The sequence below is a fragment of the Sinohyriopsis cumingii genome, unplaced genomic scaffold (genome assembly GCF_028554795.1).
Source record: "Sinohyriopsis cumingii isolate HCF-2022 unplaced genomic scaffold, ASM2855479v2 utg000198l, whole genome shotgun sequence".
Taxonomy (NCBI): Eukaryota; Metazoa; Mollusca; class Bivalvia; order Unionida; family Unionidae; genus Sinohyriopsis; species Sinohyriopsis cumingii.
The window spans coordinates 1669652-1741740 of NW_028315875.1; the positions used below are offsets into that span (position 1 = coordinate 1669652).

The 72089-nt window shown below is 37.3% G+C and overlaps 1 protein-coding gene across 1 annotated transcript; it reads left to right on the forward strand.

The window, feature by feature from the left end:
- The first annotated feature begins 9156 nt into the window (after window positions 1-9156).
- LOC149774567 (uncharacterized) lies at window positions 9157-55273 on the forward strand. The gene is made up of 4 exons (XM_089945021.1): window positions 9157-9609; window positions 15599-15692; window positions 27808-28533; window positions 39799-55273. The coding sequence occupies exons 1-4, from the start codon at window positions 9157-9159 to the stop codon at window positions 39933-39935; spliced, it is 1410 nt and encodes a 469-aa protein (XP_089801147.1). The 3' UTR covers window positions 39936-55273.
- Window positions 55274-72089: the final 16816 nt, after the last annotated feature.

Consider the following 72089-nt stretch of genomic DNA (forward strand, 5'->3'; position numbering starts at 1 on the left):
AAGTGTTACCTAAAGTGGGAAACGACATCAGTCAGACGTTGAGCAGAACGAGCGCCAAGTATCCCATACGACGCGTGGAAGTGAAAACCTTCACCATTCCCAAGGGACAGCGATCCATGATCGAAGATCATCTGTTCCAAGGACAGTTACCCAAACGTTTGATCGTTGGTATCGTCGAGAATACAGCCTTCAACGGAGCTGCCGAAAAAAATCCTTTCTACTTTCAACACTTTGGCGTGTCCAAGATCGAAGTCAGTCGCGATGGCAAGACCTTGTGTACCAGACCTTTCGAACCTGACTTTGCCAAGAAGAATTACTTGAGATCGTACTTGTCCCTGTACGAAGCCACCGGACAGTTAGGAACCAACACCAGTCACGGTATTACGTACGAGGATTATGCAGGAGGCTACGCTTTGTGGGCTTTTGATTTCACTCCAGACCAAGGCAGCGACGAGGGACATTTCCACCCTATAAAATCCGGCCAGATTCGTGTGGAAATTCAGTTTAAAGACCGAGACCCTGATGAAACGGTGAACGTCATCCTGTATGCAGAATTCGATAATACGATAGAAATCAACAGTTTGAGAGAAGTCATCCTAGATTACTAGAAACCATGGAAGACTGTTGTCCCTCTTTACCTAGTGGAGAAACTTTGGACATGAAATGTGAGGAGACTGTGGAAGAAGTGATCATGATGAAGTCAAGATGGCCAGAACAAGAAGCCCATTTAGTCTCCTGTTTTGCCAAACACTTGGTCGAAAAATTGACGGAATTGATCAAGAAAAATTGCTATGGATGTCAAAACGATCATCCCAGTCAAATTCAACACGATAAATGCCTGATGCTGAGTCAAGAAGAAAAATTGGACGAGTATCTGGACGAAGCTTGGAGTCTCATCTCGGACAAAGACGTGTTGCACCAGTGGTATAAAGACTTGCGTGAACATTCTTGTCCAGCATTAACCACTCAAGAGATCCATCGTATCGAAGCTCTCCTGAATCAGAGTGAGGAAACAGAACGAATAACCGTTTATTCGTCAGACATTTTCAAGCAAAAAGTCAGGATCGAATTGACGACTTATTATTACCTGTGAAGAAAAAAACACGCACAGATCAATGGATACCTGGGAACTTTATTACCTTTTGAACCACAGTTCGTATACGGCTTCTTGGAATCCTGTCGTCTGTGCTAAAGATGAACTCTCTCATCGCAAACATAAAGACCATCAAGCTTACGTGATCAACACGGACGACAGTCATCTCCCAGGAACCCACTGGGTAGCCGTCTACTTTCCTCAAGAAGGATGTGTGGAATATTTCGATTCGTACGGATTACCCCCTTTGGAAGACGATATCATCGACTTTATGAGAAGAAATGCTCAGACCACCCAATTCAATAACGTGAAATTACAAGGCGCAGATTCCTTGGTGTGTGGACAGTACTGTGTGTATTTTCTGCATCATCGCAGCCTGGGCTATTCCTTAGAACATTTAGTGACTCATTTTGATCCTCGTTCTTCTTCTAGAAACGATGTGAAAGTAGATCGATGGTTTTGTGACCATTATGCTTATCTTTTGTCTCAAGCTAGGAAACGTAGTGTCCATCAATGGCCTAATGATTTCCAACAGTGGAAATCACAATTTCATTCACAACGTTGTCAGCCCTGTTTAAAGTAGATTGTAAAATTGAGAAAAAAATGTTTGTGATTTGAAAAAAATTGTTTGATGTTATAGTGTTGGATTATTGTTAAAAATGTTAGAGTTGTTGTTTAGTGTTAAGTGATTTTTGAATAAAAAAATTATGTGTTTTGAAAAAAATGCCTTTGTGGTTTGTTTAGCTATAAGAATGTTGGATTGATGCTCTTTCATTTCTTACTATCCCTCTCATGACACTCACTGTACGTTGCGGCTCGAAAACCGTGTGGGGGATGTTTTCCTTCACGTCCGCGCTTTGACTTTAAGAACCGGGGTTGTTTCCAGTCTAACCATCCATTGTCGACTCATCCTCCTAAGAAGATGTTCTCCAAACTAGCTAAGCTCAACGAAGCCTACGTGAATTTGCATAGGGTCAGACACAGTCTGATACCGAAGCCAGAAGAAATAGAGAATGTGAGAATGTTAAAAATCACTGAAGACCTGATAGAAGAGCTCTTCAGAGAAGAAATGAACAGGGAGAAAGAAGAATGGACAGAGAAGTACAAACTTCAGAGACAGCAGCAACAGCAGCAACAACAACAGCAGCAGCAGCAACCTGAAGCTGACAGAGGCTTTGTCGATTGTCGTATCGACACCAAAGAGTTCTTCTTCTCTTTCCGAAGAAGCAGACCTATCGCCAGAAAGTCTATCCTCAGAGGACATCGCATTCTTAGAAACTAAAAAAGAATGCCATAGCAAACAAAAAAACAGCCCTTTTCAGGGCTACCCAATACTCTAGAAAAGAAATAACAATCGATTTGCCAATGTGTGTAGGTAGAGTAGTGTGAATATAAACACTAACTCTTTTTTAAAAATGTGAGGGTATGTGATTGTGTGTTTGTGTTTGTAAGTGCTAACGTAAGTTGGTATGGATAGTAGATTAAAATGATGTCTTTTTTTGGCTGTTTGAGGTGTAGATTTGGGTTAGATTGGATTGCTTTGCGTAAGTGAATAGCCTATTGAAGTGGTTAATAAAAAATTTTAAAATAGTGATGGGTAGCATGAAAAAGTGAGTGTTTCTTTTAGGTCCGCGCGTTGTTTTTTTTTTTTTTGGTCACGATCTAGGTAAGATCAATTTTATGTTTTTAGGGGGATGTTTTCCTTCACGTCCGCGCTTTCACTATAAATTGAAACTCACTGGGCAGTCTAGCTACCCTTGTTGATTGATCAACACCAAAAATGAACACGAGACTGTCTAAACTGTTGGAACTTCATGTGCATCTGGAATATGCCAGGCGCCTGTTGAACGAACTGGCCGCGGAAGCCATTGTGGAGGAGGGAAGGATAAGAGAGGAGGAGGAAAGAAGAAACAAAGAAGAGGAGGAGAGAAGATATAAAGAAGAAGAAGAAGAAAGAAGATACAAAAAGGAGGAGAGAAGAAACAAAGAAGAGGAGGAGGAGGAAAAGGAGAGAAGAAAAAATTTCAGAATCCCAGAAACCGAAAATTGGGATTCTGAAGCCACATATCCTGCCTCTGCTCTCTCCACCAAAAAGGTAAAAAGTAACTGGGGGACAAGATGTGTATGCGGCGCCAGGCCTGGAAGGTGCCACCATTAACCAGGTGTCCATGAAGTTCCAAAAAAACAGCCCTTTTCAGGGCTACCCAATACTCTAGAAAAGAAATAACGATCAATTTGCCAATGTGTGTAGGTAGAGTAGTGTGAATATAAACACTAACTCTTTATTCATAGTGAGAGTGTATGTGTTTGCGTGTTTGTGTTTGAGTTTGTAACTGTTCAAGTAGGTTGGTGTGAATAGTAGATTATGGGTTTCTTAGCGTATGTGGAGAGTATAGTTATGGTTTTATTATATGAAATGAGAAAGTAGGGGATGTTTTCTTTCACGTCCGCGCGTTGTTTGGTCATGATCTAGGTAAGATCAATTTTATGTTTTCAGGGGGATGTTTTCCTTCACATCCGCGCTTTTCGTATAAGAACCCACAGTATTCGTCGTTCAAACCATTCTACAAAGAAGATGGCTTCGAACCAACTGGACAAAATGCAAACATTACAAGACGTTTTGGACAATTTAGGAATGATGGAACAGATGTTAATAAGACTCGTTGAAGACCACTATTCCTATAGTCCCCATCGTGTAAAGATGGAAATTAATAACTTAAGAAAGGTAAAGGACAAGATAAGTTGTGTAATGAAAGAGATAAAGGAGGAGAAGGAGGATGAAGAGGAAAGGATAAGAATAGGCAAATGGAACGAAAAAATTGAAAAAGAAGAAGAAAATGAGAAGAGGAAGAAAGAAGAGGAGGAAGAGAAGAAGAAAGAAGAGGAGGAGAAAAAGAAGAAAGAAAAGAAGAGAAAGAGTGTAGGAGAGAAAATAAGAAGTTGGTTGAGAAAATGAAGAAATTAGAAGCAGAAGAAGAAGAAGAAGAAAAACCAAAGGCCCTTTTCAGGGCCAGCCATATTTCTCGAAAAGAGATAGCCTTTCAATTGCCTACCCCTTTTTTTAAATTTTTAAAAAAAAAAAATCCCATGTTCAATTCCCCTTGTCCCTAGACAAGCCCAAACTCTATGTTAAATTCCCATTGTCCCTAGAGTGGCCCAGCGTTTTTCTCCATGTTAAATTTCCATTGTCCCTAGAGTGGCCCAGGGGTGTTTTAATTGTAATTCCCATTGTCCCTAGGGTGGCCCACCTTACTACTGGTACATCATTGCCTTTTACTTCCTCAATGAAATCGTTTCATCTTATTGCAAAATTACATTTGACTAGGTTTCATACGCAGCAGGTCCCTGTATATAAAGAGAGTGTCTTAGCGTCAGAGTATTCATTCCACTCTCAAACGATCAAGAAGATGGAAGAGTCAGCACAGATCGACCTGCTGGTCAAATATTTGCTAAAAGTCATACGAAAGCATAATTCACAGGCGAAAGTGGCAACAAAACTTACTCTTTTGGTCGTTGATTTGATGAGAGTCATACGAAAGTGTGTGCTAATGAAGTTTGCTATATCTGCAAAGGTAAATGGGTATTTGTCTCCAGAATACCTGCTTCGTCTAAGAAAGAGAGACAAAAGTCAAGATACCTAATATCGTTGTCAGGAGAAAGGACACTGGAATTCAGAGTGCCCTACGAGAAAAGAGAAGAAACAGAAACAAGACGAAACAGAGAAGAGGGATTCAGAAGAAGAAGAAGAAATTGAAGATGATGAAGAACTTGTGCCAGTAAAGACATGGAAATGGAAAAAATTGACAATGTGAGCCGATGCGTTGGCCCTGATGTGAAATTTCATACTACCTTCTAAAAGAGAATAGACCAGAAAGAAAACGTAAGTGTCTCTTGGTCTTGACATTGTATAATAAGGATGGCGTGTTTTGTTTTTACTCACACTTTATGAAATTGTGCTCTTTCACCTCTCTCTATCCCTCTGGATCACGTTTTAGTTAGAATTGAAATGGAAGGATGTTTTCCTTCACGCACGCTCTTTAGGCATGCAAGTCCGTAAACAATAGTCAGTCTATTCATCCATCATTTTGTGTCTTGATGTTTCCTAAATCACACACTGATGCCATAAAATAACGGGTTAAATGGGTTTTGTAATGTTGGGAGTGGGGGGTGGGGTGTAGGTGTTTGGCAGAGTTGGTCATTGCAGGTGAGGGCTTAGGTGCTTTCAAAAAACTTTTTCTTCTTCACTCTGTGTTGATAGTATATTTGGGGTTTGTATGCGTTCGCGTACGTTTGTGTGGATAGTTTATTTGGGGTTTGTATCATCTCCCTTCTGTGTTGATAGTATATTTGGGGTTTGTTTTTTCCTCTTCCCTCTGTGTGTGTATGTGTGTATGTGTGTGTGTGCGTATGTCTGCGCGCGTACGTTGTGTGTGTGTCTATTGGTCTCTGTTTGTCCGTATAAAACTCCCTTTATCCCTATCAAATACATTCTACCTACCTACCTACAGTAGCGCGTATTCAGGTCAGCCACTTGCAACACTGTTGACACTTATCCCCTAGTGTTCAGTACAGTGACGTCACTGACGCTGGTGTTTTTTCCTCTTCCCTCTGTGTGTGTATGTGTGTGTGTGTGAGTATGTCTGCGCGCGTACGTTGTGTGTTTGTGTGTGTGATTATGTCTGCGCGCGTACGTTGTGTGTGTGTGTGTGTTTGTGTGTGTGTGTGTCTATTGGTCTCTGTCCGTATAAAACTCCCTTTATCCCTATCAAATACATTCTACCTACCTACCTACAGTAGCGCGTATTCAGGTCAGCCACTTGCAACACTGTTGACACTTATCCCCTAGTGTTCAGTACAGTGACGTCACTGACGCTGGAAATTTCGAGACTATAAATATGGACTTGGGGATTTCCACAGGTTGTAGCTATACATATGTACTAGAGTTCATAAACAGGAGCGTCACTCAAGCTGAGGCTATAAAAAGATAATGGGATTTTCCAAAGGAATAACCCATAAGTTGGAGCTATAAATAGATAGTGGAATTTCATAGGAATTTTAGCTGATTATAGCTATAAATAGATACATGGGTGTTTATCGACGATCGTCACACAAGTTGATTTTGTAAGTAGTTACTAATTTTATCCATTTTATTCTAAACCGTTGTAACTTAATTTTCGGGGATATGTTTATTTTCCTTTAAATTCTGGGACAATTTCGTCATTTTAGCGTTACTTTTAGTCACATCCATTTTGTCGTTGAGCATTTCCTTGATTATAGCTATTTATAGCATCATTACAATTATGCAAATTTTTGAACACCCCATCAAGATTTCAGGTCTTGGTAATGCTTTATATATAAATCTCACGCTTGTACTACTGTATGTATGTCTCTGTCTCTGTTGTGTTTGACCCTCTACCATCATTGTCCCTAGACAATCCCACCATGTTCAATTCCCCTTGACGCTATACAGACCCACCATGTTCAATTTCCATATGTTTAATTCCCTTGTCCCTAGATAGACCCACACTTTATTCCCCCATGTTCAATTCCCCTTGAGGCTAGAGTGGCCCAAGACTTTTTCCCATGTTCAATTCCCCTTGAGGCTAAAGTGACCCAAGACTTTTTCCCATGTTCAATTCCCCTTGAGGCTAAAGTGACCCAAGACTATTTCCCATGTTAAATTCCCCTTGAGGCTAAAACGACCCACGATTTTTCTCCATGTTAAATTTCCATTGAGGCTAAAACGACCCAGGGGTCTCTGTAATGCTAATTCCCATTGAGGATAAAGTGACCCTATTCACTACTACAAAGACAGTGATCCCATTTTTTTGTACCTATATGTCGTTCACAACGACAGTTACAATATATTTTGCTTAATGATGTTGTGTTGTTTTTTTGTTTTTTTGTGCTATCTTAAAATTTAGAGGAACTATTGCAATAAATTTTGAGTATGCGCATTTGGTTATAGCGACCCGTTTTAAGGAATTCTTAGATTTTTGTGATTACTTGTCTGATTATTTGAATTCGGTGCAATAGAGATATTCCTTTTCCCGAAATAATTAGCCAATTACTAGGAGCAAACGTCACGGAGTAAAGTGTTAGTGAGTTTCCATGATGCCATGGTTCACTAGTACTGGATTCAGGTCCAAACCGAATGAGTTTCCATGGCATGGAATAATAACGTCCCTACTAAAATCTAGTGGTGTACATTGGTGTTGTGACTGCAGTGGCAGTATTTATGCCATTGCGGCAAATGTAGTGCAGATATACTTGCGAAATGTGCTTGGAAACCATGGGTTGACTGGCCTAGGGTGGCGGAGTTAAAATAGTTTCAGGTGTTAAGGATTAGTTGTATAGTTTATACGGCGTGAACTGCTGGCGGTACGGAAACCTAATGAAGAGAAACCATGCAGATGTGCGGTTGATAGATATTTGACAGGTTGTAAGAGCCATGATCTTGCATTGATTAGAGTAAAAATTTATGTATAAAACGGACACGTGCAAAATAAAATTGGGCTTTCTAATTTACAACTGAAGTTGTATATAAGTCTTTGGAAATTTGGGCTAAACTTATGACTTCTAGCGGTAATCGTGCCAGGTTTTGACAACCGTTCGGTCAAGTATAGACCCCTGGCTTGTAACACTATTTTAAACTTATTTGAACTTCTGCCTTTGGTCAAATCGAATTGTCAGGGAAATATGTAGGTCAAAACGCTATACGTCAGTATAACTTAAAAAGAGAAAGGTTCAGAGTTCCCGGTTTAAAGACACGGAGGACCGACTTCACCAGTACTAGACGGAGAATTCCAGGGGAGATATAAATGCTTAAAAACTACCGAGGCAGTGTGCTCATATATATGGTCCTACCAACGACTGATTTAGAGACTAATTTATTGTTATTGGTCGCTGAAAGAGAACATAAAAACACTGCACGTTGTTTTTTCCCCTTCTTGTCAGCTGTTTATTATTGGAAGTAATTAAGGGATACATCAATGTAGTCATGCGGGTGAATGTGCTTAGATTAAATAAAATATTATTTGTTGTTCTACTAATTCATAATAATATATCTTAATCAAATCAATCTAATCCTGAGTTTTGAATGTTCGGCATCTTAAATGTCATCAAAAAATTCCAGACGAAAAAAGTTTATCCTGTGGACATTTTTTTCAGGTACTAACTTGGGTCAAGCAAAGAGGACGTCGAATATTCGTATCAAGAAAAAGAACACAAAAGGGCAAAGACGGGCAAAGTTACAAAGTTTTATAATAGAAAAATAAATGCACACGAATTTGAAATGTTTGCTTTGTATGTATGGATATCTTTTATTAAAAATAATATCTATTTAAGTCAATTAACTTTGCGACCTTACAAGGACAAAGACGTTTGAAATTTAGAATAATGGAAAATATTTACCGTTGATACATAATTTGCGGTGTATGGACGAGAAGTTCGATTGTAATTGGATTCAAACGTGTCAGTACGTTTTCTGTTACAAATAGAAGACAAGGTACGTGCTATCGTAAAACTCAATTAACAGCGACAGGACAAGGATAGTTTCAAAATGTTAATTATGCAGTAAACAATTTAATTAATCTGGGATTATGATTTTTTTCAACTATATTTATATTGCATAATGAACGAATAAAAGAAACATACAAAGAATATAAAGTATGAAATGGCCGTTGAACAAAACGAACATTACATCCACGTTACTATTATATAAATTGTGGACCGAAAAGCTGATCAAACATACAATGGGCCGAGTATGTATTGGGCCGAGTTCGTTAGGTGAACCGAGTACGTTTATGGTCTGAGTTCGTGATGGGCCATGGTCTGAGTAGTGACGTAATCCTATGTAGCTACCAACCCAAATTATTAAGCAGGACAGGGTACCAGTCTATGTGAAGAACATAAACAACAAGTGAACCAGGCTCGGAAGGGGCTGAAAAAGAAAGTTAACTTCGAAATCTGGCAAACTTTTTCTTTAAATGTAGCTTTTAATGTGCATAAAAGATACACATCTGTCAAATAGATCTCCGTGAATAACATTAAATATCGAAATAATGGCGGTATCCAGGTTACCTGAAGTAAAATATTTGCCACCCAACAAGCACTATCACTGGAATATTATCTACGATGAGACACAAGATCTATCTCGTGAATTTGTTAATTTTTTGGTCCAAAAGCTTGAAGAGGTTTATGGCACAAAATGCTTTTATCATTACAGGGACGGTCTCCCTGGTAAAAGTGTTTTCAATGAGTTTTTTCGAGGGGTTGAATCGTCGATATGGACCCTCGTCATTGTGACGAACGGATTCAGTAAAAACTACTGGGCGAATTATTGTACAGGTGCAGCGATTTACAATAAGATTGTTAGAAACAATGTAGAAAAATTAATTCCAGTCCTAATCGGTGATGCAGTTAAGCCCACAGAGCTAGAAACCAACATTTCCATCCACTTCCATGGTGAATCCAAATACTGGAACGACGAAAAAGTATTTAAGAAACTTGAAAAGGTATTATGTGTGTGTGTGTGTGTGTGAGAGAGAGAGAGAGAGAGAGTTGACCATCTAACAGGAAATAGAGGGGTGACAAATCCTGTGTCCTCTCATCTGCCTGTGGTTGCGTTTGGGTCCTTTTCTACTTGTCTTTTTATTTAATGTAGGCAGATGAATGTATGGTTTCTCATTACCAAAAGATTAAATGATGAATTCATTATTGCCATTAAGTATTTGTATTGCTGAAAATGCCTTTTGTTACAAAGAGTGCCCCTCTTTCCTTACTCTGTATATAGACAGACTATGTAAATGATTTTGTATTACCTGTATGAATTTCTCATGCAGTATTTTTTATGTAAATGGGATAGACCTCAAGTTAGTTTACCTTGTGCAAGCCAGGGCTTTTTCAGATGAAAAATATGTGTTATATTTAGTCAATCCAGTTACTTTTGCTTACTGAAAGAACACTAGATTAATTTGTTATTCTAATAAGTAATGTCTTTGCTACATGATGTATTAAAGGAAAAGATGGACCAGTTTCCCAGAGCAAATGCATTTAATAAATCATTGTATTTGAAATTCAATCATTAAGACTTCTTGTTATCCAGACCAAGCATGTGATTCAGATCTGTTCTATATTTACATCTCTTTGGTAATGTGCCTTGCAAAAGAAGTCTTGTTCTTCTTCATTCTCTTGTGTATTATGAGAATTGCCTGCACTTTTGGAGAATAATTTCATTTGAATTTTTTTCAGTTTCCTCTTTAACATTAGACAGATTCATACAGAATAACAGAAGTATGAGCTATATGATAAACAGAAAGAAAATTGTACAGTAAAACCCATCAAAACAGAATACCTGTGGGACACATTTTTATGGGTGTGTGTGTGTGAAAAGATTTGGTTTACATTTTTCTGATTTGAAATGAAGTCTGTTTCTAAGCATGTATGTGATGAGAGATAATGTAATTATGAGAGCATCAGTGTCTGTGCATAAGAGTGCACAAAATTAAGAATGATATTTTTTTTAAATACATATTTTTTAATGAAGAATTAGCTGAATAAAATATGTTCCCTCTGAAAATCATTAAGTCACCTAAATAAATCATGTATACATTTGGTCACAAGAAGTAGTCCTTGTCACAAGAATGTCATGTATACATTTGGTCACAAGAAATAGTCCTTGTCACAAGAAACATTTGAGGAATATGATACTTTTATTACCTTAAGTCTGTTAGAATTATTAATTATGTTCCACAATGTTTAAATGCTCTGTGAAATTCGTAATGTACACAGTTCATGAGTCTGGCTTTGAAAAGGCATTGAGCATTGTCTGTTTTTTCTTACCTTTAATTTGGCTTGTGTTAATGACTCTATTTCTTGTGTCATATCAAAATCACGCTCATCCTGAGCATATACTATGTTTTTTAATCTCTCTATAAGATTTAAAACTTTGGTATGTCATTGAGTGAATTAGACATTTTGAATACTGCTTTATTTGTCTCCTTGGGCATGCACCAAAAGTGAGGCCACATGCTCAGTTATCATGGCCCTGATACTTAATTAAAAAAAGAAGGAAACAATGTTCTATTGATCATGTATACAAATAAAATCAGTCATAGTTAGATAATAAGCATATAAAGAGTCTTTTTTTAAAATGGGTCACCAACAAGTCCTTAGTTATTAATAATTCTTTTTAAAAGCTGGCTCATTTGTATGGCACAAAGATTTCAGATTAGCCTATTTGCAGACCTAATATATGTCAAGTATTACTTCATTGCATGGCCTTGCCCTTTATTGCATGCCCTTGCCCTTTATTGCATGGCCTTGCCCTTTCTTGCATACCCTTAGGACATATTACAGGTTATTGTCTCACAAATCAGCACACTACTGTACTTGCTTACTGTTATTAAATCTGATCCACAATGTGTCAGGAATTTAGCAGCTAAAATGTATTTCCAAGTTTGAATGATGTTTGGTTTTATGGGTCCTTTTTAAGAGCAAAATTGAAAATTGTGATTTAATTGTTTTGGGGTATTTAGAGTTGGAGGAGTTTCAGCTTGTTGTGAAAAAATAGTATTAAAGGATGAAAAATATGGGACAGAAATAAGATTTGGTCGAGGGGGGGGAATTTCGGTATAGTGAGGTTTCGATTTTGAGGAGTTTCACTGTATTTATATAACTGAAAAATGGCATGTGAAACAGCATTAAAACTTTCTCTTGCTTTTCAGATATTTATTAAAATTATTGCTGATGCAAAATACCTTTTTGGCATTACTGATTATAGACCAGAAGTCCTTATGGGATGGCATGATAGTAATCCGTAAGTCTGTAAGCACAAGTTTTTTGTAGCAGTTCCTCCTAAACTGCATGGAGGATTGATGTGAAACTTTACACACACATTCATCCCAAGGTTTAGTTAGCTGTATATCAAAATGATGACGTTTGAACTTCCAACATGGTTGCCACATTCATCATCTGGAAAATCGCAGAAAGAACGGTCGTATCAACATGAGGCTTCTTATGGTGTCCAGTTGGTCCTAAACAACAATGGTGCTGATTCAACATGCATTATGGCCACCAAGGAAACAATCAAATTGAATGTCTTTTTATTGCTATGCCTGAACAGAAAGTCCTATCAACACTGACCACTAAAAGTCCTATCAACACTGTGTGACCACTAAAAGTCCTATCAATGCTGTGTGACCACCAAAAGTCCTATCAACACTTGTGATCAGAAAGCCCTATCAACACTGACCACCAAAAGTCCTATCAACACTGTTTGATCAGAAAACCCTATCAACAGTGTGTGACCACTAAAAGCCCTATCAACACTGTGTGACCACTAAAAGTCCTATCCACACTGTGTGACCACTAAAAGTCCTATCAACACTCTGTGACCACTAAAAGAATTCTTTTTGACCCTGGATGAAAATGATGCTGTTCTTGCATCCAGTATGACCACCATAACAACTGTCTTGCATATTGTGTTATTACTACTTATCCTGAATTGAAGGTCTTAACAATGTGGTGTTTTCACCACAAATACTTGCAACATCTAGCTGGCCCTGAATGGAAATGATGCATCTCTTACATACAATACAGCTGTCATGATGGCAGTCTGAACAGTTTTATTATCACTGTTATTTCAAGATGGATAAACATGTCCACTTTCAAAAACTTCTTTATTGTGTCAAGATCATCCAAAATGAAAATTTTACTGACCTGACCTGCAACATGAACACCATAGCAGCCATCTTGACAGTATCACTCAAGAAAGGATGGTTGTATCGATTTAGGGCTTTCACTGAAAGATTTCTTATGGTTAGTATAAGATGAAATGGTTCCAATCTTAAATCCAATATCACAACTGTAATGGATAGATTGAAAATCTTGTTTTCCTTACATGTGCTTCTGAAAGGATGGATGGTATTTTTGAATTCATGGAAATTTTTAGCTAGTAGAACATCAGTCCCTTTGATGGATTCTTGTAGATTTTATGTGCAAATGATGACAGTTAAAGTGTAGTTTAAATTCTTTCTGTCATTCATTTATTAAATTTTGTACTGTTATTATTTACTTGATTGATGGCAATAAAAGCGTACTATAGGTGCAAATCATTTATGAATACTTTTTTTTTTAACTACCATAACATTAAAATTATGAACAAAGTATTTGCAGCATGCAAATGTCAATGTCTACCTAGATAGATGTTTCTGATGTCAATGCCAGTATCTACTTGGATGGCTAGTCCTGCAGTAAATGTAAGTTTATACCTAGATAGACATTTCATACATGAATGCCAGTATCTACTTGGATGGCTAGTCCTGCAGTAAATGTCAGTGTCTACCTAGATAGACATTTCTGATGTCAATGCCAGTATCAACTTGGATGGCTAGTCCTGCATTAAATATAAGTTTTTACCTAGATAGACATTTCAGATGTGAATGCCAGTATCTACTTGGATGGCTAGTCCTGTGGTAAATGTCAATGTATACCTAGATAGACATTTCTGATGTCAGTGCCAGTGTATACCAGGATGGATAGTTGTGATGCAAATGTTAATGTATACCTAGATAGACATTTCTGATGTCATTGCCAGTGTATACCAGGATGGATAGTTGTGATGCAAATGTCAATGTATACCTATATAGAAATTTCTGATGTCAGTGCCATTGTATACCTGGATGAATAGTTGTAATGCATATGTCGACTTATACCTAGATAGACTTTTCTGATGTCAGTGCTCATGTATACCTGTATAGATAGTTGTGATGCAAATGTTAGTGTATACCTAGATAGACAAGTCTGATGTAAACGTGTATACCTGGATGGATAGCTGTGAAGCAAATGTCAATGTATACCTAGATAGACAAGTCTGATGTAAATGTGTATACCTGGATGGATAGTTGTGATGCAAATGTTAATGTATACCTAGATAGACTTTTCTGATGTCAATGCTAGTGTATACCTGGATGGATAGTTGTGATGCAAATGTCAATGTATACCTAGATAGACAGTTCTGATGTCAATGCCAGTGTATACCTGGATGGATAGTTGTGATGCAAATGTCAATGTATACCTAGATAGACAGTTCTGATGTCAATGCTAGTATATACCTGGATGGATAGTTGTGATGCAAATGTCAGTGTATACCTAGATAGACAGTTCTGATGTCAGTGCTAGTGTATACCTTGGTGGATAGTTGTGATGCAACTGTCAATGCATACCTAGGTAGATAAGTCTGATGTCATTGACAGTGCCTATCTTGATGGACAGTTTTGATGTGATTGCCGTGCCTACCAGGATGGATTGTTCTAACAGTTTGTAACAGGAACTAAATATTTGTAGAAACTATTTCAAAAGTCGTCCTTTGTGCTGCCTTAAAGAAGTAATACCAGTGAGTAAAACTGATGGACTTGTGAATAGTATTATAAAGATCTTCTGTGATATTTTGTGTGTATAATTTTTTAAAATATAAGTTGTTGTAGCAATTTATGTTCAGTTTTACTGAGCTCAACAGACCATAGAGCTGACCTGTTCTCTTCATCTGTTGTCCATCTGTCTGCATTTCCATTTTCCATCTGTCTGCATTTCCATTGTCCATCCATCAAGATTGCTATTGATATTTCCAGACTTCTTGTAGGATTGCCATGAAACTTTGCTGACATCAATACTGAGGTAGTTAGTCCTTAATGATAGTGGTGCCATTAAGACATCCAATATGGCTTTCCATCTTGAATATTTTATCATTGAATCTCAGAATAGATGGGCATATGAACATGGGGATTTCTATTAAAATCTTGTATGATATATATTTGGTCCTAAATAAAACTGGTGTCAATCTGACATCCAATATGGCCACAATTGCAGCCATCTTGAAAATGTTATTGCTACTCCTGATGAACTGTAAGTCATTGGCATGGCATTTTCGTCTGAAGATTTCTTCTGAGATCTGGTTTGTGCTAAGGAAATGGTGCTGATCTGACATCCAGTATGGCCGCTATGGTGACCATCTTGAAAATCTTGTTATTGTTATACCTCCTGGATGGATGGTCTTATCAACATGAGGTTTTCACCAAAATATATCTGATCAGATCTAGTTGGTTCTAAGAAAAGAAATATGCCAATATGCCATATAATATACCTGCCATAGCAGCCATCTTGTAAATCTCATTGCAACTCCACCACAGCAGAAAGTCATATCTATATGGAGTTTTCACCAGAGGACTTCTTACTGTGTCTAATTGGTCCTAAGTGAAAACTGCAATTACAACCAACTTGAAAATTTTGTTGTTGCTCCTTTTTTCTGAATGAATAGTAGTATCAACAGATTCTTTTCACAAAAAAAGACTTTTTAATGTGTCTACTTTGTCCTTGATGAATCAGTTCTCACATAAAACAAATATAGAGTGCCAAATGTACTGCCAGTTTAGACAGACTATAGCAGTTTGCTCTATTATTGTAAAGACTTTTGATAATAATTCATTCTTTATCTGCATGTTGTAGCTTCTAGAAGATGAGCTAGTATCACAGAAAACCAATGCTGATGTTGAATTGGATGTGCCAGTATCACAGATAACCAGTACTGAAGTCACACAGAGTAAGCTATGTCAGCGATTCAGTAATCATGTTAATAAAGGAAAGGAATGCCTCTTGTGAATTGCCCATATGTAAAATTTCCTTTCAGTTTCAGAGTCTAGGAAGCATTTAAGATTTGTCACTGCTTCAGATTTATTTATTTTTTAAGCCAGTGGGTCAGCTGTCTCATTAACTTGTCTGGGTAGCAAAATTGAGGTTGGAATTCCTGAACATTTGCATGGAAAGACAGGAATACATTGTAACAAATTTTAACTGAGTTTAATCAGATTGCATTATTGTAATTGCAAGTTAGTAAAATGCTTAATCAACTACCCTTAATAAAAAAAATTATTTTTAATTTTTATATACTTTCTAAAATGTTCACAATAATGGCACTTTGAAAGATTTCTAAACTTGTTTTAAACAACCCCTGTATCATGTCCACGAGGGCAAATGTACATGAGGCGAATCAGATCATACTGTTTGCAACTACTCATTCACTTCATTGCAACAGTCCATTGATAGGATTGTATATTTATGGTTTATTTATTTGTCTACATACTTGTAGTAATTTTAGGCATTGGCTAAATGGTATCTACATCACAGCTTTTTAGTGTATTTTTACAAATTTGAGCTGAGTCAGAAAACAACTTTGACCTTACAGCGCATCTCACGAATTCCACAGCATAGCATTGTCTCATATGTTTCTGACCTACACTATTGCATTTTAAAGTTAAATCTTAAATAACACAATAACTAGGCTTTGCTTTCAATGAATTTAATACTTTTCTAAATATATTTGCCTGATGATTTATGAAAACAGACAATCTAAAAAATCAGTTTGTTCCCAGACAGTGATGTCTGCCATTAGGGATTTCCCCATTACTGGTTCACTTAATGTTTCAAACTAATTTTATGACAAAATAGTATACAAAAGGCGGTAAAAATATCATGATCGCCGATTCTGTTCTTAAAGCACAAATTGCTATTTACATACTATTGTTAAATTTTGAAACACAAGTTTTTATGTTTTTATTATCAAGGGATAACATGTGGAAATCTGGCAGTGATAGTTGATAACTTACTCGGGAAAGGGTTAATGGTCAATCTGCTATCAAAACACATCTGTGAATGTACAAGAGTTTGTTTGTTGGTGAATTTGATATCAAAACCAGGCCTAGCTACTGATGGCTTGATGAATACGTTTTGCTACATCACAACACTAGAACTAACCTGGCTAAGGCAAGGGGGGATCTAAACATGTATGGTCAGTCAGCATACCTCTAAAACAATCACAGGGTGAAGTAGTTTTTACTTTGTGAACAGAAGAAAGCGAAATTTATATTTTTTAGGCAACTTGTTCACCCACTTCACCGTGTAGCGTGACACCTGCTGCTAGGACACTTCATTGTTTTAGAAGATGTAAAATGAGGATTTGGCCGTCTCACCCCCAGGGTTCGTCTAAACTTTTAGAAGCTTAAAGTGATATCTTACACCTGTCATTTCTTTATGACTGGTGAAGCCTGTTACACGTGTTTTGGTGCCATCTATCATGTACTAGGGCTTGGGCTAACCATAACCCAAGGGTTGATTTTCAGTCAACTATGCACCCATGTTCATTGAGTAACTGTTTAATTAACTGTTTACCCAGCAGGCTGAGACCACTGGACACAGCTGGCTTAAACTCTGGGATTTGCATTGCGTTCATTCCAGTCACCCACAAAAAGTGACTTCCTTGTAGTAATTTACCTTTTGAATGATTATATTACTGCGATCAGCTGGGTGTTTACTTATTCAGGTACAACGAGAAATATTATAACCACTATAAATGCAGTTTTGATCTCATGATAGTGATAAAATTGCCTTAATTTTTTATGGACTGAGAATTCGTATTAAATTTGTTAGTATCATCTGTTCATTCTTCCTGGATCTAAAATAGATTTTGGGGCTTTGTATAGGCGTGGTAAGAATGTCCAGCTTTGGTGGTTTTATTATAGCTAAATTAAAAGAGTTTTTTAAGTTCTCCTCATGGTCCAGTTGTAGCACTGGTGGATTTCTGATACTGAGGGTTTGAATATCCATCCCAGGTTAATTTTCCTGTTCAGTGGACTCAGCCTCCTGCTCTTGCCAACCTGAGGGATGCAGTGCACATGCAATCTTTTTGGTACAAGTTGAAATTCATTGTAATACAAGTGATTTATAGGCAGTCAGTGCACCTAAACGTAAGGGACATCTGCAGAAATTTTAGGCTGTTTAACTCCAAAAAGTGAATCTCTCTTTGACCCTCCTATAAGTCGGTGGGTTATTTTCTAAGTCATATCCATCAGAAGGTGTGACTTTTCAGTGAGTCAGAGTTGCTCTTTGTAAACATTAACAAGCCAAAAGACTGAGTATAAAAGAAATGTCATTATAGTGTTTGACTATAAGAGAAATATCATTATAGTGTTTGACTATATAAAAAAATGTCAGTATATTGGTTGACTATAGAGACAAGAGACACAGTAGTGTTTGACTATCTAAGATAATTCACAGAGTCACTGAATAGATAAACAGATAGACAAATAGTAAAAATAAAGACAAAACCACTGTAAAATACAATTTTATTATTGAGTGGAATATGTCGCAAATAAATTGACAACTTTCATTTGGTCCATTTTTGTGTAATAAAATCCATAGTTAGCTCTCTTCATTCTGTTTGGGTCCTAAGGCTGCAATTATCTTCGCCATCTAAGTCCGTCTTGAGCAATGGCTTGTGCCTCACCCCAGGAAAGTCCCATCTCTTTCAGCTGTCATCACTGTCCTTCAACAGGTTATCTTTGGCAATCCATATTTACACTTAACAGCTAGTGTCCATCTGAGGGCTACCTTGGGTATCTGTTCTTAGGGCATCCTCATTACATGTCCAAGCCATTTGACCCTGCACATCTTGATCTCCAGAGAAATGTTGTTACATCCCATCATGTTTGTCCAGTGGATGTTGCAGATGTTATGGAGGCAATTATTGTGAAGTGAATTTACTTTGCTCATGTCTGTCTTCTGTTCTTTCTGACACTCTGAGCTGTTTGCAGTACTGACTTTAAATTGCTGTTGTAAAGTCTGATCATTGTCTTGAGGCTGTATTGTTTTGATTTCTATATGAGACATAGTCTGCTGAAAGCACCTGTACCATTATTAACCTGGCCTTGATGTCCACCATTATAATTGCTAATTAGGCTACCCAGGTAGGTGAAGTCTTTGTATTGTTTAGTGTACTTGCTGAGTCGGTCAGATTTGTCTTTAAAATCAGAGTGCTTTGATGAAATGACAGCCAGATCATCAGCAAAGTCCAGGCCTTGAAGAATGTCCACCGTATCCCACTGGCATGGTCAAATGTTGTTTGACACATTATCTAGTCGATAGTGTTGAGGAACAGAATGGGACAGAGGATGCAGGATGCAACCTTGCCTAACACCATACTTCATTTTGAATGACTTAGTGTAACATGATCGAGCTATCACCCTTTTAGATGGAATGGGATTTAAGAAATAACAATATACGTATGTGAGTGACAATGAAAAAAATGTATTATCCTCTCATACTAATGATTATAAAATAAAGAAACATGACACTGAAATAAATACAAGAGTACATAGTATGGACCCAATGGAAAACAATGATGAAGAACAAAATAATAATTATTTGGAATATTCAGTAACCCTGTGTATCTTAGATAGTCAAATGCTGCCATGTCTCTTGTCTCTATAGTCAACCAATATACTGACATTTCTTTTTTATAATCAAACACTATAATGACATTTCTCTTATAGTCAAACACTGTACTGACATTCCTCATACATATAGCTAATGTTTACTTGACATTTCATATGATGTTCTTGACTCACTTTTACAGCTTGGTCACTTTAACCACCCAGGCCTTCCACGTGCACACACGTTGGCACTTCTCCTGGTGGTCTTTCATCTCTCCTTACTCCAGTGGTCTCTAGCTACATCTAGTTCGCCTGCACTCAGTTATCCACACCTAGTTATCCATACCAAGTCATCCACACCTAGTCAGCTGTATATGACAAAACAACTTTCCAAATAATCTGTTTTCTGATTATCATTCAGATTAATAACACCTGAGCATTTCAATCGAACCAATATCAAGACACCTGAAATATTTCCTTATGTACAACTTTCTGTAATGTACGAATGACATGCCATTGATTGGCTAAGTAAAATAATATGATATGCTAGAACTAATATATATACAAACATCTTCAGTATTAGTTATAATGGCAACAAAATAACCTACAAACAAGAGTACTGCATATCGATGACATTAGTATCATCTGATGGTGGTGGGTCAGCTGGCAGAACAGGCTCTGGCTGGTTTAGTACTTCAAAGTGCTGGATCCACCATGCAGCCTGCTCCCTTTGCAGTGTTACCACTCTTCCCTGTTTATCTTTAACTGGCATGGAGTGGTTGGATCCTTGTCTACAGAGCTGTCTTGTAATCTTGTATACCAATTTCATTCTACTGTTTGTGCAGCCTCATTTGAAAATTCCATAACAAAGGTTCTTTTATCCTTCGGGGGTGCTCTTTCTCATCTTTATCCTTCTGAAAATAATCTTTCTGTGCTCATTCAGTCAACCTTGGTGACTTTGCACTCAGAAGTTTGTCTTTGGCCTTTCACATTTCATCTCTTCTCTTCCAAGTCCCTGATGCTCACTGTCTCTTCTCCATTTTCTTTCTATAACCAATGGTTTTCTGATGTTAGTCCATATATTTCGTTATGGTATTCTCCATCTTCGCTGGCATTAAAACAATTTCCAAATTCAGTGGCAAAATCTCTCTTTATCTCTGGTGAGCAAAGCTTGCTGATGTCATACACTTTTCACTGTTGCTGTATATTATGTGTTGCCTGTAGTTTCAGCTTTATCACAAGTTAATGATCACTGTTGACATCTGCCCCACAATGGACCTTGACATCTTGCAGAGATCTGCATATCTTTTTGTTGATGACAATATGGACAATCAGGTTGACAGTGACCATCAAGTGATTTCAAAGTTAGTTTATGGATGTCTGTGTTTGGCAAGACATTTCCTTCTATCATGCAGTTATTGAGGCAGAAGTCCACATGTCTCTCACTATTATCATTGGTGACTCCACAGCCATCTTGCCCCATCACCTCCTCATTGTTTGTGTTGTCTATTTCTTCCATGGCAAGCATATATCCCAGTATGAAGAGCATTCATGTTGTGGGAAAACTGCTGGTTGTAGCTGTCCATACCAGTCCTCCTTACCTTCCTCCTCAGCCTCATTTATTGGGGCATAACATTGCAGAATGGCAAGTTTGCAGTATTGGGAGTTGAATCTTGCTCTGATAAGTCTGTTGCACATTGGTTCCCATTGTAGGAGTGCTTTTGTACTAGTTTTGCTGCTGATGAGGACTACACCACTGAAATGGGCATTATCCTTCTCCAAGTAAAGAATGATCTTGTGTCCTGAACCTGTCCATCTCAGCCTGTCTTGCTGACAACAAGAATATCCAGCTTGTATCTGTTCATCTCATTGATGACTAGTGTCATTTTCGATGTTTCATACATGGTGTGGATATTCCATGCACCAAGACAGACCATAGTTTTGGGTCCTAAATAACTTGTGATCAAGCCCCTGAATTTCGAGGGATGGTTTTCATCTTGTCCTCTTGTTATTGTTGGTGTTGAAATTGAAGTTGTTGCAGTTTCTGTAATGACCATATGCTGGGTTTTGTCAGGCCACTCCCCAAAACCAGTATAGCTTTCAGGATCTTTGGGACACACAAGCCTCCACACCACTACAGTGTACCAGGGGAGGTAATAAAATCCTTAGAAATCGATACTGCTTGACATTTCAGATCTGTTTATGTTATAAATCCATGAGTTCTTTTGTCATATAGGTTTAATGCCATTTTCAGCACATGATAAGCTATGCATGCAGGCCAGCTTACCTGGTGAAGGAAGAACCAGGGGCATACATTGGAAAGAACCACTGACATATGGGAAGCTACTATCATGCTTTGTCACATAACCCAAATTGTTCCAGCCTGATACTTGAACCCATGCAGATAGAGGTGAGATGGCATTGGTAAGTAAAGGTGAACACCTTAGACGACTCTGCCACCCAGTGCCCCTCTATTATGGGTCACATACCTGTATATAAATAGCCAAGAATGGTATGATTCACAGTATCCCATATTTCGTTAAGTACACGTCTTACTAGTAAACAGCGAAAATCAAGTCCAGACTTTTGTGATTCATCATATCCTAATAATGTGACTGTATAACGTCATCTGGCCCAGGAATTCAATTTCATTGAGTGACCAAATAAAGGTAGGAAATACTAGTCATCACAAATATTGATATCAGACTCTAATTTGTTGTCTTTACTGTCACATGTGGGTCCTTATGTGGAGACTGAGCTTGTGCTCTGTGAGTGACACTTTGATCATACAGCCTGTGAAATCTGTTAAAGTATGCAACTGAACAGGTGTGAATTGTGTATCAAGATTTCAGGGAGTTTTAAATAACCACCTGTGTGACTTAGCTCTGAACAAGTATCAGAGAGGATTAAGATGACATGCCTGCAGGAAGTTGTAGGACGTATTCTGCTTGGCACTGAACAAGTATCAAATTCTTAACAAGATCAAAAGGATTGTCAACTTGAAAACAAAGTCAGTGCTGCCTTTACAAGCCAAGGGTTTATCATTCCATGTGCACTGGCTAGATGACTTGGGAAATAGCACTTGAGAAATAGATGTGGCTTATGGAAAAAGAAAATATAAATCAAATCAGACATTTTAATGCATCAAAGACAAAGGATGTTTATGTAGCAAAACATGAAATAAAATACAAAAGTAGGCTAGCCTCATGGTAGTATTAACCTATGGAAAAATATGAAGCTAATCTGGGGGCCAGAATGGCTGCATCATTGGGACCTTCTCTACTTGGTTCGTACACAGTAGATATGAGATAGTTTCTGCCCATAGATGACCTGCTGACCTTGTGAGGGATTTAAAACATGATCCTCCCATGCAGGCTTTTGTGACAAGCATCAGCAACCGCCCTTACTCCAGGTGCAGCCTGGCACTAATACCAGTTGCATCTGGTTTGAAAAGTCAATGTTTGGGGAAAAAACAGGCGAAAACAATGAGTTCATTGGTAGAACACATAGTCAGAACCATCAGTGTAACATATCAAGAAGTGATGCAGGTCCCTGTGGTTAAAATTCCACAGAGTTGCTGCAAGTAAAAGACATGCTGTGATGATGAAATAATTCTGGGTTGTGAGGGCAGACAACCCCAGCCCTTCTCCAGCACTGGCTGCACAATAACAAGTGTATGATATATACATGTAATGCTACTAGAGCATGGCCAGGCTCAAATACCATGCTGCTGTATCTGCCATGTGGCAGATTTACCTGCTAGCACAGATTTTTTTTACCTGCTAGCACAGATCCATGGTTTGATGTTTCAGCCCCTAAAGATGTGGACCAGGTAAATTTCTTGTTTTTGCAGCATGACAAGATCAGGTTATACATCTGCAAGTATGTTTTGACCATGTTGTATGTCACATATCATTACTAGGAGACTGTACCATTGACCACAAAGAGGGCTTCCAAAGTTGCCATTATATATTGGCACACATCTTCAAGCTGGGGCTCTTGAAGTGGCCCAAGCTGCTGCAGGTCTTTAACCCCTGTCAGGAGTTTATGGGTGCCATATTGCAGTTCTTGGCCAAGAATGGCATGAGGTGGGATGAGGCCAGCATGCAAAGCGTGCAGGAATTGTGGATCAGTTCAGCTGTACTCTGGCCAGGTGTCAGTTTTGGGCATCACTATGCCCGGGTGATGCTGCTTTCAGATAACAAGACTACAGGGGGGTGAAGTAAATGGGTTCTGGGGCTGCCTGATGACGTGATGTTGTGATGGCCTGAAAAGTTGAAGTAAAATGTCAGATGTTGTGGTTGTGTGAAAAGTTGAAGTAAAGTGGCTTACAGGCAAGAGACCATAATGGATGCCATTCATGCTGTGTCAGTGATGCTTCCGGTTGGTCTGGAAAGTACAACCTGTCCTCAGATACCATAGTGTGGTACATATATGCACCAGTGAGAATTTTAAAGGTGGGCAGTAGTGTGCCATCAATTCTATGTGGTCTTACTGCATGTTCATACTGGCTGATATATGTTTGACAGGCCAGCCATTTATATACCATATTTTGGGTAGTGTTGCTCCAGGCAGAATGTCCGTTTTTGAGGAATGTCAGGTACCCAACTACCACCCAAGAGTATTCTTAATCAGTCAAGAGCTCTTTGAGTACTCTTCCATCAAGGTGAGTTGCTCTTGTGCAATTTTTTAATGATAGTATGCCTATGTGTAAACTCTATCCAGGGTGATTCACTTTTTTTCATGTCCAGGAGGCTCAGGCTTGTTATAGTCTGTAGACACCCATGTTATGGTGATCACTGTGCAGGGTCATCTCCAGGTGAACAAACTCCTTCCTCTCCAATGGCTTCAAGGTTAAGGTCATGCTTGAAGACATTTTTCATGAGTGCCTTCAAAAGACTCTTTTGGTCTTTCTTGTATCCTTCAGTATCTCATATTTTTCCTCAATGAGCTTCTTGGTTTGGAACCAAACTGATCCCAACCAGGGATATCATTGGGGGGGGGGGGCATTTGCATGTGCTGTAAAATGTAAAATTGCTGTTGCCTATATACAAAAATTAACAAGCCCGTCAAGTTTTGGCCCCCCCATTCAAGTTTTGCCCCCGCCCCCCCCCCCCCCGAAAAAGTTGAAATGATATCCCTGATCCCAACTAGCAGTCTTTAGGCTGTATATCTGCATACATAGCCCAGTAAATTCTATGACTGGCATCCCATTACACTCATCTGTAAATTTGCCAATGTTCCACATGACACCGGATGTTCGGTCAGGCAGTCACTGGTGTTGTACAAGGCAGCATCCTTTACCATGTTGTGGTAGATATCCAGGGTTTGATGCATAAAGCAGCTATGCCTTTCCCATGGTAGAGAGCTGAAAGTTCCAGTAATAAACCATTTAATGCTCCATCTTTTGCAGGTTGGGAAGTAGCTTTTGGCTTTCAGTGAATGTGTCCCCTGGTTTATTCTCTACACTGCATGAATGGTCACTCAGCAAAGTTCGAATGTGTTGCCATTTTCTAAGGGTCCTGCAGGTAGTCACTGTGTGAATCATAAAGCTCCTCTTTATACTCATGGTCTACTTCAAAAATGTTGATGTTGTAGGGTTTAACGCCATTTTTTCAGCACAAGATAGGCTATACATGGCGGCCAGTATTAATGGTGGAGTAAGAACCTGGGAAAACCCCGGAAAGAACCACCGACCCACAGGAAGCTACCGTCAAGCTTTCTCACATATCAACATTGGCCGAGCCCGAGACTTGAACCCAGACAGAGGTGAGATGGCAATGATCCGTGACGGAGAGCCCTTTAGACCACTCGGTCACTCGGGGCCCCTTCAAAAACGTAAAGTGCAAGAGAGTTTTTGACCCACTGGAATTCCCCCGTCAGCAGGCTCTGCATCAGTGCCATTCTAAAGGTTATTAGTGTGGAAGTATTTAATCCAGCTGTGAGGCTTACTGGCATCATAGCCTGGACACAACTAGTTGTTTGCTGGCTCCTCATCGAAATGCTGTAATGGATGCTCTTTTCAGTATGTCATTGTCTGAACAGGTCAGGTTTTACCTTGATCTTTTTTACAAGCATGTCCCAGCTCATTTCAGATTTACTGTTGTAATGTGGTTGAGCCTGTAGTGAGGTGTCATGAATACTGGTTGATATCTTCCAACAGCAGCACATGGGTCTTCATGTTAAGGTTTAGTGATGGGAATAAGTCAGAATTTCATAATCCATAATTGGTTCCACTTAACCAACTGATAATCAGTTATTATCAGTTACTAAAAGCAGATTTAAATTTTTGTTTGTTAAACAGCTATATCTTCATTCAAGAGTTCAAAATGTCAATAAATGTACAGGAATAATCTCTTTTAAGGACATGTATACTTTAACCTAATAAAAATATTACATTTTTTTTCTATTGGGTTGTGATAATTTTGTTCTATTATACTTTGTTCATTGAAAGCAACTTTTTATGGCTGATCAGTCTTTTGTAATTGAAATACTGTTGCAATCCTCCAAAATAAAATCCTTTCATTTCTGTGTGATGTGTCTGTAATTCAAAGTATAGAAGGACATGGTTTTCTTGTTCTGAAAGAAATCATAAAAATGTGTTTAAATTTATTAAGGCAAGAATTTAACAGCTTCATCATGTAATCATGACTCTGTTCCTACCTAATTATGAAAGTTTGCACCTACGGAATATGGTATGATTTTATATTAGTATGTTGTGATTGGAATAAATAATTCAGATCAACGTTAGTGGATTGGAATCCCAAAACTTACCATCTTTTGGCCAGTTGTTCAGTTACTTATGTGGTAAATGCACATAATTGTTAGAAATATCAGGTTATTGGACCATTCTAAAATCCTTTATTTTACTGGAAGATATGGACTGCATGAAAGTGAAGCTTGTATTGTCATTATGTTTTGAATAACTGTACTCTGTTCAGACCGATATTATGAATCAGGGTTATTAGTATATTTTATACATATTTAGTATTGCCAGGCTTGTTAAAGTTATAAATTTTAGTAATGCTTTTACTCCATACTGATCACTGTGATCTATTAGTTACTGTAGTAGTAGTATATGCAGTAGTTACATTACCAGTAGATGTGATACTATCAAACTAAATCTCTGATCAAATACTAATCACATACTCTTTTGTGAATAAATAGAGCTGGTGGCCAAAGTGGTTCAGATGCAGGAGGTCGCAGGTTTGAACCCCAGCTAAGTCATACCAAAGACTTATAAAAATGGTACTAACAGCTGCCTCACTGGGCACTCAGCATTATGAGGTTAGTGCTAGGACTGGTAGGCCCAGTGTTGGGATCATGTGACCTGGTGGGACATGATGGTACATGTCTTTGGCATGATACCCTATTGCTAGACATAACAGTAAACTGCCCAACTGCAAACATCAAAGTGATATGACTAAAATTGTTGAAAACTCTGCTTAAAAAAATCCCAAATCCAAAAAGCACTAATATAGTGGCAGTAGGGACAAAAGAAAGTAGTAGAAACAGGAGTATTAGGTGTAGCAATCATTTTAATAATAGTATGTTTATCGATTACTGGTATGTCCCCTTATCAACCCACTGACTGTTACAACAGAATAGATAGAAAGTCAGTGTGAATATAATGGGAATTGTGCTTCAAGGTAAATTGAAAAGTGTACATCATCAGACTCCACTGTACTGTTACAGAACTGCATCAACATGTTATATTTCTTCTTATTATTTGATGTTTGATTCAGAACTCTCAAAACCTAATATTGTGCGGAACAATTTCATATTATAAATACCCTCATGTATGCGCTTCATTTGTGATCATTACATAATAGGAACATTTTATGCTGTCAGTACAGTATAAATGACTGACATCAAGTGACCCAAAGCAGTTGTACATCATTCACTTGCTTTTCTTGGTAATTTAGTGTGTGTGTGTGTGTGTATGTGTGTTTATGATTTTAACGTAGCTTTAACAATTTTTCAGTCATATCTCTACAATGTCTGCAGTGGCAGTTTATAGCATTGTCTAGCACTGGGGCATCATGCCACAGACATGTAGCATGATGTCCCACCCAGTCATATTATCCTGACACCAGGCTGACTAGTCCTAACACTAACCTCTTAATGCTGAGTGCCAAGTGAGGCAGCTGTTAGTACCATTTTCATAAGTCTTTGGTATGACTCGGCCAGGGTTTGAATCCTCGACCTCCCGTTTCCGAGACAGATGCCCTAACCACTAGGCCACCAGAGCCATCTGGTATTTTTATACATAAATTAGCTAACATGCACACATAATCTTAAGAAATTAAAATAGTTTTAAGTATTTCTGATGAGTTTAAAATGTATAGTACACAAAGTATTGTCATTATTCATCAAAATATACAACTGCTTATAAAATACAGAAAAGACAGTAAGCCCTGTTCAATACATTTTTTTGCATTATTTTTGCAGAAAGTAATTGCAGTAGAGACAAGTCTCAGCCAGGTATTTATTCAGGTGCTTTCAACAACAACAGTCTGAACGATCAGTTAGAGACTGATAATCCAGAAATTCAGAATATTTCTAGGTCTGAGAGGCAAATAACAACTGGTTTTCAGTCTCCTTCACCATCCAGTGAGTTGTTTGTGAGTTTGTCTAGTGACCCTGATTTAAGCTGTGATCAACCACTGACCAGTCAAGGAGTCCATTTCAATGTTGCAGATTATGATCTAGCACAAAATTTTAACCCCAACACACTTGAGCTGAGTGGAACATCCCTTTCTATGGACTCATTAGTGAATTCATTGAGCAATGACCTCAGTGAATCAACAAGTCCAAAACAAATCCTGTCACCCTCAGATTCAGGCTGTAGATCTGGAGGAGGCATGACACCTACTCATGACATATCACCACCTTCTCAGGAAAATCATCAAAGAGAAGTAAACTCTCCCAAGAGTGACACTAGGGTCAATAACTCCGAAACAACGCAGTTAGACCTTTGTAATCCAGAGTGGAAAAATAAAAGAAGCACAGATACGAGAGATAATCAAACCAAAACATTGGAGGACACAATTGGTCAACAACTGAGATTGACTGGAATGGATGAAACTCAACCCAACAGTTCCATAAATGCCAATCCAAAGGAGAGGGTGGATCTTGTGAGAGGAGAAAGACCAGAACCTGACGGATGTGAGAGTGGTAAGATTTAAAATTTTAAGCTAGTTTAAAATATAATATATTGAATGGTCACCACCCAGTTATATGTAAAACTACTGGTACTAATGCATGAAAACTTTGTCACTGTGCCATGCAGTTTGTTTGGTGGTTTGCAGCAGTCACAACAGACATTTTTATTTAGTGCCAATGCATTTCAACTGAACCCCTCCAGGACACACAGTACTACCTATATGAAAGAACTGTGAACCAGTCTAGAAATGGTTGTATACGGGTTTGGTGGTCCATAATTGGTTAATAATGAAAAGTAACATTTTAGTAAAAATATCTTTTGATGCTTATCCTATCTGTAGTTTGAAACAAATATAGACAAAATTCTATTGATGCAATTTTAGTATTTTTACAGGCTTGACTTAGGAGTACTCAATAATGAAAGTAGCACCTGATTCATTTAGCTTGCACCAAAGTTAGCTGTGCATGGAGAATTATAGGTCTCATCATCAGCACCCAGAAATTTTAAGTTATCGAATTTTGAATATGATAGTGTTTCCATATGTTTACTAATGGAGTTGAATTAGTACCGTGAGTCCTCCAGTCACATGTCCAGCACTCTAACCACTAAGCGACTGTATTACCGCTGCCACAGTTAGTTTCCTCTATGGGTGCATTGTGCCTAATTTACATCTCTGAGCCTGTAAGATGTTTTCTGGTCTAGATTCACCAACACGTACAAATTCAATAATTTTCAAACAAAATGAGTCAAGGAATTGAACAATGCAGAGAGAAAAATATCTGATTTGTGAGTGAAGGTACATGATAGATAAGATTCATTGCACATAAAATTGTATTAATCTTTAATTCACATTGTCCTTATAAATGGCCAACACTGACAAATTCTTGAGATACTATACAACTCGTTATTTTCAGACACCTATGCATCACGGTGGGGGACTTAAACCCTCCACTTTCACTCCATGATAATGCTTCACAATGGAGCAATAAAAAATAACAAATCTCCACTCTGCCTCGGTAGACATGTCGATGGCAACTCTGTTGAATGGCAAATATGCATTATTGATTGACAGTTGAACAGCCAATTAATGAAGACCACCCATGGAAAGACTGAAACATGATCAATGATTAGCAATCAAATACCATTTGTCCAATCAGTGATTTTTATTTCAGTCATATATATGGATAATAGAAATTAATTTTTAAAGTCTTGTGTATTTTGTACATTTAGAAAACTTGCACACTGACTTGATGAGAGGCCCACCTTGCTGAGCTTCTCTTGAACAGTCTAAATTTATCCTACTGTTTAAATATGAAAAGTAATCCCCTGAGGTATGGACAATTAAATTCCTGATAGCAGCAGCTTCTGTTTAAAACCCAAAACAACAGAAAGAAAACACTTAACTAACACTTAATTGTGAACCACATGTTTAGTCCTTAACACATTAACCCCTGGAGCTTTTTGTAATTTTAGTCTGAAAATCGAGTAAGAAACACATTTTAACGCTATTTCTGAATAGACTCAAAAACACCAAATCCCCGGTCATCTTTCAGTAACATACTGCTTAGTTGTGTTAGAAACATCGAGAAACATCATTTTTCTTTGGCTATTTGACTCGCGCAGGAGCACAAGGGTAAAATTTGGAATTTTTTATATCATTTTTTTGGTGCTAAATGGAGCCATTATTTTTGTATGGAGACCACTATTTATTCCAAGTGCCCATCTTATCCTACTTTTTGCAAAGGCTCATCTGTCTGTTTGCAGTTTATACCGGTTTGCCTTAGGTGGCGCTCTATATTTTCATATTTTGCATAGGGTTCGGATTTTAAAGAAAAAGAATTTCCCCGTCTTTCCTCACTGGTTATACTGGCTATTTAAAAAGGACCTTGTATATCTTGGGTATAATTAAAAGAACCTTTAATTCCTTTTATTTTGATGTATGATTGATGGGTGTACTATGGGTTATAGAGTATACAGCTTGGCCTTACTTCAAATGTGAACCTTTCAAAAAAGTGCTAGCTCTACTTGGTCATTTTCACTTCCTGAACTTCAGAGGTAATTTGTAAAAAAAAAAGATCCGATAACTTTTTTCACATTTGACATATTTGGTAATTCATTCATTGCACTTTCAGAAGCTGGTATTGACTAGTCTGGCAAAATTCATTTTCGCTATTTTAATAGCTGCTATGTATAGTGTACTTTAGACTAATTCAGGCTGATTTTTTAACACAAGGGAGCAGTCATTTTAGTTAGCAGTGTGCTTAAATCATGTAAAATTTCCAAAAGTACAATATCCAAAGAAATATCATCCACATTACATTACTGTAGCACATAGGTATGCCAACATTCTCTCCATTGTGCATGTTTTAAATGCGAACTACTTCACCTTACATATGTCACTCTCTCTAAAGTACATATTAATTGGTGAGTGCCCCCTTAGATCATAGACCAGAAAGTCTAAAATCTGGACACAAAATCAGATTCCGACCACGGGCGAATTTTGGATAAAAAAAGTCAGGTCCAAAAAATGAGGTTTTTCTATCTGTATTTTGTAGTGCAACTAGATATTCCAGATTATTTGGTATCATTGTAGAGCTGCATCTGTCTGCCTTTCTATAATACCACCCAGTGTAGTGTATCATGCCTGACCATGATGCTACAGAGCTCAGCAATAGGCTACTACCTCCTGCCCCATAATGTCGTCGCTAGGGGTTAGTGTGTTAAGCAGTTATGGCCCTGTTATGAGATTGAATATGTATGTACACAACTACCAGCTTGTTTCATTCTGACTGCATTTATACTGTATGGGACTGGCCATTCAGTTATATGGGGCTAAATTATTATTTCGTTTGTTTCAAGTAATGCAAAGAAATGGCAGTGTTTATTTTATACCACAAATCCGAATAAGACAGTAGCTTTCAAGCATTTACCCCACCCCCCTTTAGAAACTTAAATGGTCCCACCCTAATAAAGACTTGGCTTCAGCAGATGTTTAGCAGAAATCAAGACAGTGACCATCATAAAAACTGTTATAAAATGTTAACGCCAAGAAATGTAAATTTCAGCATGTCTATCACATGAATGACTTGGCACGTTAACACTTAATACATGTAGTTAAAATTATGGTCTAGTCATTAACAACACAAGTTTTACTGATTTAATTATTTTTAGTCGATGGATAATGACAACCCATGCAAAGACCAAACTATTGTGCATGATCTACAATCAGATACCATTTCAGAAATCAAGTGATCTTGATTTCTATTTTTAAAAAAACATAAAAGAAAAATGTCTTCTCAATTCTTCATTTAGAGAATGTTGATTGGCTTATTTTGCAGTATGTTTACACTTTTACTTCATTCAAAAAAATCTGAACCAACTTATGCACAGACTTGACGCAGCACACTGAATTGATCTTCTCTTAAACAATGTAAATTTATCCTCCTGTTTATGAAAAATAATCCTCTAAGCTTTAGACATTTAATTCCAGTTGAGAACCACTTTTGCTTTAAGAAAAACAAAAATAAAAACAAGCAAATTCTGAATTGATGAATGACATAATGACCCAGTCACAATTGTACTGCAAGGGACTGGCCATTTAATTTATACGGCTAGATGGTTCTTTCCACCTGGAATATTTTTTATTTGTTATTACATTCATCACAAGATAAATTTATTTCAAATAAGAAACATAATGGCATGGTTTCTTTTTATATAAATCTCAACTTTAAATCACACATCTATAATCCTGTGATTGGATGTCAGAAGAAATAGTGCATGATATTACTGGGAATTCATCAGGGCTGGATCAGTGTCCCTACCCCACCACGCTAAAAACAGAAAATGTATACACACACAAATGTACAGTCACTTGTCAATTTGAATATTGTTCTTTTCTTGCTTATGTTTTTTTTTTATATTATTCACCCTTTGAGTAAATAGACACATAGGCTTTTCTGCTTTGGGGCCCTTTTGAAATTTTTTAAGAAAAGAAACACTTGACCTGATCCATCCATGCTCGTGCATGGGTTAACTATCAGAACTTTGTGCAGTATTGTTTCACATTAGTCAAATATGAATGCGATTTTTTTTTTATTTATTGTTCATTGTTTTTGACGTCAATAGTTTGTTATTATTTTTATTTTTCACTGCAGAATGCACTAATACTGAATTTCATATGTTACTTAACAAAGTATATTTTGCATGAACTGCAGCAGAAATAAGGAAATGAATGCATATGTACACTCATTGTACCAAATATACTCAAAAAAGGTCCATTAACACTTTCTGAAGTTTTTGTTTCATGTCAAGTAAAGGATTTTGTAATAAGCAATAGAAAGCACTAATAAAACCAATTTGAGATAAATATAGACCAAACTTGTATTATTGCAACTGATAGGTTGTCTTTCATTTGCATAAAGCCATGTTAGAGAAATGTAAATTTGACACCTATCATTTTATTGATCAATCGAGACAGAGAGATGAGAAATGAGTACCATGTCTTCCACGGAATTCATTTTAGCTGTAAAGCAGTATACCAAATACAGAAATCGGCTAAATGCTATTAAAAGAATTTGGTTTGAATGTTTCATCTTTTATTTTTTTGTTGCAATAGCCAAACGTTCCAACAGTCACAAACAGGAAACTGCATTGAAATAATTAAGAGATCTTTGACCAAACTTAAGCAAAAGAATTTGAGCTGTAAACTATAACGTGCCAAGACATGTTAGAAGCATGCTTTTTCCATGGCTAAATTGACATCGTCTTCTGATGCTAGTTTTATAACAGTGTTTACAATGGTCACTAACTTTATTTCTGTTTAGACCATGATCCACATAAGCTAATTCTTTATTAGGGAGAGACCATTTAAATTTCCAAAGGGTTATTTATTTTTTGACGATTCTATCTTGTGATGAATGAAAGAATTTTAAAAATGTCCCATTCAGAAAGAATAATAAATGACCAGTCCCACACGGTACAAATGCAGTCAGAATTGAACTAAAGTTTGTAGCTTGTACATGTATATTCAGCGTCATAGATGGGTCATTTCTTTTCAGGGACTGATTGTGGCTTGTTTTTAAGTGTCAATGAAGTGGGTGTTTTTAAAATTTTTAAACAGAAGGATTGCGAATTTAAATGCAGTCAGAATTGAACTAAAGTTTGTAGCTTGTACATGTATATTCAACCTCATGGATGGGTCATTTCTTTTCAGGGACTAACTGTGGTTTGTTTTTAAGTGTCAACACAGTGGGGCGTTTGTGGGTTTTTAATACATTTTGAACAGAGGCTTTGGGAATTTAAATGTACATACCTCTTTGGATTACTTTTCTTGTTTGAAAAGTAGCATAACTTTGTACTGTTCAAGAGAAGATTTACAAGGTCCCGCAAATTCTGCTTAAATTTGCTAAGATTTCTTTTAATAAAGTTAGAGCATAAACTTGTTTCAAAATGTGTTAATCAGCCTTTTGTAAATGAAAAAAGTACAGTAGTATTAGTACAGTTTTCAAAGCATTGTGACTATGTTAATATTGTCTACAATTTGATTTAGCATGATATAATTACATAGTCTCTACTAGAACTAGGAAATGTGTATAATCATCTGATAATGATGCAGGTAAATTGGCATCTCTCTCTCTTAGCCTCTAAAGAGCATGCTTGCAGGGGTCATACACAGTAAGGCACATCCATTTGATAAAGACCACGTCCATTCCGCAGTGGTCATCCTCACGACTCTCCAAGAAAGCATGGTGTACAGAGCAGTTCTCCACGAGTCCCTGCGGCAACTCCGTCAGGACACATGGAGGGATGATGGAGGGTTGTTTTCTTAATCCTCTACAATCTCTCTCCACCACCAATTTGTTGCCTGTGTTTCCAAAACTATATGTGAGCTGTACTGTAAATATTTGTGGGTTTTTTTTATTGATCAATTAATTCAGTTTCCATTTAGATGTCTTTAAAGGTCATCTAACAGCAAGTAATTTATCAAAGAAATTTTACTGGCACAGAGAAGAAGCACAAGCTTTTATGAAAATCTGCTGAATGTTTCTCAGGTTTTTCCGGTTCTACTGTATAACACTTGATTACACAATGTAAGGGACTTGCTTTACATTAATTTCTTGGAGATCAAGTCAAAAATTAACCAAATGTGCAAAAATTGTGTGTCCTATATGCAGCCCTACCTTTTATTTCATTAATTCATTAGCCCCTGGCACCACATTTGTGCATTAGGAAGTAGTAACCTACATCCGAGCTGAGTAGCATCAACATCATTTAAAATGCACCAGAAATATGGGTGATATTACAGAAAAGTAGACCAAAGTAGCTCTACAAGAGTACTAGATAATCTGGACTTTCTGCTCACATTAAAAAATACCGAGGCAAGAATGTATTTTTTTAGATCTAATTTTTTCATACCCAAAATTTGGCCATTGATGGAATTGGATTTTCGTCTGGATTTTTGACTTTTTGGCCTCATATCTAAGGCACTTACCAGTCTGAACTGCACACAGACAGGCAAACCTTTGCAAAAAAAATAGGATAAGTCGCAGATTTGAAGTAAAAAGTGGCCAGGACATGAAAATGATGGGTCTAATAAGTCTTCTGCACATGCATGAGCAAAATAGCCAATGAAAAACGACATTTCTAACACAACTAGGTATCAGGCTAATCAAAAATAATGGAAGCAGATTTATTTGGATGTATTGAGAAGCAGGCCCCAAAATGTGTCTTCTACTTGTATTTAAATCAAAAATAATAAAAAAAAACTCTATTGGTTAATGAGTTAAAACATGTATATATTAAGAAAATTTCTCCCTTTTTAGCTCTTCTGGTCAGAAGAACACATTAGAAGGCCTTTGGTCTGTCGTCTGTCCATCCATTAGGAGAAGTTCGTTATTGCTACTCCTCGTAAACTCCTTAGAGTATGACCATGAAACTTTACACATATATATTTGAAGGTCAGAGGTTAGACCTAAAGGAAATGGGTGCTCCTCTGGCATTTCATATGGCTGCCACATCAGCCATATTGAAAATCATGTTATCACTACTTCTTCCGAACAGATGGTCAACATATCAACATAGGTTTTTCACTAAATGACCTCTAGTTTGTCTGAAATGGAATGGTGCAAATCTGCTGGCCGTTGTGGCCACCACAACAGCCATCTTGAAAATCTTGTTAAAGCTCTCTTCTGAATGAAAGTTATATCAGCGTGGGGTTTTCACTGGAAACTTCTTATGGTGTCTAGTTGGACTTATATAAAGATTGTGCTGATCTGATATTCAGTTTGACATTCACGTCTGCAGTCTTAAAAATCTTACAACTCTAATTCTTCTAGATAAAAAATCATATGACCATTGGGTTTAGACTTATGAGGCCTAGTTAGCACTACATGAAAATGGTGCCAATCTTACATTTAAAATGGCTGCCATTCAAGAATATCAGAAAGGTTTCCACACTCATCAGCTAATGAAGATGTGGACTTGTCTTAAATTCCTAGATTTTCTTGCAGGGTAATAGAATGCTATTCCCTTCAAAGGATTCTTGTTTCAGATTAAGGGGGACTTTGCCTCCTAAGTTTTAGTTCAGGACATTGCTGAAAGTAGGAGTAAGATGGTCTAAAGGAGATATTTGCAAGAGAAAGTTTTGAACTGTTAAGTGTAATCATAATACAGACCTGACCAAATGAAAATAAGATGTTTTAAATGCATGTACAAGCTATATATAGATACATTTTGTTCCAATACAGATTAATTCATGGTTGGATCAATTTTGCTTGTGAGAGTGCTGGTGGCGATACTGGATGTCAGATAGACAACTTTCAGTTGTGACCATCTTGGCATCTTATGAAAACTCATTGTTAATGTAACTTTCCATTTCTTAGGAGTGGTCACAAGATATTTAAGTTGGCTGTCATGGCAGTCTTATTGGTTGTCAAATCAGCACCATTTTCAGCAGGCCCAACCAAACATCATAAGAAGTCTGTTGTTGAAAATTCCGTGTCCAGCTAATTCCTTGACTAGTAGTGATTATAAGAATTTCTGGATGGCCACATAATGACAGTTATGGCAGTCACATTGACACAATTTTTATTAAAGATCATCAAGGCATGATAAGATGTCTCATGCTGAAAAGTTAACATCAGTATGACTTTCCGTCATCAATTGCTCATTGTTTATTAGTACAAGTTTGTTATTGCTACTCCTTCAACTTCTTCACATATATATTCATTCATATGTCTAGTTTACTGGTCCTAAATGAAAATGGTCCTGCTTGGACACAAGATTTACAATATGTCTGCCATGGTGGCCATCTTGAAATTTTTATCACAGGTTATGTCCATCTGACATCCAGTATGGCCACCATGGGGGCCATCTTAAGAATCTTAACACTACTCCTTCTGAACAGATGATCATCTTGACATCAGGGTTTCACCGAAGGTTTTCTGAGATCTAGTTGGTCCTTAATTAAATGGGCACTGATCTTACATATAGAATAGCCATCATATAATTCATTTTGAAATTCTTCTTATTGCAAAGCATCCTGAATGGATGGTCATATTGACATGGAGTTTTCACCAAAATACTAATTAGGATATCTAGTTGATTCCAAATGACAATGCTACTGGTCTTACAACCAATGATAATGGTACTGGTCTTACAACCAATGATAATGGTACTGGTCTTACAACCAATGTGTCATGATTCTAGTTGATTCCAAATGATAATGGTACTGGTCTTACAACCAATGATAATGGTACTGGTCTTCCAACCAATGTGTCATGATTCTAGTTGATTCCAAATGGTAATGGTACTGGTCTTACAACCAGTGATAATGGTACTGGTCTTACAACCAGTGATAATGGTACTGGTCCTACAACCAGTGTGTCATGATTCTAGTTGATTCCAAATGGTAATGGTACTGGTCTTACAACCAATGTGTCATGATTCTAGTTTATTCCAAATGATAATGGTACTGTCTTACAACCAATGATAATGGTACTGGTCTTACAACCAATGTGTCATGATTCTAGTTGATTCCAAATGATAATGGTACTGGTCTTACAACCAATGATAATGGTACAGTAAAACCTGTCTTGAGAGACCACTGCTATGAGAGACCACCTGCCTTGAGAGACCAGGTTCTCCATGTACAAATTTAGAGATTATATAGTGCTATAACCTGTTATGTGAGACCACCTGTCATGAGAGACCATTATGTTTTGGCAGAAGGGGTGGTCTTTCAAGACAGGTTCCACTGTACTGGTCTTCCAACCAATGTGACATGATTCTAGTTGATTCCAAATGGTAATGGTACTGGTCTTACAACCAGTGATAATGGTACTGGTCTTACAACCAGTGATAATGGTACTGGTCCTACAACCAGTGTGTCATGATTCTAGTTGATTCCAAATGGTAATGGTACTGGTCTTACAACCAATGTGTCATGATTCTAGTTTATTCCAAATGATAATGGTACTGTCTTACAACCAATGATAATGGTACTGGTCTTACAACCAATGTGTCATGATTCTAGTTGATTCCAAATGATAATGGTACTGGTCTTACAACCAATGATAATGGTACTGGTCTTACAACTATTGTGTCATGATTCTAGTTTATTCCAAATGATAATGGTACTGTCTTACAACCAATGATAATGGTACTGGTCTTACAACCAATGTGTCATGATTCTAGTTGATTCCAAATGATAATGGTACTGGTCTTACAACCAATGATAATAGTACTGGTCTTACAACCAATGATAAAGGTACTGGTCTTACAACTATTGTGTCATGATTCTAGTTGATTCCAAATGATAATGGTACTGGTCTTATGACAGTGATAATGGTACTGTTCTTACAACCAATGTTAATTAATGGTACTGGTATTACAAACAACGTGTCATGATGATTCTAGTTGATTCCAAATGATAATGGTACTGGTCTCACACCCAGTGCGCCATGATAACCATCTTAAAAATATTGAATATCAGATGGTTTCAACACAGCATTTATAAAGAAGAAACAGAATTTGGGTTCCAGGAAATTCTTTTTGACTAGTTGAGCATGGTCCCTTAGGTTTTTTTTCCATTTTGTTCCTTCTAATTGTTCCTGAACGTAATTCCACATAGCCTTCTCAGCAGCTTGTAAGCATTCCTTTTCTTAAAAACTTGTAAGTGTTCTCAACTTCCTGAGTTTAATTCCATGTAGCCTTCTTGACAACTTGTAAATGTTGCTGAACATAATTTCATGTAGCCTTCTAGCAGTTTTTAAATGTTTAGAGGTAATGCCTGCTGTGTTGCGCTCTCTATTCAGTTCAATCTTTCTTAACAGAAGTGAATGCAGTGTCATCCTGTCCAGTATAACTTACACTGAAGTGCTTACTACACATATTTCAGAAAATAAACTTAGGTCTGTGATTGCTTCTTCTGGTCCAGTCCCATGTCTTGTTTAAATCAAAATTATTTTTCAATATGTTTATCTTTTGTGTTTGGTGAAAGGAAAGTAACACTTGTCATCTGTCTTCATCTTTGACATCTTCAAACTGACAGTCTCATAAAATACCGCCTTTAGCCATGTAGGTTGACTAATTGTACTTCTCTTGTGTATATAAGCATCTGGCTAATTGAGACCAATTACAGTTTTAGACTAATTTCTCAACCAGTTTTGGATGCTGACAACCAACAGGATGCAAAACAGGAAACTTGCCTGTAATTTGTTTTTACATGCAGATTGAAATTTTCATAATTTTTCAGCACAAAATTATTCCTGTAGTTGTTAGGAAGAGCAACAGGTATGCTATGCTCCCACATTTTCCTGAATGTCAACATGTCTGGTAATTGGTGCATGTCATTAGTTCTTGTACCCAGTTTAAAAGGTGAACCTGCATTAAGAGGTTGGCTGTGTACACAGGTCATTTGACCTTTTTTCCATGGTTGGCTGCTATTGAAAGGTTTGACTGTATGTTCCAAACAGTTGTAATATTGGTTACACCAATTGTATCCTTGTCCTGAGAGACAGACAGATAAATAGATCTACATATTTGTTGACTAGAAATTACATTACACAAAAAGATGAAATAGATATTATTTGTAATACTGTACATTGATTTTTATATTATAATCATTACTAGTAGAAAACTGGAATTGTCCCTTAACTTTTCAATTTAAAGCTTTCCTTTTCCATTGATTTGGTCAGTGTTTCTTATTTTAGTGATTACATTTTCCATAAAATCTGTATAATATTATCAATCAATAAATTTATTAACATTTTTTTCAGATGACGCTGCATTTGATTCTGTAGACCTGAAGTCTGTGTCACGTCTATCCAGGTGGAAAAGCACCATAAAAGTTGTAAGCTTTCATGCCATGAAATCGATCATAAATGGATTCACCAGAACAGATTCATTTAATTGAATTTCTGTATTTTATATATATTATATAACTTACAGTCAGTAAATTGATGTGTTAGTGTGTTATATATATTTTATTTAATTATATCTGATTTGATAAATATTTATTTCAGTTTAATTGTTTGTCAGTTTCAACTTTTTTTATTTTTCTTAACATGATATTGTAATGTAAATTTATTCACTAGAGATGATACTTTTTTCAAAAAATAGTTTGACCTTGACTGTTAGTTTATAAACACCAGGTGTTGATCTAAATCCTGACCTTGTTTCAAAACTTGTAGCAACCACATAAACAAGTTCTATCTTTTTTAAAATGATTGGTTGTTGTTGAGGTCACAATGGGACCTCATGTTTAAGATGTAAACAATTTTTTTTAATTTTTTTTTCATTTCTAAGAGGAGAATGGTTGGTTTTCGTCAGGGTCACACTGGGTGTATGTGACCTTTGAACAAGTATCTAGTTTTTGTGAGATTTGAGAACATGATCACATGACCCCCTGTTTACATTTAGAAGACCTTATAAACCTATGTTTTAGAGAATTATTCTCAGTAGAAACTGGGCTGTTATACTGGAAGTTGTATGTTGTGCTGTTTGGATTTATATCAAATTACTTGGATTCAAAAGGATTAATTCTGTTATTTTTCTAGAAAATACATGTGCTCATGTAAAATTGTTGAACAGGACAGTTTTTAAAAAAAAAATTGATTCAGCTATCCAAAACCAGTTGATAATTCTTGTTTCCACAAGGAACTGTAGACTTCAACACTACAGATTGCAGCATACATCATTGGCTTCCATCCTGGATTCTTCGTCGGGATTCGAACTTGAAATCAGTAGAACATTTTGTTATTAGGACTACTAAAATTTTATTCTTGGATTATTTTTTTATTTGATTCTATAAAACCTTAAGTTCATATTTTTTTTTAATTTTACAGAATTTTTCCAGGGAAATAAATTATTGTATTTTTTCAAAGCTTGTTGTTTTCACTCTCTCTTGTGTTACTGTTTATTCAAGCCTAAACACGTGACATAAGAAGTGTGAGATAAAAGTTAATTGTGTTGCCAACACATTGTTATAATTCTTAGTAAAATTTAAGTTTTTCTTTCCTTTTCCACTTTCAGACTATTTGGAATCATAAATAAAGATACTTGCATTAATTGGAAGTATGAACTAGGTTCACTCCTTTTAGAAAATGCATTTCTTAGAAACTGACATTTGGCACATTTCTAGGGTAAACAAACACATTAACACATATAACATTGCACAGTGTGTTTATACACGCTGTACCAAAAGCCCAAACCACCAACAGTGACAGCAGACCATCTTGTATCACATATATATATACATACATTATTGACACATATATCAATTTGATGGTCTTTTCATTTTTAGAAGGTCTCACAATTGCAATGTGATTGTTTTATATCTGATGACATATTGGTTGTTTTATATGTGTTGACTGGCACCTTAAAACCATTTGCTTTGGGTAGATGGGACTCCTAAACCTTGGATGGTAGCTCATCTAGGAGAAGAAAAACTCCAAACAACTGTTGCCTTGCTGCTTTACCCACTCATGGGAAAGGCTAAGCTAGTAAAACCCGACAGAAAATCCAGAGACGGAGTCCCTAAGACGGTCTGGCATTGACTTCAGCGTCATTCCGGCAACTCCTGCGATGCCATTGGTGCCAAGCTGTATTGGCATTCGTCGTTCCCTTTGGTCCACCAGCGCACAGGAGAGGGAGGATCCGCTGCATGGGCAACAGCTGATTCTCCATACCACCCTGCCCAGGCTTTGTAGCTCCACTGGAGAAGACACTTCAGCGTCGTCGTATGGTGTCGGCACAACACGAGAAGTAGCAATTTACCGTTTCTAAGTCAAAGCTCGATTGGCACCAAGGGTTACTTCTAAAGATGGGAGAGATCACCATGTCTCTCTGGATAGCTACCACCTGCCTCAAGCTGGGCAGCCCCCAGTCAGTTAGGTGCTGCCTGCCATGGCCTGTCTGCTTCACTGGTGCGTGGAGCTTAGAGAACCATCTCGACAAGTGGGTCACAAACTCTGCACCAGGAAAGACTGAAATAAGAAGACTCCAGTTCTTCATCTTGCAACCTGGAACATCAGGACCATGTGTTGTGGATTGACCGCTGACCTACAGCAGATGGACAATGCACAGAAGACTGTCGTCATTGACAGAGAACTCTTCCGACTGAACATTGACATTGCCTGCCTCCAGGAGACCTGACTGGCTGACAGCGGCACCATCAGGGAAGCCAATTACAAGTTGTTTTGGCAAAGGAAGCCCTCGGATGAACCTAGCCAGCATGGTGTAGGTTTTGCCATAAAGAACACGCTAGTCGCTTTCATTGAACCTCCATCATCAGATACTGAGAGAATCCTTGCCATCCGACTGTCAACATCCTTAGGCCCAGTCAACATCTTCAATGTATACACCACAATCGTCTGCTCCACCCACGAGGAGGAAGACAAGTTCTGAGGCTCTTTTGTTGTTGTTGTTGTTGTTGTAGGGTTCAACGCCATTTTTCAGAACACGATAGGCTATACTTGGTGGCCAGTGTTAATGGTGGAGGAAGAACCTGGGAAATCCCCGGAAAGAACCACTGACCTTTGAAAAGCTATGGCAAGCTTTCTCACATACCCACATTGGCCAAATCCGAGACTTGAACCTACGCAGACAGAGGTGAGATGGCAGTGATCCATGACGGAGAGCGCTTTAGACCACTCGGCCATTCTTAGGCTCTGGATCAGGCAATATCCTGAATACCAACAATGAAGCCCTCTGCTTACTAGGAGACTTCAGTGCTAGAGTGGGAGCTGACCATGAGGCCTGGTCCACCTGTCTCGGCTTTTAGGGAAGGGGCAAGATCAGCGAGAATTGTCAGCGACTGCTGAAGATGTGCTGCTCCCACAGCCTATGTGTGGCCAACACTTTCTTCAAATTAAAGGAGATCCACCAGGTGTCATGGAGACACCCACATTCACACCACTGGTACCAGCTAGACCTTGTCATCACCAGGCATGCGGAATTGGCCAATGTCCTCCTCACACACAGCTACCACATGGACCATTCCCTTATGGCCAGCAAGGTGCGAATATTACCCAAGAAGCTGCACCATGCCAAGAAGAAGGGTTGACCAAGCATCAACACCTGCTGTGCTAGCAACCCAGAGAAAACACAGCAGTTCATCACCAAAGTGATACCTGATGAACCATCAACTCCAATTGGTCCCACCTCTGTCACTCTGTGTACAATTCAGCCATCACTGCTTGCGGGAAGAGGGAGCGAAAAAATGTTGACTGGTTTGAGACTTACTGGGAGGAGATGGAGCCCGTGACTGAGGCAGAGAGGAAAGCCCTCCTGGCATACAAGGCTGCACCTAGCCCCAGAACACTACAAGCCCTCAGGACTGCCAGGAACAACTCCCAGAAGACCGACCGCCACTGTGCCAACACCTACTGGTTGAACCTTTGCACCAGTATACAGACAGCTGCCGACACCGGAGATGCAAGAGGAATGTATGAGAGTATCAAGAAGGCGACAGGCCCGCCCCCCCCCCCCCCACCTCCAAGACTGCCCTCCTCATGTCCAAGAAGGGTGAAGTCATCACAGACCAGGGGAAATAACTGCAGCGATGAGTTGAGCACTATCTCGAGCTGTATGCAACCCAAAACATCATCACTGACACTGCCCTAGATGCCATCCAAGACCAGCCTGTCATGGAGGAACTAGACACACTGCCCACCCTGGAAGAGCTCGGAAAAGCCATCGATTGCCTTGCCTGTGGGAAGTCTCCTGGAAGCGATGACATTCCACCTGAAGTCCTCAAGAACGGGATACCAGCACTGCTTCAGCCCCTACACATACTCCTCTGCCTTTGCTGGGAACAGGAATACATCCCACAGGACATGTGTGACGCCAACATCGCCACTTTGTACAAGAAAAAAGGAGACTGCAGTGACTGCAAGAACTACTGGGGCATCTCCCTCCTCAGCATTGTCGGAAAAAGGCTTTTGCCCGTGTTGCCTTGGCGCACTTGCAGATCCTACCCTCCCACGTCTACCCAGAGTCCCAGTGTGGATTTCGAGCTGGCAGGTCAACTGCAGACATAATCTTCTCACTACGCCAGCTGCAGGAGAAGTGTCCTGAGCAGCAGATGCCCCTCTACATTGCCAGATGAAGGCATTTGACCTGGTCATTCGGAGTGGACTCTTCAGAGTCATGCAGAAGATCGGCTCTCCCCCACGACTGCTTGCTGTTGTCACGTTGAACCACAAGAACATGCAGAGCACAGTGTGCTTCAGTGGCATAACATCAGATGCCTTCCCAGTCATCAGTGGAGTCAAACAAGGCTTTGTCCTTGTGCTGATGCTCTTTGCCATCTGCTTCTCCATAATGCCTTCAAGGACTGCAGCGAGGGAGTGTACATCCATACCAGGGCCAACGGCAAGCTGTTCAACATCACCCATCTCCGTGCTAAGACTAAAGTCACAGAGGTACTCATCCGTGAATTGCTCTTCGCCGACGATGCAGCCTGGACATCACACACGGAAGATGGACTGCAGCGGTTGGTATGATGCTTCTCCCACACCTGTAAGGAATTTGGACTGACCATCAGTTTGAAGAAAACAAATGTCATGGCGCAGGATGCAGACTCCCTCCCTCCATGACCATCAATTGGTACAACTTGGAAGTTGTTGAGAACTCGGGTCCAACATATCCAGCTCACTCTCTATTGATTCTGAGGTGAACGGCAGGATTGCCAAAGCAGCAGCAGTGAAGGCCAGACTTAACCAGAGGGTCTGGAACAACTCCAACCTCACAGAGACTGCATGACTACCAGGCCTGCGTGCTCAGCTCACTCCTCTACAGCAGCGAAACATGGGCCACCTATGCAAGACACAAGAGGAAACTCAACAGCTTCCAACTGAGATGCCTGTGGTGCATTCTGCACATCTAGTGGCAGAGTACCCAACACAAAGGTTCTAGATGGTGCCAACATGAACAGCATGTTCTCCATTCTCAGCAAAAGACGCCTTCACTGCCTCGGGTGTGTCAAGAGAATGGACACAGGCTGCATTCCCAAGGACCTGTTATATGGGGAGTTAGCAGAAGGTGCACGACCGACTGGACAAATACGTCTGCGCTACAAAGATGTTTGCAAGAAGGACATGAAGACTGCCAACATCAATGTCAATGACTGGGAGAGCTGTGCTAACGACCGTTCCACCTGGCGCCTAGTTGTCAGACATGGCGTTCAAAAAGCTGAGGAAGACAGAAACATAAAGCAATCTGAAAAGAGAGCTAGAAAGAAGGAGAAACAAAAAGCTTACTCTCGAGCTACGCCATCGTCTCCCATAGACAGACAGATGCCAAGGTTGATATTACTCTTGAAATCGTTCAAAAACCAGTCCAAAGCAAGATATCTGATGTGATGAGTGTTATTGGCATTGCTTGTGTGATAGAAATTACAATCAGTGTTGAAAATTATTGGCATTGCTTATGTGATAGAAACTTCAGTCAGTGTTGAAAATTATTGGCATTGCTTGTGTGTTAGAAATTCTCAGTGCTGGAGATGATTGGCATTGCTTAGTGCTATTAATTATTGGCATGCTTACTGGTAGAGATTATTGGCATTTTGGTATTGCTTAGTACTCAAGACTATTTGTATTGCTTACTAGTGGAGATTATTTTCCTTTCTTACTGTTGGAGCTTATTGTCTTGTCATTGCTTACTAGTGGAGATTACTGGCATTGCTTCATGCTGGAGATTACTGGCATTGCTTCATGCTGGAGATTACTGGCATTGCTTCATGCTGGAGATTACTGGCATTGCTTCATGCTGGAGATTACTGGCATTGCTTCATGCTGGAGGTTACTGGCATTGCTTTGTGCTAGCAATTATTGGCATGCTTACTTCTGGAGATTATTGGCATTACTTCTGCAGATTATTTAAATTGCTTATGTGATAGAAATTTCAATCAATGCTGGAAATTATTGGCATTGCTTATGTAATAGAAAGAGGGTGTGTTCAGTGGCACTAGATTGTGTGACTTGTGCCCACTTATGAAAGGTGGTACCAAAAAATTCAACTGGACATGCAATACTTTTGCATAGTATTGCCAAGCCCTTTGCTCATTTACTTAAATAAATTTAATATAAATTAACCCCTATATTTAGACACCCTTCCTTTTATTTAAAAATAGACCAGTGATTTCTCCCACCACCAACCTTCTCAGATTTTCATATCTGTTAAAGATGTATTGATAAAGTGCAAGCATGGATATTTAAATACCTTCATACTGTCACTATTTTTGATTTTAAGCAAGGTTGTAAATGAACATTGATTTTCAAACTTCTGTATATCAAGTTTTCTTGCCTGTTGAAAATTAAAAAGTAAATAGTATAATTGTTAAGGAAATATCACAATATTTTCACTGGTACAGACTTCATGGTTATTGTTATTTGTTTTGTATCTGTTGGTTTAAATCTTTGCTAAATTGATCGTAAAAGTGCTTCAAATAAAAGTACTTAATTATGCAAGTCCAGCACCTCTGAAAATAGTTACATAAGGGCACTTTTAAGGACTGACTTTGAGAATCAAACTCTTTCAGAAATAGTTTACATGTGACCTAATTTGATTTGGTATACAGAATTTAGAACATATACAGATAATACAGTATTCCCTCACTATAGTGCCTTTCATTATAACATGTTTTCTGTTACAAGGTGAGCATAGTGATGCATCCCATATCATGTAGTAGTCAAAATATATGTATAATGGACTTAATTGTAACACAGTCTCATTATAAGGTGGTGTATTCTGTGACTTCTACAGAAAGTGTTATAATGAGGGAATTATGTGTATAAATTACTTTTTTTTTTAAAAATGGCATACTCTTCCTCCCATGGACATTGTTTTTATGAGGGAATGCTGTGTATAAACTACTCTATTGTAAAAATGGTTTACTCTGGCTCCCATTGAAAGTGTTGTAATGAGGGAATACTGTTCATAAATTATGTTATTGTAAAAAATGGTATACTCTGGCTCCCAGGGGCAGTGTTATAATAAGGGAATAATGTGTATAAATTACTTTATTGTAAAAATGGTATACTCTGGCTCCCATGGGCTGTGTTACAATTAGGGAATGGTGTGTATAAATTACTTTATTGTAAAAATGGTATACTCTGGTTCCCATGAAGTGTTATAATGAGGGAATGAGTTGTGTAAATTACTTTTTTGTAAAAATGGTCTCATTATAAGATTGTGTATTCTGTGACTTCTACAGAAAGTGTTATAATTGGGGAATGCTGTTGTTTTTAAATTCATTGTAAAGGTGATGTGATCTGGTAAATGAAAGAATACTGTACATCATTTCTTACATTCTTAAATTTAAGTCATTGATCTTTAATTAATTCAACTGTGAAAACAAGCTTCAGCTGTTAAGGTTGTATTACAAAATAAGAATTAAATGTACTGTTCCCATTTGTAATCTTTTACTTTGGGGTCATAAAATCTTAAATTCTTTAAAATATAATTGAATCTGCATAAACCAGGTTTCATATGCACCATGAATATCCTTGAATGTCCTTTGGTTTTGAAATCCCTTTTTATATCCTTGAATATACTTGAATTGTGAGTCAATATTGTGTCCTTGAATATACTTGAATTGTGAGTCAACATTGTGTCCTTGAATATACTTGAATTGTGAGTCGACATTGTGTCCTTGAATGTACTTGAATTGTGAGTCAACATTGTGTCCTTGAATATACTTGAATTGTGAGTCGACATTGTGTCCTTGAATATACTTGAATTGTGAGTCGACATTGTGTCCTTGAATGTACTTGAATTGTGAGTCAACATTGTGTCCTTGAATATACTTCAGTTTTGTGAAAATGAAAACAAAATGAAATATTTTAACTGTATCTTTATGCATTGTGTTTGCTTTTTTGCTCAAATTTTGAAGAAACAAATCTGCATTTCAAGTTTTTAGTGGACAGCGAGTGAATGTGTCATGTGCTAATTGCTTGCAAGTGGTCTCCCTTTTACAACATCTGGGAGTACGGATTTTTTTACTTCATAAAGAGCATACCATACATTCACTTACTAGCAGACAGCTATTATTTAAAAGGGCCAGCAAGTAAAATAAAATTATCAATCATGACCTGTCACTATAAATGGAGAGATGCTGCCAGGGTGAACATTGCATTAATTGTGCAAAATTTGTACAAATTCACACACATGGAAAACAGTGATCAGTTTAATGTCACACATATTAAAATGTACTTCGTGCAGTATGAAATTTTTTTTTAACCAGTCACCCTTAAAGTGCTTGTTGCAATATACATCATGCCTGTCATAGCACCTGTCATAACACCTGTCTTTTTTCATGTAGGCAATTGTTTACACATCTGGTTTCTTCTGCTTGACATGAATGATTGTTTATCTAAATTTTATTAGCACATTGGCATATCCTAGTTTGAACCTTGCATCGAGAAAGTTTTAGAAATGCATGTTGAAAATATTGGCTAAACAGAAACCCTAAAATGGCTGTTTCCTAGCATTTTCATCTTAATATGATAATTTCATTTGGCAAATACTGGCTGATGATAGTGATGATAACTATGATTTTTAAAGTTATGAAGTGTATCAGATTGTTACCGCCGGTAAAGTGTTACTGGTTATGCTAGTCAGTGAGCCTTAAAGTAGTGTTAAATACAAGACTGATATAAGTACTGGATGGACAAAACTAGATGACATACATAACAGGGGAGTAGTCAGGTTCGGCCAGTGTAGGTATGTGAGAAAGATTGCCAGTAGCTTCTCGTGGGTCGGTGGTTCTTTCCGGAGTTGCTCCGGGTCTTCCTACACCATTTATACTGGCCGCCATGTATAGCCTATCTTTTGCTGAAAATGGTGTTAAACTCTACAACAGCAACAACAACGACGGGGGGAGTAGAAATAGATGGTATTTCAAAATTAAATGTGGACAAGGCAGAATACCAAGTCTAATTAAAATACAGTCAACTTTAGAGTAGAATACAGTTTTCGTTTCTTTCTCAAACAGTATAACCCTACAGTAGTGTGTGTTAGAGCCCTATAATGATTAAGATAAAACTGAATAAATAAGAATAAAAAATGAAAATAAGAAATAAAGATATTTCCTTGATCAAAACTGCTTGTATTTTTTTTATGACTTGTGGTTCCACTGAATTAATGGCAAATACAACTTACTTTCAATTACATATATTGTATCTTATTATTTTTACTTTACCTATTTCAGAGACGTTTTAGACTGTATCTAGATTCTATGTTACTCCATGAAAATCTTGGTTGTGTCCTGAATTGTACTTAAATTGTCATTGATATTTTTTGTACATAAAACAGTATGAACCCTAGGAACATAACAGAATCATAATACATGTAGACTATAGATGGACTCAGTTCAGTTTGAAAAACCTATATACAGTGAAACTCTGGTAATCGGGATGGTACTTTTTTGCTTTTCTAACAGATTAGTGATGAATCTGGATAAAAATAATTACTTCAAAAAGTGACAGAAATCTGTTACCTGAAACTTGGTAACTAGGATTCAGACCGACGACCATATGGTAAGAATTTTTGTTGCATATTACGTAAAATTGGGGATTTTATCCAAAACTGTAGATTTCAGATTTTGGCAAATCATATATTTGATTTATTGCAGGTCTAGACAAGTTATGATTTATAAGATAATAAATTTTGAATTGATTAATATATACAGTCTCAGACAACTAAATGGCAAAAATTTCACAACTGCTATAAACACTGTACAGTTTTCCAATAAATGAAGTTTGGATTAACAAGGTTCACTGTTCACATGTACAGATCTATAATTATATGTTCTCAGTGGATTCTAAAAGTTATTTTCTTGTCAGGTCAGTGAATGGCAAGATATAAGTATTGCCATTCTACTTCAGGTTGGCATCAGCAATGTTAAGAATTTGACGTTTTGGAAAGAAATATACAACTTATAAATTATTTGCTGTAATTTCAACTTTGGTACAACATTACTGCATGCCAAATGTTTTTAACTAATGTTTCATACAATTTGTGTCTCACCAGCTTAATGCCATTCTCAGGTTTGACATTATGTTCTGTAACCCAGATTTTAACATTTTACCTGTTACATTTGTATTTATGACTGAGTCCCGGTGATCATACAATATGTGAGTGTAGTGATATGTACCAATGTAGGTGTGTCTCTTTTCATGACGTATTTGGCTGATTTATTGGCCTAGTCATCTGCAAATTCATTGTCACAAGATCTTCCCGTGTTTGAGATACATTTCTTTGTATTAAAAGTTTCCATGCCATAAAGCATGCAAAACGATGTTAATATTCTCCTTTGATAATTAAGCTGTATATTCATGTCCTAAGTTGGCAGTGCTTTTTATTTCAAATACTTCTTAGTCAAACAAGGGAACAAACTTTCATAGTTTTAAGAAGTCTATAAATTAAAATTATTTTTTAAAGCAATACAAGTTGTTTAATATCTGTCATTGCTAATACACGTGTGTGGATGTTTAAAAATGTGTAGCATGAAATTTTAATGACATGTTTTACTTAGTGGTTTTGTTTAAAAATATGATCTAAGTGATCTTTGGAACTGGTTAGTAATTAGTGTGTAGACTATATAGAAAGTATTTTACATGTACTTCTGCTTCCAGCAATAGTAGACCACTCTGGTGGCCTAATGGTTAGAGCGTCTGCCTCGGGTGTGGCAGGTTGCGAGTTTGAACCCCAGCCAGGTCATACCAAAGACTTATAAAAAAATGGTACTGACAGGTTCCTTGCTAGGTGCTCAGCATTAAGAGGTTAGTGTTAGGACTGGTCGGCCTGGTGTCAGGATAATGTGACTGGGTGGGACATCATGCTACATGTCTCTGCCTTGATGCCCCAGTGCCAGGCATCACTTTCAACTGCCACTCTGCAGACATCATAGCAATATGACTGAAATTTTTTTAAAGTTACATTAAAAATCCCAATCTCACACTCACTTTAGCAATCATTTTTGTATTTTTAAGTCTTTTTGTTCCTTTGGATTAAAAAAAATGCAATGGTAAAATGAGATTTGCTTTCTGGAGGATTTTAATTTAAATAATAATGTTTCTGACCTGTACTTCGAAGTGTTAATATGCATTTATCTATGCTTTATAAAGTTTATTCATTCAGATGGATCACCACTTCGGGTAAATCTTAAATCAGAGACCAACTGAAAATAAAGTTTAGTACAATATTTACATATAGGTATTTTCCGTAGAAGTTTCACTGTAATAAAGGATCATGTAAGTAAGCGTTAAAACTGTGGTACATAAATCAAATCATTATCCTTTATTTTTCAATATTAGTTTTTAAACACATTTTGCTTTTTTTCTCTGTCCATACTGATGTCACATATCAGTTTAAGGCAGTAAGCGGAACAAGTAGCCACCTGATATTGCATACATATGCATTGAAACGAAATCGATGCTTTAGAATTTTTTTTCCAGAGAGTTTACAAATATAGCAAACAAATGTAAAAGACAATATTTTACAACATTAATGAAGTTAAATTATTAAATAAACTAAATTATGTTGATTACATGTATAAGTAGGAATGGGGGTAGGGGTGGTTATCTGCATGACACTTATTTCATTGTCATGTTCTATCGCTTGGCATCCGTCCGTCTACGAGAGACGATGGCATAGCTCCAAAGTACGCTTTTGCTTATCCTTCTTTTTAGCTCTCTTTTCAGCTTGCTTTATTCTTCTCTTTTCCTCTGCGTTTTGAACTCCCTGCCTGACAGCTAGACGCCAGCTGGAACGGTTGTTTGCACAGCTCTCCCAGTCATGTTCTATAGGAGCAACCAAAAACACAAATCTATGATAACTGGTACCCCATGAAAAAAGGGTAAGAGACCAAGCTGTGTCGATGGCTAGCACGTAGAGTAAGAAAGAAGTCTATTGATTTTAGAGTCAAAGATCAAGGTTGTTGTGACTTAAAAAGAAAACTGTGCACAATACAAGTACATGTGCTTCTAAATCATGGACTTGACCATCCTTTGTTATTGCTAGCATATGCATTATGGAAGAAGCCAATAGAATTGGGGGCTGAACATCAAGATCACTGTCTGAAAAAAGAATTGTTACATAATAACTTTATTTCTAGACCACATAACCCTGACCAAAGTGTGTACAGGATTTGCAATTAAGGTATGTGAGAGCCTATTGTTTTGAGGATTAAATGGTCAAATATCAAGGTCATAGGGCCCAAAGAAGAATAGATTTTGCAAAACGTTTCTTCTTGAGTAAATTTCTTGATGATATTGTGTGGATGATTTGCACTGGGGATAATAAAAAAAAAACAATGGATTCTGGAGTGAAAGAGTCTAGAGCCATGAGGATCATCATAAGGTCAGCAAGGAAATAATGGCTTCTGCATGTTTAGTTTAGTGTGCTGGCATAGAGCTCTTTTGTATAATGTGATATTGATGGTTCTGTTGTATGTACATTGTATACATACTTTTACACCTCAACTCATTAAACTTGCCGGCGAGTATATTTAGACTAGTATTATAACCTCATCACAAAAGTCGGTGTGACCAATATTTCACACTTTCTGATATGGGTTCATTTTTGTCTTGTAAGTTTATTTTTCAGACACTTCATGGTAGAATCATACAAATAAGATGGTTGTATGCTTCTCTGAAAGTACCACCCTCTTAAAACACAATGAGATGGTTGTATGCTTCTCTGGAAGTACCACCCCCTTAAAACACAATGAGATGGTTTTATGCTTCTCTGGAAGTACCACCCCCTTAAAACACAATGAGATGGTTGTATGCTTCTCTGGAAGTACCACCCCTATGCTTCTCTGGAAGTACCACCCCCTTAAAACACAATAAGATGGTTGTATGTTTCTCTGGAAGTACCACCCCCTTATAACACAATGAGATCACCATAACCTATAGTTCATTTTTTTTATTTTTTACTGGCTATCATGTTTTCTAAATTTAGCTCATTGACCATTAGATTGTTTGCATTCTGTGTACATAACTGTGCTATCTGAAATGATTATAGTGCAAGTCATGTAGGCATTGAATATGTACTATTCAGTAATGGGTGTCATTTTTTAGAATTTGATTATATTTACCTTTAAGTGGCAGGTATTCACTTCATTTATATTTGTATACATCCCTATTATTTTAGAAGGTCATAATTTAGATGCCCCGATAATTGCATATGGCAAAATCAATGTTAAAATACATAGACATTTTGGGACGAAATGAACCCAAAGGTGTGATTCAGTACAATCTAGACTGAATGTTGCATGCTGTCATGTCACAATGAAAGCTATGCATATTGATAAACAAATTCATACTATCCTTGATTGTGATGATTCCACTCATCGTACTCTTATTTTGATTCAAATTTAGTACATGGCCACCATTGTAAAAGTCCATAGTGATAGATAATTTTTGTCTGAAGTTTCTTGATGACAGTTAAGATGGAGAGCATTCAATTATCAGGATTGAATAGACTATAGTTAAAGAAAATTAGTGTTAAATTTTAAAAGAACAATTTTTCTTTAATTTGAAATGAGTAAATGTACATACATGACCCATGTGACTTGTGCTATAAACTTGGGGAGGGGCTGCATCTTAATAAGCACTGTACTTGCATTTCAGTAGTAAGTCATTATCGCACATAATTTATGCTTCACTGAATTGGGGTAAATTTCGTTTTTCATTTTCATTTCTTGGTTACTATTCATATTAGTATCATGAAATTGATGATGGTGTGCATCTCTTGTAGTACCACACCCTTACAACACAAGAGGCTCATTGGGACCAGAATTTCTTTGACTGGCTTTGGCTATGGTTTTGTGTTCAGCTGTGACCACATGTTTGACATGCTATGGGCATATTCAACTCCTACCTAAAATCGTGAAATTTTGTGAGTGTAGGGGTCTAGATAAATAGCATGTCTGTATTGGGAATGGGGTATAATTGACCAATATTTCATGTCTTTATTGAGAATGGGGTCAAATTGACCACTATTTCATGTCTTTATTGGGAATGGGGTCGAATCGACCAGTATTTCATTTCTTTATTGGGAATGGGGTCTAATTGACCAATATTTCATGTCTTTATTGAGAATGGGGTCGAATTGACCACTATTTCATGTCTTTATTGGGAATGGGGTCGAATCGACCAGTATTTCATTTCTTTATTGGGAATGGGGTCTAATTGACCAATATTTCATGTCTTTATTGAGAATGGGGTCGAATTGACCACTATTTCATGTCTTTATTGGGAATGGGGTCGAATTGACCGGTATTTCATTTCTTTATTGGGAATGGGGTCTGATTGACCAATATTTCATGTCTTTATTGAGAATGGGGTCGAATTGACCACTATTTCATGTCTTTATTGGGAATGGGGTTGAATTGACCACTATTTCATGTCTTTATTGGGAATGGGGTCGAATTGACCAATATTTCTTGTCTTTATTGGGAATTGGGTCTAATTGACCAATATTTCATGCAGTATTTAGAGTTTATTTATTGGTTGCTATTTGTCTTCAAATCATGAAACTTTATACTTGTATGCATCTCTGTTAGTACTAGCATCTTAAAAGTTTGTATTATTTCCTTTGTTAATGAATTTTGAATGTTTGTAATATTTGTATTATATTCATGACAGCATTGAATTTCCCATACCTTTAACATCCTTGCCTGCACAGTAGACCTTTTTGACAAGTGCAGCCAGAAATAGTATATTCAGTGGTAATATTTCTGTATTAATGTTTCTACATTGTATATTGTAGTAATTATCCTCAACAGGTTTACTCTGTATTTTACATGTAAAAAGGTATTGGATCTAGATGTGTGGACTGCCTGCATGTTTTTCATGAGAGTTCAGCTTCCATTCCAGAGGAAAAGTGTGTGTTTGTGTGTGTTTTATTTGTTGGGTGATCAAGTGCATTGAACTGTTTATTATTTTACTCAGAGGATTTTATTTCTGAATATTTTAATCTGAGACATGGTGTGTAGGGTTACAATATCTCAAAAAGAGAAGAAATGTTTATTGCTAAGCTCTTTGTTGTGGCTGTAAACTTGATACATGACAGGAAGTATTTATAAATGCCTTGAAATATATTAAACTTAAGTTAGTACACTGCAGATGAATTTGATTAAGTAATTATATATGCAATGTTGAATATTTAAGATATTTTATACTGGAGTGATATACTAACCTTTCAAGATTGTTATACAAACTAAATAAAAATATTATAATTGAACAGTTTGTTACACTTGTATGTGTGTGTAAGGCATGATAGTATGACTTGATTTCTAAATTGAACGCTGCTGTTAGACCATATAAGACTTGATTTTTAAAATACAAATACAAAATTATCAATCCTTGTGAGAATGCTGTGCATCTTTAATATTATATCTTGTTATTAGTTTATATTCAGGCAGGTTTGTAAATACAAACAAATGTTGCAAAACTCCAGGCAACGTTTTATTTTTATCCCTACTATCCCACTCTGCTTTCGTCTCCTCTAGCTATTTCTTCATCATATCATTGTATTAAAGTCTTATCCTTCAATGCTAAATACCAGCAAGAAACCACTGATGCTAAGTACCAACAAGAATCCCCCAATGCTAAATACCAGCAAGAAACCATTGATGCTAAGTACCAACAAGAATCCCCCAATGCTAAATACCAGCAAGCGGGGGCAGATTAAGGCTCACTGGTGCCCTAAGCACTGACAAATCTTGGTGCCCCCCTCCTTTCCATGTACACCTGGGAAGATAACCCTAGGGTGCACCATGATCAAGAAACAGAACATTATGATCAATTTGCACTAGTTTTATCAATTTTTGTTTACAAATCTTCATTCGTTTTTTTTTTTCTTTTCATCCTTTTTTCAACTTTGTGGTGACCCTTTTGGTCCTGGTGCCCTAAGCACGTGCTTAGTCTGCTTAATGGTTAATACGCCCCTGCCAGCAAGAATCCCTAAATGCAAAATACCAACAAGAATCCCTAAATGCTAAATGCAAACAAGAAACCACTAATGCTAAATACCAGCAAGAATCCCTAAATAATACATACTAACAAGAATCCCTCAGTGCTAAATACCAACATGAATCCCTCAATGATAAATACCAACAAGAATCCCTCTTTGCTAAATACCAACAAGAAACCATTCATGCTAAATACCAACAAGAATCCCTCAATGCTAAATACCGGCAAGAATCCCTAAATGCTAAATACCAACAAGAATCCCTAAATGCTAAATACCAACAAGAAACCACTGATGCTAAATACCAGCAAAAATCCCTAAATGCTAAATACTAACAAGAATCCCTCAATGCTAAATACCAACATGAATCCCTCATTGCTAAATACTAACATGAATCTCTCAATGCTAAATACAAACAATAATCCCTTAATGCTAAATACCAGCAAGAATCCCTAAATGCTAAATACCAACTATAAATCACTCAGTGCTAAATACCAACAAGAAACCATCTATGCTAAATACCAGCAAGAATCCCTCAATGCTAAATACCAACAAGAATCCCTCAATGGTAAATACCAACAAGAATCCCTCGATGCTAAATACCTACAAGAATCCCTTGATGCTAAATGCCATCAAGAATTCTCAATGCTAAATACCTACAAAAAAACCCATAGATGCTAAATGCCAACAAGAATCTGTCAATGCTAAATATCAACAAGAATCCCTTGATGCTAAATGCCAACAAGAATCCTTCAGTGCTAAATACCTATAAGAATCCCTTGATGCTAAATGCCAACAAGAAACCATAGATGCTAAATGCCAACAAGAATCCCTCGATGCTAAATACCAAAAAGAATCTCTCGATGTTAAATATCAACAAGAATCCCTCGATGCTAAATGCAAACAAGAATACCTCGATGCTAAATTCCAACAGGAATCCCTGAATGCTAAATGCTAGCAAGAATTTTTCAGTGCTAAATACCAGCAAGAATCCCTCGATGCTAAATACCAACAAGATTCCCTCAATGCTAAATGCCGACAAGAATCTCTCAATTCTAAATCCAAACAAGAATCTCACAATGCTAATTGCCAACAAGAACACCTCAATGCTAAATTCCAAGAAGAATCCCTCAATGCTAAATACCAGCAAGAATCAATTGATGCTAAATGCCAAGAAGAATCCCTCAGTGCTAAATGCCAACAAGAAACGCTCAATGCTAAATAGCAGCAAGAATCCCTCGATGCTAAGTGCCAACAAGAATACCTGAATTCTAAATACCAACAAGAATCATTAGATGCTAAATACCACTTGCACTTGATGGTAAGCAAAAAGCTTGTATAGCTTTTTGGAGTTGGAAGGAAGCAGCAGAGGAGGGGAACAGACCACTTTAGGGAAGGGTCACCCTTGTTATACAAAAAAATAGTGACCCTTCATAGAGGTCAATACCACGTCTACGATTATTATTTGTCCCCAACATAATTGTAGACAAGGCTCCTCTGCTGCTGTTATTCTGAATAATCTGGGAAATCTTCATCTGAATCCTGGGAATTTGTTTTATGTTTCAAGTAATATTCAAGTTCTGATGGTGGTTTTTCTATTTTTGGATTTATGTTTTTTCTTTTTCTGTAATATATCATCAAACTTCTGTATCGATCTCCACCGCAATTTTTGCAAATCTGATATAATCCTCTAACGCCGTTGTTACATCCAACACATCTTCGTGGACCAGCATGAGGGTTTTTCTTTATAAGATAATTATGCTTTTTGCAATATTCTCCACGACATTTTTTATCACATTTGTTAGTGGTTCCTTGACGCAGCCACGCACAATTGTTCATTATATTAATGATATCAGTCTAATTTTATCATCACCCCTTCTGCTGTTATAATAATTAAATCATTATGTTATAATAAAATGGTACATCCGGAATCTCATACTGCAAGAATGGCACGAGAACAATTAGAAGCAATTAAAAAATTTCTTCCTGTTAGAGATTCATTTAGAAAAAATCTACAAGCGCAGCAAGAAGCACAAGTTGAGTACGAAGAAGAAACTAAAAAACTGTTTAAGCCCGTCACTGCAGCTACTGAACAAGTTGCAACAGTCATCAAAGAAGATCTTCTTCCGGTATCAAAACAAACTGCGGCGCAGACTGAAAAAATAGCAAGAAGAACTAAACAGACAAAAAAGATCTTACGAGATCTTCCAACTGATATAGTTGCAGCTCAACCTCCACCTGTCGGTGAAGAAATACTTGAAGGTATTGGAAAACTTCGTACTGAGATAGGTGATATGAAAGATCGTGAATTAATAAAACCAGAAGAAGAGGTACACGATGAAAGGGAAATGATTATGCTGAATAATAAATTTACCAGTTCGGGTATCAGATTCATAAGAGAAATTAGGGATGTTGATACGTTATCAAAACTTGCAGCAGAAAGTAAGGATAAAAAAGAACAACTTTTAAAGCCTGAATATAGCTCCGCTCGTATTAGTAATCCCGAAATCTGGTATAAATGGATATATCGTATATATTTTAATAAAGATAGAGTTTATTCCAATGATGAGGTATATAATGATTATCGCAGAAACATAGACATGTATCTTGCACAAAAAGAATCAAAAGTATCATCACAATCTCTCAGAACAATAAGTGAGGAAGAAGAAGAAGTATCACCCTCAAGACTATTTAAGAAAAGATCTCCCTTAAGACTATTTAAGAAATCAGAAGAAGAAGAAGGAGCAACGGGAAGTGGTCTGGGAAATAATTTTGTTTGTCCTAATAATATCCTCAATGACGTGTCACGGTTAGAAGTTCTCATAGGGGGAAAACGTGCAGGAAATAACTCAACAGAAATAACCAATGAAATATCTGATATTTGTCGAAGATTATTTCAAGGTGGTATTATGGATCGCAGCATTTATCGTTCACTTATTGATGAAATTGCTGATGATTATCACAGCGACTAAACAATTAATCAATCAGTATATACAAATGATTATACATACTGCTCAACGTGGACCGATCATGGTCAGGGTAGTAAACTCACGACTGCCAAATTACAAAGTAATTTACGGAGATGGACTTGGTGATGTTATTCAGGGTTTATTTAGAAGGATGGCTCCAAAAGCAGTACCGATTGCAAAACAATTAGGTATGAAGGCTATTGAGGCTATTCGTGAAAAAGCTCCTGGTGCAATTGTCAATGTTGCTGGTAAGGCGTTCTCGGCGATCAAAGATAGACTAGCACGATTAATAAGACGAAAACAACAACCACCAGTGAAACTGGCAAGTACTGAGGTTATGCCAGCAAATGTCAGTAAAATAATAAATCAGGCTGCAAATCAAAAACTAGCGGAATTATCTGAAGAAGCAGAAAAAAATATAACAGCGAATTTAATAGCGGGAAGCGGTCTTCGTCGACGATGATTACCATTTGGAAAAATGGTAATTACAATAAAATGTTTAAACGCATGTCCGACCCAGCATTTGACATGGATGCACCGGTCCTCAAAGATGAATCAGTGCGTGATTATCAATTTTATTCCTATGACGCAAGACAACCAAATCAGTGGGGGAGAATCGAATTACAGGTTCATGATACAAGTAGATATTTCTTGCCCGCTGAGGCGTTTATTGAAGTAGAAGGTAGACTTGTAACAAATGTTGTAGCTAATAAGCCATATGCTGCTAATTTGCGTGTTGGTTTTGTCAACAACGGGATTATGGCACTGTTTGATAGCGCCACATACATGATTGATGGAAAAAATATTGAATCAATTCAGAAGGATGTCGATGTTGCTACAACAATAATTGGTCTAGCCAGATATTCTGATGATTACACAAGATCAGCCGGTCCAACAATGATGTTTGCTAAGGATATTACTGACAGCGCTGATCATGTTTAATATACTAAGTTACGAGCACCACAAAATGTTTCAGTTGTTAATCAACCGGTTGACTTCGAGCACGAAGATAGACCAGGTGGTGAATTTGATATTATAAAAAGTGTTAATGCGACTTACAACCTGGGATTTGCAACACGCCGAGCAGCGTTGTCAGGAAATGATAGAAATTTTTCATGTGCAATTCCATTATCTCACATCTTTGGATTTTGCAGAAATGTTAGAAAGGTCATCTTTGGAGCTAAACACACAATTGTGCTCGTAAGAAAAAGTAATGATAATGATGCAATCTGGCGAGGTGCTGGTGTCGCTGATGGTAAAGTAAATATATCAAAGCTTTCATTGTGGATGCCAGTAATGATTCCATCTATTATTGAAGAACAAAAATTACTATCTTTTATGGATCAAGGCGGTAAATCATTGATATCATGGTTAACAGCAACCACAGATGCTATTCAAAGCTCTGTTAATGGTTTATTTACATGGAATATAGCATCACAACAGGGTGTTTCTGCACCAAGACATATTTTTATTGCGCTGCAAGATAATGCTCGGACGAGTAATCAAGAACGTTCACATATGATATTTGACAACCTTGGAGTTAATGAAGTTTCCTTGCGGATAAATGGACATCAAGAACCGGCTGAGGATATATTGTTAAATTTTGATCAAAATCACGTAGCGCGTGCATATCATCGTTTGATGTCATTCATGGGACGTGATCAAAACGTAGATACTGGGCTGCAAATATCACAGTTAGATTTTACAAAACTATATCAGATTTATTACTTTTCGTTGGAACATCTTGATTTATCCAAACAATCTGTCGTTGATATACACTTTCGAGCTCGTGTTACTAACCCTCCTCCTGATATAGCTGGTCCACCACTTGTTCGCGGCGCCTACAAAGCAATCGCGGTTATTCTCAGCGATAAAGCCATGTTACTTGAAGGTGGTAGTGGTCGAATGAGAGTCGTTGATGCACCAGTGGAAAATCTTTAATCGTGTTATTTAAAAACACGAGTATTATCATAAAATGCCATATCAACACGTTAGTGTCAGTCTGACTCACGGTCAGATTAAAAACCTTCAATCAAATTCAGCAAAAAACTGCGGAATGAAAATATCACTAAAGCGAGATCAGATCACGGGTGGTCAAAATAAGCTATCATTATCAGAACGCCAGCTTAAACATTTCAACGACGCTAAACAATCAAAAACAGGCGTCAAACTCAATCTCTCTGCGGGTGCGGTTAAAGACTCAATTAAAACAGGCGGTATTTTTCCACTTCTTGCGGCTATTCCAGCGATAATAGCTGCTGCCGCGCCAGCCGTAGCAAAGGCAGTCGCGTTAGGTGCTGTTGGAACAGCTGCTGGAATGGCTCTAAAGAAAGCAACAGGGCAAGGATACAAAAAAAAGGGACGCGGCTTAAGATTGCCAGGATCTCGTTGGGGAAGAGGTCTAAGGCTTCCACGTTAGACGTTCCAGCATCAAATTTTGATTTACTTGATGCCACTAAACGATTAAAAATAAAAGCCTTTAGAGGTGTTTTCATGCGAGATCAATTACCAAAACAACCAAACAAACTCGAAACAGGTATTATTAATCTCGACGAACGTTCCGGACCTGGTACTCATTGGGTATCATACGCGGTTGATCCACGTGGAATCGTTTATTTTGATTCATACGGGTTAGCTCCGCCTGTTGAATTTATCAAGTATGTTGCACCACTTCACGCAAGAACCTCTGGTTCCAAAGTTTGGTATTCAACGCTACCCACACAAACAATGACAGATCCGCCAATATGCGGCCGTGAAGTAATTAATGTACTCGACGCTATATCAAAATCATCCAGGCCGCCACATAAAGTCGTGCATGATTATACAAGCAACCGATTCGTTTTAAACAACAGGTCTTATTATAATGGTTGATATTTACGGAAGATCTTCCTCACGCGTTAAGAAAAAGCCCGGCGACGTTGATCTATCGAAGTACGCGACTAAGGATGACCTCGCTGATATTATGAACCTGGCTGGAGTTGACCCAGATGAGGTTGTTATTTTTCAGGATCGACATGGTAAACTAAAAAGCAGCAATATCAAATGGAATGATATAATTCGACGAGTACTTGGTGCAGTTACGGATAATATACCCGTGTTTACTGACAGCGGCAGAATCAGGGATTCAAGTATATCGTTTACAACCATCAGAAATCAAATTACGGCAGCTGCTGCTAATCGCGTAAAAAATACCGGTGACACAATGACAGGTGAACTTAGCATGAACGGAAATAAAATAGTAGTTTTAGGAGATCCAACATCCGGTGAAGATGCTGCAACGAAAAATTATGTTGACACCGTAGATAATAAATTATCCACGCTGAGAGCCGAGTATGATGTTCACGTAGGCGCTTTTGGAAGATTTCGAAGAAATTTTCAAAAAACCGACGAATCCATAGATAAATTCTTCGGTACTCCGCACGCCGTTGACATGAAACTCGTTGATATCAAAACTAACCTAGACACGATCAAACAAACACAGCAAAACATCGTAGCGGGAATTCCTGAAATCGTTGATAAAACCAGTCTGATTAAAATCCCAGCCGGAATAACTTCCGGGCATATTACCAACATCGTATGCACGGTATCATCGGGATTTGCAACATGGTCGCAGCAAAATAATACTATCAAATATACTGCAACAGTCACTGGCGTGTACAGGCTGTCTGTGTTTAGTGCTGCAAAATTTGAAATATTTACAACGTTTCCATGGCGTCATTCAACCGATAGGTTTTCCGGGGTTGTATCTGTTATATTAAATAGCGGAACCGAAGAAATATTTATTCTGGAAGCAGCTGATAAGAAATTAACCGCAACATCCTTCTGGTGGTGTTTGGAATTTGTAGCTGAAACACCTCAATTGCTTACGGCATAAAATATAATGAGTGCTATCGACGTTCAAGGATTTAGGTACAATCAAGCGCATGAATGGCAGGCAGCGTTGAAAGATCGAGTTGAACAATATACAGTAAAAATAAAAAGGTATCAACGACGATTAGTTATCATCGACGTTGTTGTTTATTTGGTATCCGCTGTTGTTGCCCGAAGCGGAATAATATTATCCGCGGTAACAATGATGGCACCAGTAGCTGTGACTATTTGTGTTTGTGCAACTACGACAATTGCAGGTGTGCTTAATATCGTTGCAAAAAAAATATGTACTTGCACGAATGAAAAATTATCCGATTACAAGATAAAATTACACATAGCAACTGTCGCATACACGAGGTTATCCTCGTTGTTATCAGCGAGTTTCAATGATGGAATTATATCCGATTTTGAGTTTTCAATGATGATCAGCTACAATTGCGCTGGTATTAAAGGTACGAGTATCAATAATGACGGAATTACTGCAGCAGATCGTGACGAACACAACCCCGCACAAGACCACGATGATCTCGCTAAGCTCGATTAATCCTGAATTTGACATCAATTTTCCAACAGCAATTCGCGCGAATGAAATTGCACTAGCACAATTACGAGTATATTACAGCTGGCCAAACATCAGATCGAGATCATTTAATGGTACACCAGCAAATAATTCGCTTGTATTTGCTGATAAAAACAAACCCGATGGAACACCTGACTGGGTTGTTGTTGGAATACCAACTGGTAGTTATGAGGTCGAACAAATCAATGATGAATTTGCTCGTAGAATAAAATCAATAACAGGAAAAGAAGCAAAAATATCAATTAATGTTCATGAGCCGACGCTGTCCTCGACGATTGAAATAAACTCGCCTGATTACGTCGTTGATATTTATCAGTCCACGATAAGATCCGTACTAGGATGGCCTGAAATATCACCACCGACAACACAGATACCACCAGAACCGAAAAAGTCTGATTATGTCACGGATAGGCAATCATATCATGAAATTAATCCATCATACCGGGAACGACTACGTATTTTAAAAAATAAATCACTGTTTAGCTTATTTATTTTTGTCGGTGTTACTGAGGCATGGACTTTTAAAAATCCCGGGGAAACAACTACTTTAGGTATTCATCAAAGTGATATTATTAAATATTTTCAGGAAATCAATCAAGAATGTAAAAAACAACTAGATCAACTAAATCAATATTTTAACGAACATATTTTTGACATATCAGCGTCATCACGTGAAAAAATCATCACGCGTGTGGAAATATTAAATCAGCTTGTATCAGATATGGAATATTTTAATGACCGAATAGTTCAAGCTATGCTTAGTTTTAAATTTTCTGAAGGATCTGATGCAAAAGAATGGTTAGATAAATATAAATTAACAGAAGCCGATGTACCAAATTTTAAATTTCCCAGGTATAGTGTAGTTGAGTTAAGAAAATCTGTCAATGATGTCATTGATGAGTTCTTTCCTAAAATACTCGATGCATGGACAAAAATAGCTCCACCAGCAACTGTTCTCAGACATAATAATGATCCACTCGGCGGCGGTAGACACGTATCTCCGGGAATCGTTAATATAACATCGACGACCGCGGTTAACCTAGTTTGTGACGTAATCGAAGGCAGTTATCAAATAGATCTTGGAAAATCAAATCAGGCTCAACAAGGATACATCCTATACACGTTCACACCACAAGTCCCCCCTGGCGATTTGATCGTACAAGTACCAACCAATCCTGTTTATCTACGCACACATAATCAGTATTTGTCACGAATAAATTTCAAACTCACAGACCACCTTAATCGCTTAATTGACCTACGTGGAGAAGAGCTTGTAATAAATCTGTATGTGAAATCGTAGAAAGATCCAGCACGTGAGGGTTTTTATACACTTGAAAACGCGCGTTTTCACAAAACATAGAACAATTTAGCCACGGAAACGAGCATTTCTTATTAACACAATGAACTCCGTCGAGAGAGATCATTTGTAGCAGAGATCAGGCACATTCCTGCATTAAAGTCGATCAACTTAAAAAAATAATATTCCAGAATGAATAAAATAAGGAGTGGATTAAGAAATATTTTATTTTATTTTATTTCATCAGAAATATTTTATTTTCTGAATTTCAGTGAAAAATCAACAAATTTCGTGTTTTTGATGGGTATTTTAGTCGATTTGTCAGGGAAAATTTGTCAAATTACAGTTTTTCGTCAGGTCAAACCTCAAGCGGTTCTCTAATTGATTTATCGATAAATCGTCAAAAACCCTCATTTTTTTCGAAAACTACCAGAAAAATTAACAAAAATCGCATGAAAAATCTCATTTTTTGAGCTAATTTTACTGATTTTTGACGATTTATCTATAAATCAATTAGAGAACCGCTTGAGGTTTGACCCGAATGATAATGGAAAATTCATCAAATTTCACTGACAAATGTTGAAATATTTTATTTTTTTTCTGAAAATTTGATCATTTTGCATAAATCTGAGTACCAACTAACCCATCAATTTCAGAAATAAATAATAATTCAGAATAAATAATAATAATTCAGAAAAAATAAATAAAATAATTCAGAATAAATAATAATAATTCAGAATAAATAATAATAATTCAGAATAAATAATAATAATTCAGAACAAATAAAATAATTCAGAATAAATAATAATAATTCAGAAAAAATGAATAAAATAATTCAGAATAAATAAAATAATTCAGAAAAAATAAATAAAATAATTCAGAATAAATAAAATAATTCAGAAAAAAATAAATAATAAATCTGACTACCAACTAACCCATCAAAATTACAAAATTGATTGGTTTGCATGATTCAGAGTACCAACCAACCCATCAATTTCAGAAATAAATAATAATTCAGAATAAATAAAATAATAATTCAGAAATAAAATGATAAATCTAAGTACCAACTAACCCATCAAAGATCTCAGTCATCTTCATCGGAATTACTACTTTGGACGGGGTTACTCGCTAACATAATTTTTCTTAATAGTCTTATGCGAGTACTAATTGTTTTCTTTTCCTTGTACTCGTGGGATAACAGCGATCTAATTTTTTCCACTGCGGCAGAGAGAGGAACAAATTCCTTCACCAGATTATCTTCTACGGTAGCTAGCGACTGAAACATAGCTGCCTGACTCCGCTTTATGAACTTATATTGAGATGATAGAACGTACTTATTTTCATTCTTAAGCTCTTCTAACGTTTCAATATCAGATATTATTTTTTCAGGATTTAGTTCATCAGATATATTAATTCTGTTTTCTTCTAGTTTTTGGATAGCAGAAATAATGTCTTCGATATTTTCATGGTTCATTATATAATATATAAATCTTTAAAATAAAAAAAAAATTATCCCTAGAACCCCTATCGAGTCTTTAGCGTGTTCGTCGGGATGTTTCAAGGACAGTACAGCCAAGAACTCGTAGATTGCCATCGCATTCTACCAAGTTCACCAGGCACACAGAATGAAGAGCCCCTATCGAGTCTTTAGCGAGCTCAGATTATGCATAGACGACACAAACATATATTATGAAATGGAACCTCTATTCGAGTCTTTTAGCAGGTTTAAGCATGTAATGAATGAAATATATATAATGAGATGTAATGAATGAATGAATGTAGTGAATGAATGAGGCCATTTTCTCCGCTCAACAGAACCACCTACCCCAATAATCAACCCGTAGGTAATACAAAACATGTATTAACCACCGGTGATATGTGGTTTGGATGGTTTTGAGAGCGGAGAGAGGCTGGCGGTGCCCCAATTAATTATAAAAATCGCTAATATGCGTAACCACCGACCAATTGTCAGTCATGGGATTCGATCCTGGACCGCGAGCGTCACAGTCCAATTCGATACGGATTGAGCTATCAAATCTTATTACAAACATATGTTTCGGAAGTTAATATATAGCTACAGCATTTCTGAATTAAAACAGCGGAATAGTTTCTACATTTAAATAACTGTTTCTACATTAAAATGACGGTTTCTGAATATATCTGTATTATAACAACGGTTTCTGAATATAACAGCGTTTTTCGTAACAGACTGCAAATATAAACCTGCGTGCGGTATGAATCAACTGCATATCGATTTGTGCATAACAACGGTTTGTAAATGCAGCATATACAGCTACTTGCGGATCAATAACAACGGTCAAGTTACCTCAGTTTCTCGCTATGTTGTATGATGGGAAATTTCTATTTTGTAAGTTAGAAACCATAAATATACTTCTACGAGTAATTAATTACGACGTAAATGGTTAATCTGACCATAAAAATCGGAAATTTACGAAGAAAACTATATATTACAAAGTAATCTCCCTTTTGCATAATTAAAAATTCAGTAGTATAAGGGAGACATACAGCGACTAATATAATTCAATGTGGTTAAATATAATTCGAGGTGGTGATGATAGTTAACAATATTGAAAGGTGATTTTCTGTTTATATACTTTTGAGAAAGTAGATTTGGTTATATTTTCTGCGACGTATTTTACCACACGCGAGTTAATATCAAAATATTTCGCAGCCGCGTTCATAGACTGAAATGTAATTTCTTCACCGGTTTCTATGTTTGTAGACTTTACTACCCTTTTAGAAACTGTCTTGCATTTTCCAGTATTACCACGTGCAGAGTTCACGCTTTGCGTGACAACACGAAGGTTGAAAAAGGAGTTGTTCTGAGGATCCCCGTCAAGATGATCAATAACAAAACCATCTTCGATCAATCCGTTATGACACTCATACGTAAATCTATGACACAGATAATGTTTCTTTCCTCCAGCGTTGAACATTAGATAACCAACATTAGTAATATAACCAACCGGTCTCTTCAACCTGCAATTTCTAATCATTCCATTACGATTTGATTCGTAATTTGTTATTGTGGGATGTGGGATAAATATATTTTGCTCCATATATGATAATATTATTTGTTTAAATCATTGTTTGTCTGAAAACCTAGTTAGATAATCCTCCACGGATTTTATAGCATTTTCACTATTATTATTTTTTTTTGTCATAATATCTTTTAAGTTCTCTGAACCGTTTCCCCCCGCACTTTCCACATAATTTTGTTTTTCCTCGCACTCCAGTACCACATCGCAGACATGGTATTGGTCCTAAGCTTCCACGGTTAACGCACTGCATGTGTTGTCCGCAGAACTCCTTTTTACAGGATTTATTACAACGAGTCAATGAACCCACCATGAGCCATCTGCATTGAGACATTGTATACATAATATTTTAATTTAAATACTTGTCTGAAATATAGTATGAACGAATTCGATAGATTATCCCGAATAAAGCCCTGGAGCGTGGATAAATTCAACCTCGACAGAATATCTTCTGACTTACCAGTACGAGATCTGGTTGATCCGAAAAATAAAAGTTTGATTAATAAAATTCACGACGCCAAGAAAGAATTTCACACAGATGGTGCATCTCATGTCTGGTCAACGTTCAAGATTATACGCAACGGCGCCATTAACGCTATGATGAACGACAAACGAGCAGCAATTATCATTAACTACCTCTTTGATATTCATCAAGGTAATCGCAAGTATCTTTTCAGAATAAAATTCGTCGTGTTGACAGAAACAAATGATTGGATTATCCGTGACAAATATGATCCTGTCCACGGTAATAAAAAAACTGTCGTACTAAGTAAAGATTCCAAACCAGGTCTATTGACAGGTATTGACAAACCGTATTATGAACGAGCATATCCTGTGACCGCGGTTATTTATGGAATCTATGTGATAAATGAAAAACCTAGCGTTGATAAACTAGCGCCGATGAAATTTTCAAAAATAAATTGTGTAGCTGAACGAGTAACAGAACATTTTACCGTTTTGACTCGTGGAAACGGTCTAACGGATAAGAGACGTAAAATAATAAACACGTGGGGAGAAATGGTTAAAGATACTGGTGCGTCTATGAAAGATGTCGCTGAGTAAGGAAAAAGATTAAAATTTCCAATAACCGTAGCGACGATAACAGGAGAAATTTTGTATGAATCAAAATATAGATCAAAAGGAGCTTCGATCGAAATTATTGATCATAACTCACACGCGTGGACTAACGCAGTAACAATATTTCCACGAGATCGAACTGTTAAATGTTATCCCGGAGACATGTTTGATTTTATTAACGAAATAAGTAAAAACGATCCTGTGTCAGTATGGTTATTTCATTCTTGTGTGGAAGAAAATAATCAATTTGATCAGTTTGTGAGGCCAAATGGTGTTATTTATCGAACAAATCATCTTCACGAGAAAATGAAAAATCTTGCACTGCAATGCACTGATGACACTGACGAATTATTGACCAACTGCTTTACTGTTCCGTCCGTTGCGGCTCATTTTGCTAGAAAGAAAAATTCGTGGAAACCAACTCGGTTTGATTTTCTCAATGACATAGTATCCAGTTGTGTCGAATATGAACACGGCGGACTATGGAATACTAAATACGATCATAGAGATGTTATTTCAGTTGATATGGTTGCGTGTTATCCGGGAAGTTTTCTTGGATACGGAGATTGTTCTGTGTATTTTGAGCGATTCGGTCATCCCACGCACGAAATGACGCGAGTATCGATAAATGGACCATTACCGGATTTTGATCTGACTGGATTTGCTCGTATCGAGTCATTCGAAATGTCTAAAGGACTCCATGCAATTTGTTATGTTTGGTTTGGAAAACATTTTTCGGAAAAAATGTGGACACCAATAGTACTATTACGGTATATGCTTGATTGCACGATGTTAATATCGCTGACGATCAGCGAAGCAATTATATCATATCGAAAACAAACCGAAGTTTGGTTACCACATTCGGATGAAACCGATTCGAAGGATCTTGGTAGAAAAATAATTGGCAAATTTACCCAAGGAGCAGCATATGATCACAGACAACATTGTACAAGATTGATCATGGACGACGCTGAGTTAGATTTTATAATCGCTGATATAACGAACAAGAACACGTTTGTAAGTCGAGAAACAGCTTTCTTGTCAAATAGAAATAAACTAGGTACCATTGTGAACTACATGGACGGTGAGTCACCTCAGTATACTCATTTAAGATCATCGATGCTCGCGTATGTTTCAATAAATCTATTATCGATGATAAATAAGGTTTCAGAGTTGCTACTGATTCGTTTTATATAAGTAAAAAACATTCAATGCTGTTAGAAAAATTAAACATAGGCACTTATGCATCGTGGGGTTCGTGGAGAATAAAAAATGAATATATGCTCGATTATTCCGAATCCGCTGATGTTGCGGTTAAAGATATTTACTGTAAAAAATATCAAACGTTGACAAGTTCGTTGTTACCATCAGTATACGATCCAATAACTAGACACAAACGGTTTATCTAAACGGACCTGGCGGCAGTGGTAAAACCACTCGAGCTATCGAACTATTTCAGAACTCGGATATGATCGTGCTAACACCCACACATAGACTCGCGCGAGAGATGAAACAACGCGGTGTTAATTCCTGTACTTATCACAGCTTTTTTCGATGGAAGGGTGATACATGGACATCTTTAAGGATGGGCGAGAAATACATTCCAAGGATTATAATATGGGATGAAATATGCACTGTACCGCTAGAAACATTAAAAACATTTCTTGATTGGTTGTTAACAAGAAATACTGCTGTGATAATGTGCGGCGATCACGGTCAACCACCACCTGTAGCTGGACCATCTCCACATGATTGGCTGAAAAGTTTCGTTGATCATTGAAGGAATTTAAAAAATTAATCAGACTACAACCGAATAAAATTCAATGTGAAATAATGCGCGAGATAATTTCAGAAACACCCATGAAAGACTTTATGCAAACGTGGCGACCAAACGATTTGATAGTTGCGAGTAGAAAGATAGTTCGTGATACACTTCAGCGGGAGTTGTTTCAGTTACAACGAGAAAAGTTTCCAACGTTGTCAGTTCCACTATGTTATCGACCAGCAGATACGCGACGGCAAAATATCGACGTTGATATACCAGGAGAGTCAAAGAGGAAACATAATCTTGTATTGAATGATATTGTTGCCGTCGACGTTGATGTTGTTGAAGATGCTCTACGTGCTGATAAATCCCCGTGGACGCTCGGATACGCGATGATGATTAATTCATCTCAGGGATTAACTATTACTGATACAGTTGTTTGGATCGTTGATGATCACATCGAATGGTCGAACTTGGTTTATCTTGCAGTGTCTCGAGTTAGAAAAATATCTCAATTGAGACGGATCGTCATGGACTCGTCAGTGATCAGTGATGATGATGTTGACGGTGATATAATAAGAAAAAAATTATCTGGTTATAAAGAGTGTGATAAAAAAAATAAACGCAATTTTAATCTTGATGTTGATTTTATTAATGCGCTAAAACAACAACATAATAATCATTGTGCAAGTTGTAATTGTATAATGTTATGGCGGTATCTGAAAAATGATCCAAGACAATTTACCGTAGATAGAAAAAATAACAATCTTGGTCATACACGAGAAAATATCATGTTGACCTGTCTTGAATGTAATCGACGTCGTGGTGCTAGTTAAGTGATTTTGGTGGTAATTGTGTATCCGTGGGGATTACTTGTAATTGTTCACGCACAAATCCGCGTTGAGGAGCAGCCGAATCTAGTCTGTAGATTGCGGGTCTACCCGAAGATCTAGTTACGGTGGATATCTTATGCGTGGTAACACTCCAAATAGGATCAGTCGCTCTTTTTTTACCGCCTTCAAGTTCGCCGGGCTCATATAAATACCTTACAGTGATATTACCTAATAATGGTTGTGCTGGAAGATCACGTCGTTGTGTAGGTATGTGCGCGCTTGCAATTGCATTAATAGGTTTCATGTTGGTCGTTCGAGTTACTTCATTATTTAACGCTGCTATCACATTTGATAATCTTGCCACCCATTCACGAGATCTTTTATCCTGAATCAATTCCTTCGCGTATTGATATCCAAATAACCGCTCGGCAAGTGTTCGATTAAATCGCTCAACAATTGCCTGATCACGATGAATTGCAGTATGCCCTCGTCGTATTTTGGTATTATGTTGTTTCATCAACGATGATACTGGACCAAGAAATTCCTTGCCAGGATCAACCTGTAATAATTGTGGCCATCGTAATGGTCCTCGTTGATAAATTCGTTTAAATGCGTCGGCTACTTCAGCAGCTGTTTT

Excerpts from the sequence above, each read along its gene's own strand:
- LOC149774567 (XM_089945021.1), top strand. The coding sequence starts at position 9,157 with ATGGCGGTATCCAGGTTACCTGAAGTAAAATATTTGCCACCCAACAAG. Across the intron at positions 15,693-27,807 it reads CAGTACTGAAGTCACACAGA|AAAGTAATTGCAGTAGAGAC; the intron begins GTAAGCTATGTC and ends TTATTTTTGCAG. Across the intron at positions 28,534-39,798 it reads ACCTGACGGATGTGAGAGTG|ATGACGCTGCATTTGATTCT; the intron begins GTAAGATTTAAA and ends CATTTTTTTCAG.